General features: G+C 45.8%; 1 protein-coding gene across 1 annotated transcript; it reads right to left on the bottom strand.

The window, feature by feature from the left end:
- Positions 1-20,483: 20,483 nt before the first annotated feature.
- On the bottom strand, positions 20,484-21,868 carry POU3F4 (POU class 3 homeobox 4). Its single transcript, XM_062502948.1, has one exon. The coding sequence runs from the start codon at positions 21,866-21,868 to the stop codon at positions 20,753-20,755; it is 1,116 nt and encodes a 371-aa protein (XP_062358932.1). The 3' UTR covers positions 20,484-20,752.
- Between the last annotated feature and the right edge of the window lie 39,080 nt (positions 21,869-60,948).

Here is a 60,948-nt window from a genome sequence, read left to right as displayed (position 1 = left end):
TTTTCTGCATTGAACCCTCTCATGTGCTAGGTGTGTTTTTAAGAATAACTCCTTTCTTTTCCTAAAAATGGTTAATCAATGAAACCACATCATAATTTGCCATAACCTTATTACTAAATGAGATTTCATCCCATCCCACAATTCCTGAAGAAAAAAGCAATGTCTGTTTGGGGGCTTTGGGTTTTGTGGGGTACAGCACAAATTCTATTATTTCACATAATTTGTGCTGCTAACTCTTCTGTCTCTACATATTTATCTTCCTTCCATTCCTAACAAACTTGTTTTTTCAGCACTTCTTTGTCATAAGGATGATGAGGATTAGCTAAATGCATGTAAACATAACCATAAAAAGGGGGAAAATTACACTGCATGAGCAAACCTGATACTCTTCCCAGTTCATTAGAATTTAATGAAGAAATACTCAGTGCCCAACAGGGGAATCCTAATTCATTATGTCTTTTGAATTCTCATTAAGCATATGCATGGTGACTACTGGAAACCTGCACCCTTTCAACTCTGTTGTCCATTACCCTGACTAATAAATAGTCATTATACTTAAATACTGATGAGGAGACTCGAGGAAGTTTTATTCCTGTAATTAATTTCCCCTGGTTAACTCCTGATGATTTTCCAGTGCCTCTGGTGGTGGCTGAATCAAAATCCTTGCACAGGTGAGTCAGAGAGAAGCTGCTTTAAAAGTGGTTGGAAGATGGAGAAGAGGATGGACCACACCAAAACCTCTTCACACCCCCACAGGGCCCTGCTCTCCCCACCTCGAGGATATTTCTTTTAGGTTTTTTGCTGCTTTTTTTATAGAGAAAAGCTCCTTATCCATTTAAATCCCTGCAAGTGCCCAAGGCTGGGTTGGATGGGGCTTGGAGCACCCTGGGACAGTGGAAGGTGTCCCTGCCCATGGCAGAGGGTGGCGCTGGATGGGTTTTAAGGACCTTCCAAGCCAAACCAACCCAGGATTTTTTAAACTGTGGTGTTAACTGGTTTGGGCCCAGCACCTGAATGATGATGGATGCTGGCTGAAGTTTTCTCAGAGCTGATGCTTTGCACAGTTTTCCACGCTCCTGGGTGAAAGCTTTCAAACAAAGGCTGTGTCAGGGAACACAGAATTACTAAATCCTTCTGACTTCTTATGTAGCTTAAGGCAATGTTTAAAAAATTTAAAATGTTTAATCGCTTGGAGCTGTATTTTACTCCATAACTGGCAAAGGGTTTGTTAATTCCTCTATCCCTTCCCAGTTAATACTTTTTGTCTTTTACCTTTATTACTACAGCTAGCTGATAGCTCTGGAAGGAATCTCTGGGGTGCTGGAGCCAAGAAATGATTGGTTTTATCACAGCTGCTTTCTTCCACTGCTCCCTGCAGTTCAGCTTTGGGGGTGTGTGAGCAAAGTTCAGGGGGTTCTTGTCTGCCAGGAGCTCTGGGGAGTGCCAGTCCCCAAAAAAATCCTCATACAGCTCGTGATGTAAATGCCAGAAATGGTTCAGTGGTGGAGGAGAGGGAGAAGGGGAAGGAGAAGGAGAAGGAGAAGGAGAAGGAGAAGGAGAAGGAGAACACAGAGGAGCACTCGAGTTGCTGTTTACAGAGCTCGGGCTGCCCGTTTGCCATGGGTTGGTGCTTGGCGTTGGATCAAAGCGGCTCCTGAAAGGAACGCAGCAGGAATGACAGCCCCGGCTGCTGCAGGGGTGGGCTCCAAGCAGGCGGGGACGGATCTGGGTCCGGGCAGGAGGGGACAGGAGCGTCCCGGCTTCCTCCAGACTCCCGTGTGTTAGAGCTTCTCTGTGTTCATCCATGGGATTATAGCTGATATCGGACCCTGGAGCCCTCCCAGTGCCTGCCCAGGAGAGCTGGGCAGGAACTCCGGAGAGGAGATGGACAGACAGGACACGGGAATGGCTTCCCACTGCCAGAAGGCAGGGATAAGCTGGGATATTTGGGAAGGAATTTTGGTCTTGTCCTTTGCAAGATAACTTTAAGTCACTCAATGTTTTCACAGAGATGATAGTTTTGTCAAACAAAGGGTTCTCAGTGCATGTAAAAATCATCGGTGTCTCTGACCCCAAATCAATGGATTAATTAGGAAGTTGATCCAAAGCAGCCTGGAGTTAATAGGTGTGTTTTGAACAACCTCAGTGGTTTTCCCAAAGCTTCCCAGAAGCCCTGCAGAGATTCAGGTGAGTTCCCTGGTGGAGATGGGGCTTGTGCCCACAGGTTCCTCTTACTGTCCAGATATTCTTCATGGAAAGGGTTGTCCAGCCCTGGCACAGCTGCCCAGGGGAGTGCTGGAGTCCCCATCCCTGGAGGGATTCAAAAGCCACGTGCATGTGGCACTTGGGGACATGGTGAGTGGTGGCCCTGGCAGTGCTGGGTTAATGATTTGACTGGAGGATCTCAGAAGGCTTTCCCAACCAGAACAATTCCGTGATCCCGTTGTCCTGGGCTGAGTTTCCTTCACAGCTCCAAACGATACCCACTTTCCCAAGGCACGTGAATTCTTCTCAGGCATTTATTGGCTTATATTAGATTTTATTTTGCTTATAAAGGTGCAAGTGAACACTGTAAATCTGTATATAAAAATAAACCACATTTGTTGGTGTCTTCTAACCAATGGACTGCTCTTGTCATGCCCGAAGAGCCCAGGCTCCCTATCTCTCCCAGGCTTTAGGAATCAGTCATTATTTGTGTCACTCTGGTGACAAATCACAACTATGATGAGGTTTTATCCTTTTAAAACAAAATAACTTTTATTAATTCCTTGATTTAATAATTGAAGCCTTGACTTTTAAAGGGGGGCAGGTGTTTGTTGTGATTAATAGGACACATTTCCTGCGTATCACAGAACTTTACTAAATCTTAGTATTGGTGTGGGGGTCAGTGTCACTGTTATTATAGAAATGATAATTATATCTTTGGGAAGCTGTCAGAAAAGTATCTTTTTCTAGGAGTCAGAGCAGTGTAAACAGACTGTACAGGCAGGCACTACCCTTTCCATCAATAGGTAAACAATCTTTGTTAAGCTCATCTTGATAGTCTTATTTTGTTGCCACATTTTAATTACTCATCCTGTCTGTTTATATTCCGCTGCGTTTTGCTGAAGATACAAGCTTTAAAAATCATTGGTATTTAGGAAAATCCAAAGCTGGGGTGATGCATGCTCAGGTGCTAATTTATTTACATCAATTAATTTCAGGCCCCTGATGTAAACCAATTAGTATTCAACACTTAATGGAGTCATTATCTGTCAGATTAGCTTTTAGAAATGCTTGTCACTGCTACAGGACCAGGCAGCAGAACTTTGCTAATAAAACTAGCAGAATTAATGGAGTGAACAGCATAGATAATGACTTAATGTGGAACATACAGTATAGAAAAGAGACTGAACAACTGTCTTCGAGAAATTAAGATATCATTGAGCCGGCTACTTTATTCCAAAACTGAGCTCAGATGGGCTCTTTGGAAACATCAAAGGTGTCTGGCTAAGCCTTTGCAAAGTTTATTTCATAATAAACAACTTCCATCCTTTGTGCCCTCACATGCTCCAGCCCAGCTTGGTGTGGCACACAAAGAGAGGATTCCTGTTGTGCCTCCCTGCTGTTACTCCAGGCTGCTCCTTCCCAAGGACTGGGAATTACTGGGAGCATCCAGGTTACGGAGCTGCGCCTGTGGGTGTCACCTGCAACTGCCCCAGGTGAGACCTCCTCTGGGGAGGCACTGATCACCTGCAGGGCTGTGGGGCACTGCAAAATGACTTCTGTCTGGACAGCAATATTGCCCATTGTTTTGTTCTTCTTTGGTTAAATTTCCCAATGTTTGTGTGTGTTTTGTAATTTTCCGTGTGCACTTTGAGGTCAGTCTGGTCATTCTGGTGCCTCGGAGACAGATGACACCTGTCCTAAAGTCATCCCTGCATGGAGGGAAATCACAGAGCCTAATTCCTATTTAAGCTTTGAAGAAAAAATGCAATTGCATCCTAAAAAATCATAATGGTTTATTTGTACAGCAATTCCTGTAATTTGTGCTTCACTGAGAACCGTGGCAGGGACCTGCAGATGAGTCTGGTAACAGTGATCTCACTGCAGGGACAGTCCTGCACCTTCACTCTCTCTGGTGTCCTGATTCAGGGATTAGGGGCTGGTCTGGGGGCTATGGGGTCATCAATAAGTTCATAAGGGCATGAGGAATTCCTTTACATAATTATGTCTGTGACTGCATTTGAAGAAAAGTCACTAAAAGTGTCTAAGTCACAGCGATGCTGTTCATGCTCAGGTGCTCTTCTCCTTGTCACAGCACCAAAACTTGAACTTTGCCACAAAATAAGAGAGAATGAAGCTATTATAAAGGTGTGTTATTAACTGTTCTTAGAACAAACTCTGGTGTCCTGCCAGCTCTGTGCTGCTCACCTGAGCTCTTGTTCTTGCTGGGTAACCAGAGCAGTTCTTAACAGTTTTAAGTTATGCACCTTTTAGGAAACACTGTGGGAGAGTTGTCTTCAACCTCAGGGATACTTTCAGGCATTTTTAAACTCTTTCTTCTTTAAATAACTGCCTTAACACCCTGTATATCTTCCCTATCCTTATAGAGATGATGTACATTGATGGCCATTTATGCCTAGTTTACAATTACATTGGTTTTCACATTGATTGTGGTTGTTCTCCTTGATAGTTTTTCACCTTTCCAGAGGGACTCAATTTATGGCACAAAATCAACATTTACATTTGATTTTCAGCATGGCAAGTGGCTGCTGAGAGTGACTGAGTGGGAAATGGGTGCCTGTGCACCTCCCTCCAGGAAAAACATCTCGTTTCAGCTTCACTGCCTGAGAAGCTTCTCACCTTCCCCAGCCCCTACGGCTTCTTTCCAGGAGCATTCCAAAGGAGGAGGGACACCAAACGTGACTCTCAGGGTGTAGAGGAGGTGATGTGGTACTGCCCTAACTTCCAGTATCAGAAAAAGCCTTTGATGGGAGCTAGACATGAAGTGTCCTGTCCCTATCATATCCATCCCTCATGGAACCACAAATATCTGCTGTCCCAACACCCCCGTGACAGAGGTTTTAGAAATATCAGTGACAGAGTATTTGCAGATTTGTTTTTCAGTAATTGCACAGAAAATCCTCGGCTGTGGGATTTTCTCCTCCAGCTGTTTGTCTGTGGGATCCCTGGAGTGGGAGAACTTTGGACCATGAGGAAGAAGATGTTTGGAAGCAGCCTCAGGAAGGTACAAGTGGTGACAGAGGGACGTGCTCTGTGTCTGGGTAAGCTGGGCATCACTTTGGAGGGGTGGAGGGCCCACAGCCAGACCATTTCTGTCATCTCTGTGAGCAAGAGAAGCTGATTTCATGAACTTCTGGCTCAGCTGAATTTCATGTTAATATCTGTAAAGAAATTTCAACCTGGATTAACCTCCACTACGCTTGGATTTCATTGTGAACATTTTTTACAGCTGTTCAGAGTTTTCTGCTGTTGCAAAGCAAAATTAATTTGGGGAACAATAATTCCTGGCTTCAAAGCCTATATCCATATGGCTATCAAGGCAGTTTGTAATTCCATAATTGAAATCATAGATGACTGCTGCAGCACCCTCAAAGGGGCTGGGTTTTTTTGAATGTTTTTTTGCTTTCCTACCACTCATCCTTTCTCATCAGCCCAAATATTTGCTGGTCTTACCTCAAAACTGGTGATGTGAGCCCGCTGTGTCCTTTGTAGGGCACAATATGAGGTGTCACGATTCAGATGCTGCTTTGTGGTCCTACCTACTGGAGATGCCCCTTTGAAAGGAGAGGAAATTGCTGTTGGATAACATCACTCCCTCCATCACAGCTGGTGCTGGCTGGTGCAGATACGTGTTTACATTTTGCTTGGAAAATGTAAACACTAATTAAGCATTAATGTTAATGGGGCCTGGGCCCCTGGCTCTGCTGCTGGCACTGCCCTGGCTGCTGTCCATCTCACCCCACTCACTATCTGTGCTTCCTGGCAGAAAATAAGGATAATTATTTATTCCTTTCCAAAGAGGGAGGGAAGGGACACCAGGGAGAGTCATGTAAGGACAAAATATTGTGTTACTGGAAATAAAACCAAATCCTATCAGCCTGAGAGAAAGGCAGGAGTGGTTGTTATCCCAGGTTGCACTGTGGATGTGATCACTCGATATCCTCTATATTTCCTGTTCTCACTTTGCTGCATCCCAACCCAGGCAGTTTACTGGGAAAAGCCTCTCCAGTTGGCCATAACACAGGGCTGGGATGGATCAGCAGTAAGTGCAGGGGATGTGAAGCAGCATCCAGTCCTGCCATGGTCCAGAAAATCTACCTTTCAGTTTTAATTCTCTGTAAAAAAGACTTCCCCGTTCCTGCTCCCTCTTTATGCACCACTGTGGGATGAACTCGTCTCCGAGGAGCCTCCACCAGTGCCTGGTCCTGCCGTGGCTGTGGCCATGGCTGTGGCTGTTCCAGGTCTTTGATGGCAGATTTTCCATTTTCCCTTTGCTCGGCCCCGGCGAGAGCGCTTCTAATTAGGGAGGGTAATTCCTCCCAAACGGGTCCTCTCCCTTTGTGAGCCCGTGGGTTTGCCAAGAGAATAAAAGCGCCCTGATTGTTCCCTCCTTTCAGCCCTTCCCCTGATGAGGAGTGTTGCTACACCTAATAAATTAAAGGACACAAAGTTAATGAATTTTTCATTTGAACTCACAGCTAGGTATGGATTAGCAAGGCTGACGTTGCTGAAGAGCTCAGAATTAGGAAGGGTCCTACAGGGACATTTTCCTCTTTGCTAAAATCTTTTCATTCACCTTTTCAAGCATTATCTTGCTGGGCAGAAAGAGCTCTTTTCACGCCATATAGCCCGTGGGGTCTGCTTTTTTTTCCACATAAATGTGATCATTCATTTTGTTTGTCTAATGGATAAAAATAAAGGGCAGTGTGAGTGACATTCAGACAGCTTTTCTCCTCAAAGAGAAGGGATTCATGTGATCCTGAGCAGCACTCTGGAGCACACTGAGCATTCAGAGTCCCAGTTCCTTTAAATTCCAGTTGTCACCAGCGGAAGGTTGGTTTTCCTCCCACTTGAGAGGGGCTGGGAGCTGCTGACAGCTTGGCCTTGTAAATAAAACTACAATTTACTTAAAAACTAATTGTAAGTTAATGTCAAAGGACGTGAACGATGCAGAAGTATTTTCTGAATATGAATTTCAGAAGCTGCTTTTAGTGTGCAAAATGATTTCTGCTTCCTGGAGCCAAACCTGCACAGGCTCCATTCAGAGAGAAACATTAATTTGTTATCCCTGTACTCCCTGCCCAAATTAAACCTTTCCCTAAGAACTTCAGTTTGCCTTCACTTGCCTTTTGACACTCTGAGAGTCTCATCATTAAGAGTGAACCAGGTTTTTGGTTAAAACCAGAAGCTGTTTGAGTGCACAAGAGCCTGGGGAGGGTGGTGGGTCACATCCCCTCATGGAGTCCTTACTCTGGACCAACCTGAAACCTCAATCCCAGTGAGCTCTGGCTTTCCCACCCCCCAAATATGTGGCTGAATAAACTTAGAGATAATTTCTAACTAGAGCAGAACCAAGTTCTGTTGGGATCTCTTTGACAGGACGGCGAGGAGGGACAGAAATTACTGCAAAAATTAAAAGAAAAAAAGGGGAAAACCCCCCAGTAAATCCCACCAGACTCTTGCAGAAGCCCTGGTGTTGGGCATGTAGATCTGTGGGGAAAGGGGGAAGTCGGAGCTGCTGGGCAGAGGGATGGACAGGATGAGGATGCTCCCTGCAGCCCCTGCCTCTGGGAACTCTTCCCAGCAACCTGTTTCTGCCTCTGGGCTTTCACCACCCTTCACTAGGCAATGGGCGTTTCCCATTGGAAGAGTGTTTGCCCAAATCCTCTTTTTTTGGGATCCCACTGTCTCAGTTTCACTGTTCATACCGGAAATGACATTTTTCTTCAATTTCTGCCCTAAACCTTTAAGTTTTATTGCTGACCGCTTTTGTAATAACTGTATGTTGCACCTATAAATGCACTTCAGCAGCAGATTATTTTATGCAATAAAGGTGCAAAGGCCTTGGGGAAGAACCTATTGCCCATTTCCAGCAGAAACACCCCATACAGGAGAGATTTCCCCACTACATAAATAATTTGGGATCAAAGATCCAGCCACTGGGTTAGGCAAGGCTGAGCGTAAATCTGGCTTTAACTGAGATTCATGTTTCTATTCAAAAGTAATTGCAAAGAACAAATCCTGATTGTCTTAATAATGGATATTTATGTCCCTCAAGCAGCAGAACAGATACATCATTTTATACACAGCTCTGAAAAAAGGATTAGAAATGCCTGTATCCCTTTTTCCCTTGCTGCTCCTACCCCTGTTCCCTTGTCTTGGATCTCCTAGAGCCCATACAAGTTACCTAGAATTCCCTTTCCCAACCTAGAAACTACTGTCACCTTCCAACTCAGGTAAGAAAGAGCTGGAAAATGATCACAAGTAGGGAAAATTTCATTTCTGGTCTTGGTGACAAGTTTCAAAACCCCCAGCACGAGTGGTGATGAACAATTCCCGTGCTTGTGGACCTGCCTGTGTTTGCACCATCTGCCAGTGGGAGTATTTGGAAAACTTTTGGGGGTGGAGGAAGGTTGTTCTGGAGGGAAATATTCCTCTAAGGATTAATTTTGTGCAAATCTTGCTGTCAAACACTCTAGAAGCTGATGCCCTTGCTAGTGGTGTTCTAATCGAAGTCTCTCCTGCTCTAATGGCAAAGGAGAAGGTTCCCCAACAATTGCCAAGGGGGCACCTTAATCAAAATTATTAGTGAAAACTAATTATAAATTATGTCTCAGGGATTCAGGTTTTTTGCTTATACGTTTACCATTTTCTACTGACTTCTTTTTTTTCCTGCTAATATGAAAAGAAAGTTCTTTCAATCTGTTGATGGCATCGGCACAGAGTGGGAGCAATATTCCAATGATGGCTTCTCCAGTTAAAATATTTCCAAATGCTGCTCTTCCCTCTTTTTCAAGGATGACTAGTCTTGCTGAGCATCTCTGTGGATTGTTTTCTGATTTATTTTTTTTTAAAGTGAATGTAACTTCTTGGATCAGAGAGAATTTCAGTGTACACATTTGCTTTGTGGCACTTCCTAATCCGTCCAGGCTGATTTGCAACTCAAACACTAAAAAAGATTTATTTCTAAAAGTCCTTTTAATTGGAATCAAAAGATATTCTGAGAAAATATTCAGAGACAGCCAACACTTCTGCACCATAAGTGTGCTGTGTTTCTTCCTATTTCCTCCATTCATTATTACACTTGCAAACAATTCGTCGTTGATAATTAATATTAATTCCATCTGCCTAATTGACAGAATTACCAGGGGGTGATGAGATCAGCTTCCTAGTATTAACTAATTTTTACCAATTTGTAGTGCTCAGCTTGCTGCTCTGCTGATTTCCCAGTCGCTCCATCTCCTGCACCTCCAGGAAGACACAGGGGGAATCACAGAGGTTTGGAATCCGCAGCTCGATGCCTTCTTTGGGAGAACACCTGATTATCCAGCCATGGGATCCTCCTGCTGCTGCTGGAACACCAGAGATTTCCACAATATATTGCTTGGCTACATCCCATGATGTTCATTGCTGTTAAAAAAAACCCAGTTTTTGTCTAATCAGGAGCATTCCTGCTCATCTCAACAGCACTGCTGTGCACCCTTCATCACCGTCATCCGCAGTGGTGTTTGCTGAGGGGATACATGGCATTAATATTTTCATGTTCAAACACAGCAAAAATTACATGGGCAGCCTGAGTTTTTCTGTGCAATAGCTCAGACACCCTTCCCCAAAAATTTTACAAAAAAAAAAAAATTCTGTTCTAGAACACAGACCAAATATTTAGCACATCGAATGGAGAAAAAAAAAAATCCTGCTTGAGGAATTTTGGGGTTTTTTTTCAATTAATTGAATTTGTAGAGGCTCTTTTTCTGTAGTACAAGAATAGTGACTCCTAAAAGGACCTTTAGTGATGATTTTACTGCACAGCTGGTTCTGGAGCAAAGAGCTGCGTTAGCACCACAGATGTTCAGGAACTGCAGCACTCAGTAACAGCCCCAAAAATTTGCTGTCTGAACCCAGCACTGCCATTACACACCAAATCACCCCCAAGCTTCAGCCCACACCCCAATTAATGCTTTTTCTCTTTTTTAATGTTCTCTCTCATTTTTACCTCCCCTAGGCTTTTCCAAAGTACACCCAGCAGGGCACAGGTGAGGCTGAAACCCTCCCATCTCCTGGTGACCATTTGTGGCTCCCCTGTTCCCATCCCTCTCATTCCCCTTTCCTCCTCTCTTGTTTTGCAGAACAGGAGGAACTTCCCTTGCCCAGGAGGACAAAGGGAACCCATCACTGCAGGGCTGAGATGTCACCCAAGGAGCTGCCCCAGGGACATCTGGCCCCATTTGGGAATTTCAGTGTATTTCAACACAGGAGGTAAATGATGCACAAAGCCCAAGAAACAGCACTGAATTCCTGTGACTAGGTTTAAAAGGCTGTGAAACCTGGTGGAACTTTCTTTTTAAATTTTCTTTTCTTTCCTTCTAGAAGTTTTTGGTTTCCATAAAGCACTTGGGATACAAAGTTTAGGATAACTGATTTAACCATGCACCTTTTCTCACCTGTGAGCCCAGTTCTTCCTGTCCTCTTCTATGTCCAAGTATATCAGTCCTTGCTGGGTACCACATATTAATAAATATTTAATCATGTATTTCTATTTATATTATACTAATCCTGCCTTGGTGCCTACCCTACATTCTTAATTCTTTGCAACTGATAACATTTTACGTACGTATATTTATTTTTTAATACTCTATTACAAAACAAATTTTAAAAGGGTGTTAGTGATATAGCAGAAAATAAATATCAATGACATCGTTATATTTGATGTTTTTGCTTTACTTTTCATACACTTGCAATAACTGCCATTTTAATGACCTGTTATTTTCATTACCAATGATCAGATCAGATGTGATTTAAAAAAAAAAACTGTGTCATTATCCAGAGTAATTTGTTTGGGGTAATAGTAGGAAATAATACACTTAATGAGTTTGCATATTTTACTTTCACAGCTCTTTTTAAACAGGAGTTACCTCAAGCTCAGTCTTTGAGTAGCTCTCAGTAGCCCAGGGCTGCTGCTGGTTTGGGAGGTTTTGTCTCCAGACTGAATTTCTTCATCCTTTAGAGTTGACAGAAAGTTCCTTTGCCTGCTAGGAAAATTCAGTGTAAATCCAGCGATTTGTGGTGACAACAAGAGGTTTTACAGGGGTGGGATGAGACCTTTGTGGCTGTCTGGATGTTCATAAATTGTTCCTGTTCATGGGCACTCATTGATGTACCACGGGCACCTTAGGACACACAGTGAAATTAAGATATTTAGAAATTTAATTAAGATATCAGAACAGATAAGCAAAAATAAGTACAGTATTTGATTGGGTACAGCCCAGTGTGAGATGTGAGAGCCAAGCAAGGAGCTGGCAGTGGCTGAGCAGCCCCTGGAACAGGAGTGGTGTCCCAGCAGCACAGCTCTGTGCTGGCAGCCTCCAAAATGGGCATTTTCTGCATTTCAGCTTAAAACCTCTGAGGACTGATGATGGGCACGTCTAATCTCTGTTTGGGCTTCCCAATTTCTGCAGCTGGTCAGTGCTGGGGATGGAAGGTCTTGGTGCCTCTGGTTGGATGATCTGTTGTGGCGTCATTCAGGGCATGTTTCAGCCTTGTGATGTCACCTCTTTCTTTTTGGCTGTCCCCCAGCAGCGAGTGAATATTGTGCTGGTTTTGTGCCCTCATTGCAACAACGCTGATATGAATTCTTCACAAAGGAAACAATTCAGCAGTGGGAATTCTGCCCGTGTCAAACTTTTGCAAGCTTGGAATCCCTCTGTACAATCCTGCTTTTCACTAGAGTGGCCAGATCTCTGTAAGTGATGCTACACAAACCCAACACAGCACCTTAAAAACACAAATCCTGCCCTGTCCAGCCCAAACTTCTTCCAGCTGCAGCAGAGAGAGGATGCAACACACTCCCTCACTGCCCTCAGAACAGCACCTCAAACCAGCCTCACACTCTGCCATTTTCCCTTCTCATTCCAGTGTTTGTTATGGGAACGAGGTATCATAATTTTAATGCCTGGTATGGCCTGTGAAAGACCATAAACATTTAATAGACCCATAAACACTGACTTTAACCTTTTCACTGTGCTGTAGCTGCCTGGTGTCCCCCAGGTCACCACTGTGGACAGGAGGGATCAAACAGCACCAATCCCAAAAAGGTCAGAGCAGCCCAGTTTATTGTCCTCTCCCTTGGAATATATGAGGCGTTACAATTCCCACAGCGCGTTTTCCTGGCTTAGGTTGGGGCAAGAGGAAGAAATGGCACAGAATAAATCCCTTGGGAAGACAGTTGTGTGATGGGGGTTGAAACAGGCACCACTGAACTCATCATCCCTTTTACCACTCCTGTGCCCACAGGAATTAGCAACAGCTCAGGATGAGAGGTGGATGTGTTTTCTGTAGGAAAGAAGGAAAAAATCCTCAAGTCTTTTCTGCTAAAAGAATTGTTTGGTATTCTTTCATTTTATGTGCTTTATATTGGACAAACCAGAAAAAAAAAAAAAGTATTTTATGGTCAAGGATGAATAGTGTTACAGAGCAGGAAATGTTCACAGTGAATTTGACACTTGGAGATCATCTAAACTGGTGTGCAGGACAGGAAATGGCCATACAGCTGGGCAGAGTTTAGTTTTTAACCTGGATTTAGGATGGAGGTCCTGTAACAAGGCAGAGTTTAGTTTCTAATCTGGATTTAGGATGGAGGTCCTGTAAGGGGTGCTCTCTCTCACTGGACTGAGCTGGAATTGCTCCAGCACTGTTTCTGTCTGAGGAGTGGCATTCAGGGAGATTCCACAGGGCTTGTTCCCAGGAAAGAAAAGTCCTGCACAGAAGGTTGAGAGCCAACATGAATGTGACATGTGCAGATTGCTGTCTGTGCCCTGAACACCCGACCTCATGGAGTCAGAGGCAGGAGAGCACATCACAGGGAGGGGAGCCCAGGGCCTTTCCCAGCATCTGTTCTGTTCATCTGCATCCCATCCTGGGGTGGCTGGGAAGGGGCCACAATTTTCCCAGGTCCAGCTGAGACAGCTCCTAGTGATGCCTTACCACAAAGGTTCTCCACCACAGAGAACTGGGAACTCAAAAACAATCAGAGTTTGTAATTTTCTTGTGTACCATCCTGAAAAATCTTTGAACTCGAGCTTTGTACTTGAAATCTAATCCTGTTATAAATATCACACTATGCAACTGCGTATTTTTTCTGAGCAAACCACTGCCAGCCACATCACCATGTATTCATTTCTGCAGAGATCTTGTTACAAAGGCAGATTTTCTGAGGCTCTACTACAGCTTTACTACACTAAGAAGTACATATGAGAGTAAACCCCACACCATTACATTTTCCATTAAAAACTCCTCATGGCTGAATAACTGGGAGTGTGTTGCATCCTATCTCTGCTGCAGCTGGGAGATGTTTGGGCTGAGCAGGGCAGGATTTTGTATCTTTGGGGTGCTGTGTTGGGTTTGTGTGCCATCACTTACAGAGATCTGGCCACTCTAGTGAAAAGCAGGATTGTACAGAGGGATTCCAAGCTTGCAAAAGTTTGACATGGGCAGAATTCCCACTGCTGAATTGTTTCCTTTGTGAAGAATTTATATCAAAGATAATAAAGTTTTAAGTCAATAGTCTGAACGTATGTAGAGCTATAGTCTTTGTAGATTTGGTAATCCCCCGTGACATTTACAGGACAGTTTCTGCAAACTCAGAATTCCAGAGCTGAATTAGCATTTCTGAGGTGTAGGAGATCCCCTGTGTCTGTGTGATGTGTGTGGAGCAGCAAAGAATCATAAACTCATGTCTGACAGTGTTTGTATTTAAGCATTAACAACTCCATTTAAAGACTCAGGGTGGGAAAAAAAGAGGCTGTGGCTGATTTTCCCTGTCTGGGAGTGTTTTCTGGCAGAATTTTAATTTTTTTCCCTGTCTCCCCCAGCCATGTGGAGCCTTGGGAAGCCCGGCACAAGGCCAGCCCTGCTTTGCCCCCGGAACTCACAGAATTTGTGCCACGGAGTCGGACCCCCAGCACCTGCTGGGCGCCTTTCAAGCTGCTTTAACTGGATCACAAGTTCCCAACTGTAGATAGATGTAACAGAGACTAATCCCATAATCTGGACAGAAGTACAAGCCCTGGATGGGGAGCAGCTCTTGTTACCTCCAGTTGCCCTTCAGTGGTGGCAGGGGAACTCAGACACTCTCATCTCCCCCAGCCATTTTTTGGTAAGATCTCTGTGCTGATTTGATTTGATTTGATTTGATTTTTCCTTTCTGAAGTCTGAAAATGAATATGCAAAACAAAACTTCATGCTTTGGCCAAAAAGGAAAACAACTTGGGTTCAGAAATGGCACTTCTATGCTGGGTAAATATTATTTGTACTCAAGGCGCAGAAGTCAAGGACTGGCATCATTAAAAAAAAAAATAAAATCCGGTGATGGAATAATGGAGCAGCCTTTTGGGTGTCTAAATAACACCAGGGGTGAGGAGAGCTGCTGCCCAGTTTTTCACAGTCCCTGTTTGAAATATCCCCATTTTCAAAGCCACTTGAGCAGCCCGCAGCTCCTCAGTGTGGTGCTCTGTGCCAGCAGAGCATCGATCAGGAGCCGCCGAGCCCGGAGCCGCCGGTCGATGGCTCTGCAAACCCAGAGCTCCCAGAAATGAGATTTACCATTGGGCTTTTTAACTTCTTGTTGACAGGCTCTCGCCAGTGACAGCTCTTCCTCGCTCTCCTCTTTCTCTCCCATCCCAAAATTTAATACTGTTTTACCACTCTAATTAAGGACGTGATTCTACAAATATTTGCAAGCCGCCGAGGCGCTCGCTGGGAATCGGGATCCACCTACAGATCCGATGTCAGGCATGTGCAAACCATCCTTACTCCCATCTCCACCAGGAAAATGGGAGTTTTAAATCCTTTGGCTTGTTCTGCTTTCCCAAGTCTTTCAAACTCAACCCCAAACCCACTTGGGGTGAGATTTCCTATACTGCTCTTCAGCGTAGAAGTCTGGCTTTCTTTCCGTGACATTAAAACCAAAAGTTCTTTGGCCCTTTCCATCTCTTACAGTGTTAACAAAAATAGATGCTTACTGCTTTAATAAAGGTTTTGATTTGGAAATTATTTACCATTTAGACTTTGTACGCTCTAATTGCTTTTGATTCTTTGGAGTATCTCTAATGCAAAGCAGCTGAAAGACTGAGGTTTAAAAATGGGCTCTTGCACATTTGAAGTAAATTTTACCCTGCAATCAGTCGTAAAGATCTTAACTGCAGCTATCACATATCCTAAATATGTAATTGCTGTGGAGCCTTTCCAGTCTATTGGTTACAGGATGCTGGAAAAAGGGGAAAGTGAGTATGAATGTAGGCCCTGATGTCTGTGGGCATTTTGGGGGGATATTGAGCAGGATTGGTCACCTGCCTGAAACACTGTATATTAATTTTTTTCTAGGACAGAAGCTCGGAATTCAGTTGTGCAAAGACTAATTAATAACTCCATTTGCATGGTGAGCTCACTGATTTCAGGGAGGCTGCTCTGGTGAGTAAACAGTGAATTTTGTCTGGGTTCTGGGATCAGGGCATCCACTCCCAGCCCCACGTGCTCCTGAGGGAAGGACTGAGGTTTTAAACGTGCCTCCATCCACGTGTGGATCTGTCCTAAAATCAGTAGCGGTTTTGGTACATGGAGGCAGCCCAAGAGGACCAGGTTTCTCTTATCTGTTCTGCCTGAACCTAGGGAATTGATACCTATAAATACTAGAAAGAAAAACTTGAAATATTTGATTTTGAGAGATTTAAAAAACATCTTGGTCAAATGTAGTCTAGGTATGGAAGGTATGGATTGACTAGTCCATATTTTGAACGATCTATAAGGACTAAAGTGAAATGGCACCTCTGCTTACTTCTAGTAATTTTTTGCTTTCAAGATAACCCTCTTCCATGTCCTGGCCATCTTTAAAGAGCACAGCTTACAAATATTTAAAACTTAACAACTTAACCCAAAGGAAGCCTCTGGTTGGTTTTTTTTTTTTTGTGTGTTTTTTTTTTGTTGCTTTTTTTTGGGGGAGGGGTTTTTTTGTATAGTACGAAAAGCATTGAAGATTTAGCCTCAAAAATTGCTAAAGATGTTTAACACCATTAAAACCACAAAAAGTGCAATTTATTGTTATTGGAGAAACACTTGCTTTCAGGCCTTTCTTTAAAGGATTGTGTGAGATATTTACATACTAAATGAATATGAATGGCTGCTAAGTACACACCAAAATTCTTCCAGCTGGGAGACACAGGTGTGCAAAGGCCAGGCCACTTGGGTTCTTGAGGAAAGTGGAGGGAGAAGCTGCCCCAAGCCCAGAGGCTGCTGAGATGGAGCTTGGGGGTGGGCAGCTTATATAAACCCTGTATGTGCTCGTTCTGCAGCTACTTTTTTGTAACAAAGCCCAAATTTGGAGTCTCTCATTCTTATGATTCTACCCCGTGCTTCTCTCCACCCCCTCCCGAGTTCTTTTTTTTTAAAATCCCTAAATTCAGAAGGTAACTGTGAAGCTGAAGTTCCTCTCTCCCTGCCCTTGGTTTGGTGGGACTTTGGGATGCTGGGCTCCACCCTGGTGGGCTCAGCACCCCGAGGGCTCCCCAGGCTCACCATGGATGACGGGCAGCGAAGACAACAGTGATCTGTACTTAACATTAGGTGGCACAAAAGAGTTTCCTTTTGCTCGCAGGAACGCTGAAATCGATGGGCAATAACCACCAGAGATTTTCTTTTCTTTCAACAAAATTCTCTTTTCTCCAGCTTTCCAGCAGCCTTTTGAAGTGCTTCTGTTTATAAACTTACTTGATTTCGTCTTTCATTGCATCTCTTTTGTCTCAAGCTAATTTGTTTTAAAATAAGACATAACCCAGCCCTCGCTGTGGTTGTATTTACAGAGCAGCCAAAGGGCTCTAAAACGGGCTAATTTCAGTGAAACGCCTTCTGTCCCTCCTCCAAACCAAGGCTGTCTTTAAGAGCTTTGCCTTTCTGTGCCCTGCATGTTCAGAGCCACCGTGAGCACTCAGGGTTGGTTTTAACCTGCAGCTGCCTTTAACCTGCAGCTTTTCCTCCGTGTCCTCAGCTGGGGCTGTTTACAAACCACGGCTGTTTACTCCTGCTTTGGTCCCCACACCACATTCATCCTGTTCCTGGAGCTGACTGAAAATACGGGCTTTGGGGGTTTTTATTTCTATCTGCTGCCTGCTGTAATCCTTCTGGAGAGAGCTGGAGGTCGTGGTCCCTCAGCGGAGCCGCCCGGGCCGCGCTGCCCAGCGCAGGGCCCGCTGCCCTCAGGGCCGCGGTGCTGCGGCTCACAGAGATTTACCAGTGAAATAAATCAGTTTTATGGGTCATGAAACAATGCATCGCCCACAGTTCACATCCCAAATGCCTCTCGTTCCCAGGTACGGGAGGGTTGGTGTGCTGGCAGCGCACTGGGAAGGCGCCTGTCCGCTCAAGCGCTGCTTATTGAAGGCGAGAGCTCGCTCCCTGCCCGGGCCGCTCCTCAGGATTATTCCTAAAGGTGATTTCCCCACACACACACACTGCTGGCAGAAGGGCTGGGCATTGTTTTATCCGAGGTTCGGCTTCAGCAAAGGGGAGAAGAAAAACAACCCAAAATAATAATAATAGTAATAATAATAATATTATAGAAGGCCATTTCGCTGGCGATCCCTATAAGTATTTTTTTGCCGCTTCCCTGCCTCCCCCAGCACCCAGGCGGCCGCCGGGGCCGGAGCTCGCCCGATTCACGGCCTTGGATGTGATTAAGCTTTATTGTTCCTCCCCGCCGGGCGGGGGGAGCGGCCCGGGGCGGGGACGGGGCTCGGAGCTCTCGGAGCTCTCTCGGAGCTCTCTCTCTCGGAGCTGCGGCCCGGGCAGGGTGGGCGGGGGCACGGACGGAACAAAAGGAACTTGCCCGGTGCCCCCCGCTCGCTGCCGCTCCCCCGGGTACGGGACCGCCGAGCCGCATCCCCGGGACGCGCACAAATACTGATGGCCACGGAACGCACCGACACGCGGCTCTAGCCACGGACACACGCTGCTCCGGCCCCGCAAAAGCCGCACAGACCTTCTGCCATCCCCGAAAAGCGCTTTTTCCACCCCAAAGCCGCAGCAGGTGTCAGCGGCTCTGCCGGGACCGGCCCCTCGAGCCCCCCCGGCCGTGACCGGGGCTGGGGGGGCCGGAGGAGCCCCCGCCCCCCGGCTCGGCCACCGCACAAACCACGCACCCGCACTTTTCCGGCTATTTTCTTTTTCTTTCGTAAAAATGTTTATTTAAACCTTTTTTTTTTTTTAGTTTTTTTTTTCCTTTTACAACAATAAAATATTGCGTCAATATAAACCCCTTGACTAAAACTGGTCGACAACCAAACGTTACAGCCACTCGTGTGTTTCGTTATTATTTTTATCCGACACCCATTTAGGCTTCTTTTTTTTTGTTGTTTCTCTCTGAAACGTTTTCTTTCTTTCTTTTTTTTTATACATAATGCGGAATTTATTGAAAATAAATAATTGTTGGCAACTGCAATAGGCAATTTTGGATAAAATAGTTGAAAAAAGCAACCTTTAATGAAAATAGCGTTTATTATACATCAGTTACTAAATGAATAAACTAAATGATCTTTCTTTAAATTAATAACTTCCAAAAAACGTTTAATATACAAAACTGTACAGTTATAAAGTTGGCAGAAATAGGCAAGTCCTCAGTGTCGAGTTTTTTTTTTTTCTTTTTTTTTCTCTCAACTTCAATTTTTTTCCTTCTTTTTTGTTTTCCCCCTTTTTTTTTTTTTTTTTTTTTTAAGCGCTTACTGAAAAATACTTGAAAAATATAAATGTCGAAAGGAAAAAATCTGGAAGAAAGAGGGGAAGAGGAGAAGAGGGGGATGCTGTGCGGGAGCTGCGGAGCGGGGACCGGCCCGGCCCTCGGGGGGCCGCGGGTGCAGCCCCGGGAGCGGGGGGGGAGCCCGGCCCTGCCCGGCGGCCCCGGGGGTGCGGGAGCAGCGCGGGGCTCGGGGGGGGGAATGCGCGCACACACACACGGACAGACAGACAGACAGACAGACACACACAGACACCCCCCCCCCCCCCCCCCCCCCCGCCCTTGGGGACAGCACAGCCACGGGCTGGGAGAGACAGAGGGGATAAAGGGGGCGGGTGCAGCTCGGCACTTCCCTACGTCCGAAAAAAGCCGGCGTTTTTAGCGTTTTTAGTCATTTTGTTTTGGTGGTTGAGGGTTTGGCGTTGTTATATTTTTCGGGTTTTTTTTTTTCCTCCCTGTTTTGTTTTGTCGGTGATTATTATGATTCTTCTTTTCTTTTTTTTTTTTGTCTTCCTCGCCCCCCCCCCCCACCCCCCTCCCTTCTCTTTCCATAGAAAAGCTTTTCCACAAATCCAGCATCTCCCTGCGACGCGGAAAGAAGCTCAGCGTGAACCAAATGCGGGCGTTTTCGGTCCCCTTCCCTCCCTCCCCGCCGACACCTCATTCCTCTTCACTATCGAAACAAAATACAGAGAAACCGATTTCCGAAGCGAAAGCGCAGAACGATAAAGGTGTTTTACTACAGACCTCTCAGTCTGGCGCTCATCAAAAAGCCCAACTCATCTTCGGAAAGAAAAATACTGGCAAATGCCACGGGTTTGGTTGTGATGCTTAATTTCGGGTAAATCTCTTAGAAATAATTTTTTATATATATATATATATATATATATAATTTTTTTTTTCCTTGGGAGAAGAAGTGTTGGGGGGGAGGAGGTCAGGCTTGCGACCCGACCGTTTTACGGTGTTGGGAAGTTCTTGAAAAGGAAGGAAAAAAAGCTGCAACACATAAGCTTGTTCTTCACATCGGTGCGGGGCTCCGAGCCCCATCTCCTCGGGGCTGGGGGTGAGGAAGGGCCACAGCCACAGCCGCCCTGCCCCGGCCCCGCTGGGTGACACTGCCGGCGCTCGGGGAAGGGAGGAACGTTTGGACTGCTCAATTCGATACAAATTAGGTCACAAATATTGTGTACAGTTTGTAGTAAAACACCTCAGGACATTTAAAAACGCTATATAAGTCTTTAAAAATGCAAAACTAGTCTATTGTAAAACAGATTCACCTGAAATACAGCTGATATAACCAAGGCGCTGGAAGGTTATTCATAGGCACACATCTGTCTTTCCTTTTCTGTCGGGTTTTTCGTTCTTTTTTTTTTTATTTTTTTCCGTGGGTTTTGCTTTTTTTTCCTGTTTTTTATTCTTCCTTTTTTTTTCGCGTTTTCATGGTGGGGTCGGTGGGGGGGGTGTTTTTTTGAGTCTTTTTTTTTTTTTTCTCCTTCGTCCTAGCGGAGACCGAAAACAAACCTTGTCTGCGAGTAAACACCGTGTGTGATCAGCGGAAAGGTCGGAGAGAGGGGAAAAAAAAAAAAAAAAATATTGCCGAGGCGGCGGCGGGCGGGGACCCCTTACCGCGTCTCCAAAACCATAAGTTAAAGGCCGGCGGGCAGTCCCGCGGCCGGGCAGTCCCGCGGCCGGGCAGTCCCGCGGCCGGGCAGTCCCGCGGCCGGGCAGTCCCGCGGCCGGGCAGTCCCGCGGTCAGAGGTCGTGGCAGGCCGTGTCCGTTTTCACGCCGTGCGAGTACACGTCGTGCTGCGGCTGCTCTCCCGGCGGGGTCATGCGCTTCTCCTTCTGCCGCCGGTTGCAGAACCAGACCCGCACCACCTCCTTCTCCAGCTGCAGGCTGTCCGCCAGCGAGGAGATCTCCTGGGCGGCCGGCTTGGGGCACTTGAGGAAGTGCGTCTCCAGCACGCCCTTGACACTCACCTCGATGGAGGTCCGCTTCTTCCTCTTCCTCCCCTGAGCCGCGATCTTGTCGATGCTCGTGGGGCTGCCGGTGGAAGAGTCGGCCTCCTCCAGCCATTTGTTCAGCAGCGGCTTCAGCTTGCACATGTTCTTGAAGCTGAGCTGCAGGGCCTCGAAGCGGCAGATGGTGGTCTGCGAGAAGACGTTGCCGTACAGGGTGCCCAGCGCCAGCCCCACGTCGGCCTGGGTGAAGCCCAGCTTGATGCGGCGCTGCTTGAACTGCTTGGCGAACTGCTCCAGCTCGTCCGAGGTCGGCGTCTCCTCGTCCGAGTGGTCCTGGCAGTGGTGGCCGCCCAGCTCGCCGTGCTCGCCGCCGGCCTCGCCGCGCAGCCCCGGGTGCAAGCCCTGGCCGGCGGCGGCGGCGGGCGGCGGGGTGAGCCCGCCGTGCTCCAGCATGCCGCCCACCGCGAACCCGCCCTGCGAGTACACGCTCAGGGGCTGCCCGGCGGCGGCGGCGGCGGCTGCGGGGGGGGCGGCCAGCGAGGCGCTGTGCGCCGGGCTGGCGCCCCAGGCGCTGGGGTGGTTGGCGTGGGGCGAGTGATGGGAGACGTGGGGCGAGCGGTGGTGGATGATGGCGCCCAGCTGCAGGTCCTCGCGGCCCGGCTTCACGTCGGGCTGCTCCAGCGGGCCGCCCGCCAGCGCCGCGGGCCAGGGCGCGCCGTCGCTCAGGCTGGTCACCCAGTGATGCCCCAGCGGGTGCCCATTGCCGGGGACGCCCTGCAGGTACTCGCTCTGCAGCAGCTTCTGCGGGCTGCGGAACGGGCTGCCCTGCTGCATGCCCGCGCCCTCGGCGTGGGCGAGCGCGCCGGCGCCCAGCAGGCCGTAGGGGTTGGAGGCGGCTGTGGCCATGGCCGCGGCAGCCCCACGAGTTATACTGTGCCGCCGCCGCCGCGCCAGCCTTTGACATCCACCGGCACGGCGGCCCGGCGGCGGCCGCGCCGCGACTGGCACCCGCGCCGGCCAATGGGGGCGCGCCGCCGGCCGAGCCCTCCAATGGGCGCGGTGCGTGGGCGGGGCGAGCCCCTGCGGGGCGGGGCGGAGGGGCCGCGCGGGCGCGAGGCAGGAAGTGAATCACTCCGCCGTACCGGGGGCCGGGCGCGAGGCGGCCCCGCCGTTTAACTCCTTCCTCGCCGGGCGGGGAGCGGCGTGGCCCGAGGAGGAGGAGGGGGGGGGGGGTGCACGGCTTAAATGGGGAGCGCCTGGGAACGGGGGGGCGCGGGGGGCACGGCTTAAATGGGGAGCGATTAGCGGCGGGCAGAGGTTAAACGGCGGCGCCCCGGCGGCAGCCCCGCGGGACCACCCCGGCGCTGCCCCCGCCCGCCGGACCGGGCGCGCTTCGGGTGCGCGGCGTCCGCTCCGCTCGTCCCCCGGTGCGGCTGTCCCGAACCGCGCGTCTCCGCCTGCTCCGGGCCGTGCGGCGCCGCCGCGCTCGATCGGCCGGAAACAAAAAATCGAGAAAAGCCCCAAATAATAAAAAACAGCCCCTAAAAAAAGAAGCTTCCCGGCCTCGCCGCCGGTAAATCCCGGTGGATTCTTCCTAAAGTTCGCAGCGCGGTGCGCCGCCGGTGCGCGCCTGGCGGGCGGGCTGCAGGGCAAACCCGGGGGGAAAAAAGGAGTAAAAAGGGGGGGTGAGGGTGGGAAATCGGTGGGAAGAGGGAAAAGAATGGGGGAAAAGGAGCGTGCGGTCCCCGGGACCCCCCCGCGGGAGGAGCGGGGGGAGCGCGGAGCCCCCCGGCTCGCCCGGGCCCGGCGGGCAGAGCTCCGCACCCGCGGAGCCCCGGCGGGGCGGGCAGAGGCGCAGCCCCGGGACCCCCCGACCCGCTCCCGAGTTCCAAAATGACCTTTCCCTGCATCGTTTTGGAGGTAACCGAGCTGCGTAATTATATTTGCACTTCCAGAAGACTGCATCAGAGTCCCCTTATTGGTTTGAAATTCCATTAAATATATTGCAAGAGCTCCTAGGTTAAGCTTGATTTAAATTTGCATACATTTTCATATATTTAGCAGAAATAAAAGAAGGCTTGCAGCTACCAGAAAGTCATTAAGGCATTAGTTTCTCTGAGAAGACAGATCTGAAGAAAATTCAAGAAAATGAGAAAATAGATCTAAATAAGGTGAGCGCTCCTCTGGTTCCTTCCGAGCCCGGTCCCGTCGCTTTCCCCATTGTAATAATAATAATCACAATAATTTCTCGCCGGGGCAGCGTGTGAGAGGGGTAAAGGCAGGGCTGGGTGGTGAGGAGCAGAGCGGGCTGGGGCAAATCGCGATATATCGGGGACTTTGCGGGTCCCCTCCGATCCAGCGCTGCGCTGCGCACCCGCGGGGGTGCGGGGAGGGCGGGGGGGGGGGGGGGGAAGGGAGGACGACGACTCGGAAAATAAAAATAAGGAAAAGTAAATACAAAAATGAAGTTTGCGGGTAAAGGGTCGGCGGTGGGGGCTGTGCGGCGGGGGGGTCAGCGGGAGGGTCGGGACATGGGGATGTCCCCGCTGGAGCCGCGGTCACGGCGCGGGGCCGTGCGGGCGGTGCGGGGCGCGCAGCTCCGCGGCCGAGCGCGGGGAGGGCAGGGAAGGAGTTATAGCAGCAGCCTTTTCCTCGTTGGTTTTTTTTAGCCTTTCCTATTTTATTTTTTTTCCCCTTTCCTTTTTTTTTTTTCTTTTTCCCTCCCCCCCCCCCTTCTTTCCTTTTTTTTTTTTTTCCCACTCTCCGCCTTCACAAGCTCCTCGAAATAAACATCACCGCAGCCCGCGGGGGGGAAAAAAAAAAGAAAAAAACCCCACCAACCTCCCCCCCCAAAAAACATCAAATCCTCACTGTATGAAAACGTAACTAAATTATTTAAAATTAATTTGCACTTTAACTTCCGAAACAATTTTTCAAATCCCATTGCCCGTGAAAATAGATGTTCAGACCCGCCGTTTAATTAAGGCAGAGTCTCTGGCAGGGAAATAAAACCCCGAACGTCCCATTTTAATCTTTGCTGCAAATGTAGCTAAGGCAGAGCCGGCTCTGCTCCTGCCGAGGCGGCTCTCACCTCGCCTATAGCAGAGTATGGTGGATTTTATAGTGTTTTATCTGCATATAGTTAAATCTTCTTGCTGTTCTAACTAATCTGCTGGAGAGGGTTTCTTTAGCTCTTTCCTGTCAGTCTAACTTCCCAAGTGTAACAGATGCCGCTCTCAAGCGGTCCTTTCTGCTGCTTTTCTTTATTCAGCCTCGCATTTTTCTCCCCATGATCTGGGTTTCCATAGAGAGAGGAATAAAAGGGGGACCATGGCCACAAATCCCCTGCCCCATGCAGAATAAAAGAGCCTTATTCAATAGCCGACCCCGTCTGGACATGGGAGAAAAATAAGTACATGCAAAGCTACTGTTGCAAGAATTTGTAACTTATTTTTCATAGACCGAAACCCAATAAAGTTTTTTTTTAAATTAAAAAAAAATTTAAAAAAGTTTTTGGGTTCGGACTGTGCCTTGGAGCCTTTTGGCTCTGGGTGCCCCCGCCCCGGAGGGACCCGCGTTTCCTCCCCGCAAATAACTCGCTTTAATATCTATTTTTTCTGCTAAATCTTTGGCGTGAAAAAGCTCGCACAATAGCTGGAGGCAGCCACCGTCCTGGGGCAGCGAGAAGTCGCTATGGAGAACGCCCCGCTTTGAAGTACAGGAGCTGGGATTGTGTCGGGTTCCCCTGGCACAGGCGGCTCCGGGGCTTTCTGGGGTCACCCGGCTGCGTGGCTCGGCAGTCGCCGTCCCCTCGGTGGCACCGGCGGTGTCACCCACGCGTGGGGCAGGGCTGGCACTCCCCTCTCCATCCCCACACATTCCCCTTTAAGGGCTCCTCTCGGGATGCGCTCGCCTTCCCCAACGGCTCCACGGGCTGGAGGTTGGGACCTGAACCCAACAACGCGTTTATTATCGTGACAGAGCTGATTTTATTATATTTAAAAGATTTTTTTTTTCTTTCCCCCCTCCCCTCCCCCTCATTGTTCACTCGCGGGAGGGGAAGGAGTGAGAAAGAAAAGAAAAGCAAAAAAAAAGGTCTAAAAGGGGTTCGTTTTGATTGTGTTTAATACAGCATGAAGCTCGGAGCGGTAAGCTGTGCCTCGGTGTCGTGACCTCTATATTGAAAACTTCACCTTCAACACAAGTTCACTTTAGAGACAGGACGAGTTAGATTGCGCTTGGTGGGAACAAGTGCAAATTTAAAAACAGAGTCAATCATAACGGGGGTGGGGGCTGGGAAAGGGCAATTTAACCGTTTCTGGAGCCAGGAGTTAAGGTTTGCATTGTGTACATCCAGGCGCTGGGGCTCCTGCTGAAGCCCAGCCGCCCATCAGTGCTGAGAAAGCGGCTCCTGGAGCTCCGGAGAGGCTTTGGGAACACCTAAGCAGCGTGAGGGAGGCTTAGGAAGCAAAAAGGAATTTACAGAGTATTAGCAGAAATTAGCCAATACCGACACAAGCTCAATTAGTTCTTTTTTTTTTTTTTTTTTTTTTTTTTTTGGTCTCTGTTGGCTGCTCTTGAACGTGAGTAAATGCTGTGCAGGGAGAGAGGAGGGAGAGAGCCACACTGCCATCTCCGAGCCACAGCCAGGAGATGGACTGACAGATTGCAAATTAAACTAGTCCTAATGTAAGAATGAATGCAGCCCCCCCCCCCCACCCCCACCCCCCCAAATCTCTCCCAGCACCAGCCCGGCAGCAAAGAGCCCGGCACGGAGGGAGCGTGGCTGCGGCTGGGCTGGTCCAGGGAGGGACAATAAAGCCAACCCCGGGCAGGAAAAATCACAAGGTAAATAGTATTTGTATTCTAACTGCTGAGATTTCCGAAGTGGTTTGGGCGACTCCTTGCTCCTCTGCTCGAATCGCTTGTTATTGTTATTATTACTATTATTATTATTATTATTATTATTACTATCCTTTTTTCCACGTTGTTGATGTTTGAAAAATGTACTTGCTGCGGGAAAAAAAATGTCGTTCATTTATGTACTGCCCCGTCATGTTCAGGTCACTGTTATTTTTAAGCTGGGTCGGTTTTAGGAGGTCTTGTCTCGAACATTTGGTTGAAGGAGCAAAAAAAAAAAAAAAAAAAAAAAAAAAACAAAAAACAAAACCAAAAAAACCCTGTAAATATTCCGGGAAGTCTCTTCAAAGTGCACATTTTTTGCTGCGGGACCGGTCTCGCCGTCTGTGAAATGCACGAATTGGGGTTTGTTGTGTTTGGTGGGGGAGTGTGGATGGGGAGAGGCAGCGGGGAAGGGGCTGCGGCCCCGCTCCCTTCTCCTGCTCGGGCGGTGCGTGGCAGCTCCTGAGGTCACGGCAGGAGTTAATAGACCCCACAACAATGCCGATCCCTTCCCTTTTACGTAGGCACTTTCCTCACCGTGCCATTCAAACAGGCGTGATGACAAGAACGCGCTGGTTTCGTCCTCGACCGAAATCCCGTGGTGTTTTGGTTGTTGGTTGTGTTTTGTTTTTTTGGTTTTTTTTTTTTTTGTTTTGTTTTGGTTTTTATTTTTTTTTTTCCTGTGAAGCTTCTCCCAGCAAACGGGGGATGCGGTCAGAGAAGGGCATCCCCAGTTCCTGCCACCCCAGAGGCCATCCCGCCTGTGCTTTAGAAATAATTCAAATACAATTCCCGAACGGACAGATTTCTGCTCAGACATATTTAAAGGAGAATGGGTTGGATTTGAGCACGCACTAACTGGCTCGCTAGTTAACCTCTGCTGACTAATGAGACATTGACGACAAATCGCTCTGTTCCTTGGATGACAAATACCTGCGTTGCCGTTTGGTAGCTTACCGAGCAATTTCCATGTGGGGTTTGGGTTCATGTGTTGTGTTTTCCCTTTTATTTATTTATTTATTATTTATTTAACTATACGCTTTTCCAGCTGTAGCAGTCAGCATGCAAAGCATCCAGGGATGCTCCTGATCTCGCAGAGGGATTGAAACGCCTCCTGCATTTTGAAGCGCCTCGTCATCCCTAGATTTACGTTTATAAATACGTAGATGCTGCTGCTAATTCTTGGTTTCCTCACAGACTTTCGTGTATTTACGGCTCGGTGGAAAGTTTCCTCCCCGCGTCCTTCAGATCGCGCCAACAAAAGCTGTTATAAAAATGAACTTTCAGGCCAGGCTGCGATGCTAAAAGATATTCCCTTCGTGAATCGAGCTCGGGCAGTGCAGGATGGTGATGGTGAGGCAGGCTGGGTGTCGTTCGGTCACGAGTGGCCGAGACTGCGAGCCCTCCGCGGGCCGCCCAACAAAAACCCCAACAGCCCCTGCCAAAGCTCCATCCGCTCCATCCCTAGCGCGTGCTGTTCCCTGGCACCTCCTGGCAGCTTTTTTCTCTCCCCCCCACCCAGCAGACTCCCGGTGGAAGGCTCTGGAGGCTGCAGCATCCCTTCCCCTCCGTGCCCTGCCCGGGGCGGGGGGTCCCGGGGGCCGCGGGGGAGAAGTTCAGGGGGAGGCGGGCGAGCGATAAATCACCGCGGGGCACGGGGGAGCGCACACGGGGGAGTCGCCATCAAAGCGGGGGAGACAGCCCTCGGCTGCGAGAAATAAATGGGAATAAATCAAAGTAGGGGCTGCCCGGGGCCCGCCCCGCTCCGCCCGGGAGCGCCGGAGCGGAGACGGGGAAAGGCGCTCTGCAAACTTTTAATGAAATCACCGGCGGTATCGATTTTTTTTTTTTTTTTTTTTTTTACCGTGCTTCAGACACTGGAAAGTGTCCCTCTGGGGACGGGGGAGGGGGCAGAAAGCAGCGGTGCAACGCGAGCTGTATTGGATATTGAGTTATTTCATATTTTAGAAAATCAACGGCGTCTCTGAGGGTCCTCCAGAGAGGAAAGGACTCGGGGGGGGAAGGGGCTTGAGCCAAGCCCCAGAAGCGGGGTTTAGCCGTGCGGGTATCGGTTTGCAGTCCCTTCGTGGAGCTCCAGGGGCCCGTGTTATCCCCGCGCTCCCTGACGGAGAACCCCGGGAGAGCCGGCTCCCCCCTCGGACCGCACGGTCTTGGAAGCGCCACGTCCAAGTATTTCCTATTTGCCTCTTCTCCAAACTGTTTAGAAATTACTAGTAGCGGATAAGTAAATTGCAAGTAAACCTAGTGAATTAGGATGATTCTCTATCAGTTTAATTTATGTTTTATAGTTAGTTTAGCCTTCTGATTTGATTGCCTTAGTAATGTGAATTGCCTACAGCTGCTGATGATACAGCTTTAATTCTGTTTTAAAGGTCATGTAAACATGTGCCTGTAGCATAAGGAATGCAAATTCAATTCCCTTTTAATGCTTCCTCACATTCACTTCACAGCCTTCACCTAGAAAATTAGCAGGATTTAATAGGGAACCGTGTGGCTGTTGTGATTCCATTAAAAGCCCCTCTCTCCCCCAGGCGTGGCTCTCCCGGGCCACCCCAAGCCCATGACGCGGACACCGAGCTGCTTCCCACGCCCGTTTTGGTGCAAATCGAGGCATTTTCCGCCCCGGGACGGACTCATCCCCTTCACCTGGGACCTTTAGCCGCAGGTAACTATCCCAGGGCTGGAGAACCCGGCGGCACCGAGAATTACCCCTCAAAGGAGCCAGAGCATCACCCAGGTGTACACCTATGCGTGAGGCTGTAGTACAGCCGCGTGTTCCTTACGTCACGGTGAAAGACGGTGCTGGGAAAGAGAAAAATGGGTAAAAATTCTTGTTTTGGGCCGAGCTGGGCTCTCCACATCAGCAAGAGAAGCTGCGCCGCGATGCCAAGGTGATAGGTGTAAATGCGAGACGCCTGCGCCTTGAAGACTGGCTTTTTCGAATTAATTTTTAAACACAGCCAGCCCTGAGTTCATCAGAGATTGCTTTACCCTACTGAAGGGGAAAAAAAAAAAAAAGAAAAGAAAAAAAAGGCAGAGCCAGAAAAAAAATATTCTACGACTGTCTTCCCCCTGGTTCAAAGGGTTTTAGTCAAGTTGCTGGGAAGTTTCGCCTTTGAACGGGCGGGCTCTAACAAGCGGGGAAGAGCGTCAAGAAAAGCGACTCTGGAGTCGCTTTGAAAAGGGAACGATCTGTCTCTGCAAAGCGAGAGGGGATTCCGCGGCCCCTCCGGCCGCAGGGACCCGGGGGCTCCGGGGGAGCGGGGCCGGCAGCGCCCGGGGAGCCCGCACCGGGACCGGGGCACCGGGGAGAGCGGCCCCGCACAGCCTGCGGGCTCCTTCGCTGGGACAGCGGTGTCACAGGGGGTACCCCCACGTCCCCTTTGGTGCCGGGGTGTTTTCCTGCGCCCAGGGGGTGCTTCTGCATTACCCCAAACACTTGCCGTCCGCCCGTGGGATGCGGGCAGCATCTTCACCGCTATCGCCCCTGCCTCGCCCCCAGCTTTATCCCCATCACCTGCGCCTCCCCACCAGCATTCCCAGCGCTATCTTCATCCCCATCACCCCCGTGTCCCTCTGTCTTCATCCCCATCACCCCCGTGTCCCTCTGTCTTCATCCCCATCACCCCCGTGTCCCTCTGTCTTCATCCCCATCACCTGTGCCTCCCTAGCCTTCGTCCCCTTCAGCGCTGCCTCCCCAGCCTTCCTCCCCACCCCTGCCTGTGCCAGGCCCTGCTGGGCCACCCCACTCCCCACTTGTTGTGGAAATGGTTCAGCTGCCCTCAGGTGTTCCCCAGAGGCCGGAGGAGCCGCGGTGCTGAGGACACCTGCCCCCTTTCCTTGCAGTGGCAGCGAGGAGCCCGCCCTGTGCCCGTCTCTCTCCTTGGCAAAAATGAGGATTTTTTTTTTAGCAAAATCTGAGTATTTGCAGTAACAGCTCATTGGTGATTCTGCTAATGTTGCACACCTCGTTAAATAGCCCCAAACAGAAGGAGGTTTAAATGACTTTATTAAATTAAAAATAGCATAGGAAATCACCTATGGTACTTTCATCAAATAATTACTGTAAACTCTATACATACAGCGAGAGATCCCTTTTAACAAATCTATTCCTAAAACACGGGGGGGTTCTGCTTAATGGCTGAAATAACTTAGAGCAGCACAACTCGCTTGAAACATCGAGCCACACTCGGGCACTTCCATAATATGTTCCTGTGTGTTTCCCTGAGTGTTTTTCTTCCTTATCTTTTTTATATCTGAAGTTCTATTCCCCTCCTCTACTCCGTGTATTTGATCATTTTTTCAAGTCCCTTGGCTGAACCAATCTCTTTTCATGCAGAGGATAAAAAGAGAAAAACTTCAAAGTAGGTTCAGGTAATTAACAGCTGAGGGGAATATAATCTAAACCATAGGCCCTGCTTTGCACCCAGGTCTGCTTTCAGAGCCAGCCGGCAAGGGAGTGCCTATTCCCTATAGCATCCAAATCTGCTTCCTCTGAACAGCTTTGCCAGGCCTCCAGTTATCACATCTGCATTTCAAACACCATGTCTCTGGCATTAATTATTAATTAGCCTACAGTCACCCCAGAGGATTTAAGTTCCAGCCTGCACATACTTATTCATTGACCTCTATCTTAGTTTTTGTTGGAAAAAAACCCACTAGAATGCTTAATAATTTCCTTTCTCTCAGACCCTCTGTTCCAGTTTCATGGCAGGGAAAAAGTATATTTTGAGATGGAAAATCACAGGGCTGTCTAGAAATTTGTTTAGAGCAAAATGCTATGTCAAGAGTTTGAACAAACCATTTCAAAAGATTTAGAAGGAGTTTTGCTGGAGCATTTTTACCTTTGACAAATGAATTTATGGATTTCCCAGAACTGAGAGATGGTGGAGACAAATGCAAGGCAGTTTGGTTCTGCGTGAAGCAGTGCTCCATGTGCACTTTAAAAATACAAACTGGATTTAATTACTGGGTAGCACATTTGGAGGATCAAACCAAGGCAAATGTTTATGCGAAAGCTCTGGCGTTACTCTGCTACTGACATTGGGAAGAAGGAGAGTAAAAATGCTGTTGCAAGGCACAGGAGTGTTTGGGCATTAAATCTGAGCTCTGTCCTCAGGAATATGGAACTGAAGGAGCCTATTTTTGTATCAGTCCCAAGGTAGTTTGGAAGAGGCTCCTCAGCCACTAGAATAAGTAATATCTCACTGCTGCTTTCTTTGCCGTTTTGTGTCTTGGGATTAAGGTTCCAGAAGTAAAAACATCAGAGTAATCAGGTAGAAACTGAGTTATATGATTCTCTTTTTTCTTAAAACTCCATGAAAACCAAAGTGCCTGTTGGAGTTTGGATGAGCTGTTCATTGAATAGTCCCTTTTGTTAATGGATTTTAATGCTACAATATCCCATCCCTCTGATGAGGCCTCTTTTAACTTCTCATGCAATTATCCCTAGATAAACTTTTAAAAATGCCGCCACAGTTTCTTGTTTTTATTTGTGGTGCTGCTATCTGAAATAATCATTGAAACTTGAAATATTGCTCCACTTTGCTTCCTAAGGAAGTGTTTAGTCTGTAATCACGAGGTCAGACTGGTTGACTTCTATGCTAGCCTAGAATTGATTTTTGGAAGCATTTAATCTGCACCCAAGACTCTTTGAATTCCTATTTAGTGGAGGATATGGAAAAGAGCTCTGAGACACAAACATTTGTACTTAAACTGCTGGGCTATCTCGGGAAACAAAAATATGTTTTTCCAAAATTGCAGCTAAACCAACCCTTTCAGAAAATCATAAGCCTGTGCTGAAATGAGCACCTGAAAATAGATGTAGGGACCAAGACTTTTGACTTCCATGAGGGATCTCTCTCCTCAGCCTCCCTGAGAGTTTTGAGGAGTTGGTTTGTTGCTGCTCTTTTATTATTTTCACATTTTATGAGTAGGTCTGGGGAGCATTCAGCATTCAGTAATAACTATTCTTTCCTCTGCTTCAAATATTTGGAATATTTCTTACATCCAATTTAAACAGCAAAAAGTGCCTGTATTTCACAAGGAAAAGATGAACAGGCAATACTTCAAATTTAATTTCCAGGAAGATGGTTCCCATTTATAAAACAACAGATTGTATCTTGGTGCTGAAGAGGGAGGTAGATCCAGACTATTTTAATGAGACATCCAGGACCTTTTAATCACTTCTGCAGTGATACTAATACCAGTAATAACAGTGATAATGGAAAAAAAAACCCTGGTGTGAAACCAGGGCTGGAATCTGTTCTCGGTAAATGTCAGAATGTTTCTGAAATTAAAACTTCGTGTTAATGTAGCTCTGTTCCATATGAATATTAAAGAGGAATAAGGACTAAATTTCTTGCACAGCAGAGTGAGATGTTGTTTTAGAAAACAACCTCATGGCAGCTCGATCTGCAGGGCTAGATCTGGGGTGATTTTAGGGGGTGGCTGAGGGTAAGGACAGCTGGGCTGGGTTTGAGCCCTCTGCTGTTGTCTCCTCCTTTTGCCTTTTGTTTACATTTATTGCCATTTATTAACCAGGTCCTTGGGATAAAGGTTCCATGCCTCAAGATTGAAAAACTCTTACCAACGCTGTTAAATTGCATTTCTGTGTGGTTGTAGAGCCAGCACTGAGGAAAGCATGAATGTACAGATACAGTGGGTTTGACATGTTGTGAAATATTTGTACTGTTCATGTTAGGAGAGATGAATTTCTATAAGAAGCCTACTTTATGCTTCATTTTATATATATTTGCATTTATAGCTTTCTGTTAAAGCTTAAATATTTAACTCTGTTGGTGAGATTTAACCCTTGGCAAGTCTGGAAATGCTTTGACCTCTATTCTTATTACACCCTTCACTTTTTTTTTCATTTAAAATAACACCTGCAATAGTTTTCCAGCCGTGCCTGACATCCACCAAGGACTGAGCTGGAACTGCATTTTGTATTTTGAATGTTTCACACAAACATGTTTGGAATTCAGATTTGGAGGTTACAGATCACTTTTTATGTGGAGAAACCACATGGGTAATTCTGATTTTCAATTACTTGAAGAGTGATTATGGTAAAAGACTGTTGATTCCTTGTATGTTTGGGGGTCCATGGGCATCTCTCCATGAAACCCTGGATGCAGTTTGAGGGAGTCTTTGCCACCTGTGGACTTGTGGGTGGAAACAGAGCTCTTGTAGAAGGGATGGGTGAAGGTGGAGATCTCTGTGTCAGCAGAACTGGGGTTTGATTAACTTAGGGGAGAATGTGGGGCTCGACCTTGAGCTGACATCGCTGGGCAGGGTGGTGCTGAAATTTGGGGAGCAGGGCTGGGTTACAGGAGCAGAGGATGTGTGTAGTGCCACCAAAGGCTGCACAGCCAAATGGTTTTGGGTAATGTCTGAAATGATCAAAGCCTCTGGAAAATCTTACTCTCCCCTGAGGTTTTGCCTGGCAATGAACGTGCCCTGGATGTGCAAAATTGACGTGATGAGGGTGTGAACAGGGAGGATCCATGAGGAGCCAGCAGATTGCTGTGCCCAGGAGGTGCCACAGATCCTCAGCTGTGGGACAGCAGTGAGCAAGTGGAGACTTTGTCATGGGGACCATCACCCAGGTATTTCTGTACTCAGCCTGAGCCCATCCTGAACCTGCAGCTTCCCTGACTACAACCACACCACACCTGTCCTCCTAAACTTCCATTTCAGCCACATCAGCCCTAAACCTCCCCCAGACTGTAACATCCTCAGAGCCTTGCTGACCCCGCCTGGTGCCTCTGGAACCGCTGGCTTGTTTCAGCTCTTCCAAGGCAGGGAAGGGCTCAGGCTGAGCCTGGAAGGTGGCCAGCCCAGAGCCCCTGCTCATGGCCACAGCCCCAGCTCGTGGCCACCTGCAGAGGGCTTTGGGATGGCTCCTGCCAGGCAGCCCCTGGCACATCCTGCTCCTGACCCACCACCTCCACCTGGAGCACCCACGCTGGGCTGGGCACTGAGCTCCTTGGTAGTGCCGCTGTGGAAAGTTTCAAAGATGATTTAGAGTTCCCCATTCTCCTGCTTTTGTTTTTCCTTTCTTTTTCCTAATTTTGGTTTCTCTGTCCCCCTCCTTGCAAAGATCTCCAGGGCTCCATGTACTGCCTTCGCTGGGAGTTTGCAGTGGAACAAGTTAATGGGGCCAGGTTCAAGGTGAATTATCACAGTCTGGGTGTCTTCAATCAGCTGGCAGTCCAGCCTATTTGCTTGCAAATAATAATAATGTGCTTTCTAAAATAAAACCTTTAATCACCAAAATCACAGAATATTGGAATGGTTTGGTTTGGAAAAGACCTTAAAGATCGTCTCATTCCAACCCTGCTGCCATGGCCAGGGGAAGAAAATATGATCAGCGTTTTAAAAACCATATATACACACAATCTAAAGAATAAGAATGATATTTGGGAATTTCTGGGTTTTATTATCGTTGCTGTAAGTTTCAAAATCACAAACCAGAGTGTATATGTGTGCCATGTAACTGCTACCACCAAATCACATGTAGCACTCCCTGGTAATTGTGTTCATAATTATGGAGTTAATTGAATTTCTGCAATATTTAAAAACGGGCACATAAAAGTCTCTCAAGATTAAATGTTTTAGTTAGGGAAGAACACACTCTTTTGGAATATTGAATAAAACGAAAGCAGTTCTCACATGCAAGTGAGCTTAAGAGCGATAAAATAACGCCTCTGATAAGATAACCTCCCAAAATGAACCTCGTCCATAAATGCTGTTCCAAACTAGGGGATCACACAGAAGCCAGAATTTTTTACAATGCCCTAAGAAGGAAAAGTCAGCGTGTGCCGAGGTGTTTGTGAGCTGGAGAGCCACGGTGGAGGAGCTGCAGCCTCTGCATCTGCCAGGCTTGGGAAGTATGAGAGTGCTCTAAAAATGCTCTGCTGCCAAATTAGCCCTGCTATTAACAGGGTAATACTGGAACAATGTGTTAGGAAGTTAGATTTTGTTTTAGCGTTTGGAAAGGAGAGGTAGCTCTTTATTTTAATTTTAATTTTTTTTTTGGTGATCTAATCAGTGTTTTTGTGACACTTTGGGTTAATTTAACTCTTTGATTCCACAGAGGAGTCACAAGAGGAAAAATCACAGGTAATGTGAACTTTTGGGCCTTTTGTCTTTGTCCTGTATGTTATCAACTGATTTATCTTTAAAGAAAAAAAGAGTAAGGTCAAGAATTCCCAATATGTTTGATATTAAAGCTGGATATCTCACCATGGGCAGAATCATCCTCCTGAAAATGACAAAGGATTGAGAAAAATATATTGGACTCTTCTCTTCTCTTCTCTTCTCTTCTCTTCTCTTCTCTTCTCTTCTCTTCTCTTCTCTTCTCTTCTCTTCTCTCACTCCTCTCCTTTTTTTTTTTTTTTTTTTTAGGAAAATGCTTTTTTAAGCTTACTTATTACATGAACAGACACAAACATTTTCAACAATGAAGTAATGCAAATTTGTGGAAAACAGCCCCAAATGTCAGCTAGCAATGACCCAGCCCTGTAGGAAATCCAGATTTAATACCTCTTTTCCAAAGTATCGTGTGTGGAGTTTCATTATTTTCTAGTAAGATTCACAGGAGACTGTTTCTTTTAATATCCTGTTTTTCCTACTGATGAGATTGGCTTGAGTGGGTGAAATATAAAATATTGATAATTAGACCTCAGGTCCGTCATCTTTGGCAGCTGAGAGTTTTCACTCACTGCTCTTTTTGTTAAAAGTTGCCCTTTCCTTTCGGTGACCGGGCTTTATTTTAAATATTACTGATGTGAGCTGATGGAGTAAAAGAAGATGAAGTCCCCCCCAAGTCCCCCAAAGTGCAGGGGCTTTATCTGTGTGATTTGTGCCTCGGCAGCCCCGCTCCCCTCCCCCAGCAGCGCACTACAAAGCGTGTTGTACAGGGACTCCATTAATCCTACATTTCCTAGATGGTATCTGAGGCACAGTGGGTTTCCACAGAAATTAATTTGTCCTGACAACAGGCCTAAAGATTGGAGTCCAGGGATCACTTGGCAAATTCCCTTTAAACTGAGCACAATAATAAACAGAAAGCTGATAACGACAGTTCTGAAAGACCACACAGAGGCCGGAGCCCGAGCCGAGGCGCTCGGTGCGGATCCGCGGATTCCTCCGATAACGGAGCTTGAGCTTTAACGCCTGATAGGAAAATGAGCCCCCTGATTTATGCACACTTTAATATCCCAGAGCTGGGCAGGGCTTGCTCCAGCTCCAATGGAGCTGGCTTTTTAACTCTTTTCTGGAATGAAAGCCAAAGTTCGAGGCTGATCCATTTTGGCCCATTCTTACTTAATTTTCATTTTAACAGCTCCAGGGCTGTTTTCTGAGTCTTATTTTAATACAGCCCCAACTTCCTCAGTGCATCTTCCACATGTAAACATAAGCAAAAGTTGGGCAGTGGGCAAGATTATATTTCAAGGAATGAACCAAAAAATCTCAATCTAAATCTATTTTCTTTGAGATGTGGTAATTTAGGGCTCAATCATCTCCTCTGTGGTAATTCCTTCTTATATATAGTAAAAAGTATTTTAGACAGAGTTATTGTCTGTTTGCTTGGTTTTATTTATCTTTGCCTTTGCTTATTTAAATGCTGTTGTTTTCCCAACGTTAAGATCTGGAAATATATACTGATATAAGAAGTGGATAAACAAACATTCAGTGGATATTTTAGAACTTGTCAGGATAAGACATTTCAACCCCTGATATTCATTAACATAGAATTTAGAGTTTTGATTATAATTAGGATTTGTGGCGTGTCAGGAAAGCTCTGCCAGTTGCATCTCTGAAAAAAAGTAATCATAATGTTAAGAGTTAGAACTGATAGGGTGATGTCGAGTAAGAGAGATGTTGTGTAACTTTTCACTGTTCAAGCACATGGTATATAACGATATAAGCAATGACTTAAAAAAAGGAGGACAAGCTAAAAAATGTGCAGAAAATTTGATTTTATTATTGAAAGATACCTTGAAATTAAAGGAAAATTTTGTTCTTGATGCCCAAACTATGATATAACAGCCTGTGATGCATGGGGGACTGTGTAATTATAAAAGGATGATCCTAAAGGCTTTTCCCCAACCTCAGCCCCCCTGTGATTCTCCAAGGCAGCTTGTTCCCTTGACAGGTATGCCTGTGCACCTGAACAGCAGGAGTCCTGTTTGATCACTTTTAATGGGGCAGATATTTCTCTGGAGATGAAAACCCAGCACTTGAGATATCCAAAGTCAATGATCCTTAAACACCATGCCTCCTCCACAAGCTTTCCCACCTATGGAAACATTGCTGGAGGTGAGCAGGGATGAGTTGCTGTGGATGGGTCGTGCCTAGGAGGGCAGGAGCAGGTGGGTGCTCCATGCCCATCCCTCCATCCCTGCTCCCACAGGATGCAAGTTGGAAATGCACCAAGTTTCTTGGAAATGTAACAAATTTAATCACTTTTAGTACTAGAAATTATCTATTTCTACATCAGGTAGAAGAGGGGGGGAGATGGAGTGGGCATGGCTCTGTGGTTATGGGCTTGGAATATCCCTGCCCTCATCACTTGCCAGGCAGAGGGTTTACAGATAAAAAAGTTCTGTCTCATGTGCTTCTCCAGCACAGCCAATGTCCAAACTACCCCTGATTTGATAAGGGCACAGGGTTCGTTAGGTAAGAGCCTAATGAGCTGAGAGGTGGGACTGTCATCCTGGCAGAGCGGGGTGTTTGCACCCCACCTCCCCGCTGAGAAATAAATCCTTTCACTTTCAGTATTGGCTTCAAATTAGTTTGTACACTAACAAATTAATCAATTACCACCACCGTATTTTGGAGATGAAATTCAGGCCGAGCAGAGCAATTTGTATTTGTCACACTTAAGGGACTCTATTGTACAGAAAGGCAGAGGCTTTGAGAACAACTGGGTTTAAAGCTGTCGAGCTCCTCTTTCCAGAGCCTGCTGCAGGAGCAAATTGACTGTGCCTCTCAGTTCTGCAAAAGAACAAACCCAAAAACTCCCCTCCGCTTTTTATATCAAAACAGCTCTGTGCGTTTCAGTGTACGAGCTATTAGTTTTTTTGAATTTGGATCAAATCAGGCATTTTTCCCCCAGCAAATAGTCCTCCAGTGTGCTTTATACATTTGATTCAAAGGCCTGTGTATTATTTGATGTTCTTAGGAGATAAACAATAAACTTTTGAATATGTTTTTTCCATTTGAATACAAGCCTAGGGATGCTTCACCCTGCATCCTAAAGCCTGATTTCCCCTGGGACTCATTATCATGCAGCTCACATGTTCAGTCACCTACACTGTTGAACTTACTATCAAATAACCTTCGAAATGTTACTAGTTATTACGTGTCAGAGGGCAGATTTATGATAAACTAACTTTGAAACAAAATAATGAATTCTCAGCGTTCTGTTTCCAGCAGCATTTCTGGTAATTTGGCCGGATTTAAATTTTAAAACAGTAAGTTGCCTTTTTCTCTTATTCTGTCATATAAAACAGCTCCCTCCCCTCATGAAATTTCTCCCTCCTTAAATATGGTTTATGAGGATTTGAACAGTGCCTATAAAGAATAAAAATGAGAACATTTGTCTGGGAGCTACCAAACTGCCCACTGGAGTTCATTTGTGATTAAACTTTCAGAGCTTTCTAACTTGGTGGAAGTTAATTTAACTTAACCCTTAGCACAGCCCACCTGTATCCAAAACACAGCTGGGCAGTAGATGTTTGCAGACAGAAATATTTTCTCCTCGTGCATTTTACTGCCAATATTTTAAGGTTTTGAGTGGCGCTCTTGTATTAGGGTGGCAAAAATCAATAGTGCTGTCTTCTCAGAGAGTGGGTTTATGGCAAACCAGAAAGGTTTTCCAAGAGGATATTCTGAATTTCAGCCCCCAAAGTCCATGTTTAGGGAACTAAATAATTGGCCAATTTTCATGAAGGCTGAGCATGACTTCAGGGGATCTGTGGGCACTTGGCCTCTTTCAAATGGCAGCCGGAGTGACCGTGACTTTTAATGAGATTATATCAGAGGGAGGAAATGCAGGTAGATAAATGCCATGCACCCATTTTGGAGGTGATTAGAGGAGCAAACATCTGCAGATGGAATTTAAAAGCACACACTATGTAAAAAAAAAAAAAATTCTGGCTAATTTGGGGAAAAATCGGCGCGGCTCTTCTTGGCATCAGTGGGGTTTTTGTGGTTGCATTTTGGATGAGCACAGGGCAGATTAATGTCTGCAGGATTTTTATCTCCTACCAGACAAAGTCGAGGCTTTGAGATAGTGCTGATCTGTGAGACTGCACAGAAAGTGCCTGACCCGGGGTGGCTCTGTGAAGCTGGGGATAGAACCTCCATCTCCAGGGCTCTCTCTCATCTCCTTTGCTCTCCTCACCGTGATTATGGTTCTCCAAGGGCACCACGGGCAAAAGTTCCATAGCAGGCTGTCTATTAATATTTATGCAGCAATTCAAGAGGTAATGCATTGTTAAAATACAAGTTGGAAATGCACCAAATTTAATCACTTTTAGTACTAGAAATTATCTATTTCTACGTCAGACAGGAGGTGGGGAGGGAGGAATCGTTATGATATTTTATTTTTTAACCAAGTTATTTGCCAGTTCTGGTGCAGCTTAAATTAAAGGGCAGTAAATGATCTTGTGTCGATAAAGTTTTTCTGAGGAATGCAAGATATCTCTGTGAAATTTAATGTGAGGAGTTAAAAAGTATTTAAAGTAAGCACTCAATGAGTCAGGACATGCAGGGATGAGCCATGCCACGTCAGCCAGGCCCTGTCTTCATGTGTTGGATCTGGTGTGCACAGAGGCCACTGGGATTTGCCCTTTGCTTCCATGCAATTCCTCCTGCCTGCATGGAGAAAGAATATTTTTATCACTGATATCACTTCATTTTTGCAGCTGTCTGCTGGCATCAGGTTAGTAATATAAACTCTGTCAGAGAGCAATCTCTGCTTTCCACAGGCTGCAAAATCCACAGTTATTATTTAGAGTTAACCTCCTCAGAAAGTGGTCTTTACTGAAACTGTTCAACCCCCAAAAGAAGTGTTACTTATTGTTACCTGAGGACCTCCTACAACCTTCCTTTGGTCAAATAAGGCTTTTTTGTTTTCAATAGGACTTTTTTTCTGAGACAAATCTCCAAGCTTTCATGCAAGTAAGATAAATTCAGTGAAAGTAAAACATTAATTAAAATGTATTTAAAAAAAATTTTTAAAAAATGTTTGAGAAGAGCGTGGTGCTGAAATTGAGCACTTTTTTTCAGGTCACTTGGCTTTCTGATGTCATTTCTGGCAGCTTCGTTAGCCTGGCTCCATCACGTTCTGCTCTCAACGATAACGTGATGGGAGATGATCAAAGTGAGAATGCAAAAGGCTCAGGACATTTAAAAAAAATGTTCTATTCTGGAAATTGTTCTAAAACTATAAACAGATTACATTAAAAATCTGTCTTACCCAACATGGTTGCTCATCATCCATTTTTAGAAGGAGCTATTGAGAAGTTTGGGTAAACAGCCTTGAAGTCTTTATGATGGCAGGCTGGAAATTTCTCTGGAATTTTCGGCAACTGGAGACTCTCTGAAATGGAATGTAACCCATTTCTGCTGCTAGGTGCCTTGTTTTAATCTTTATACTTAAAAGTGGCAAAGCATATGGGTCAGATCACCCACTCCTGCTAATGGACACGGTTCGCTTGGGCTTGGGTGTCCAATTATGCCAGCTAAAGAACTGTCTGTTGCTGGGCTTTATTTCCTTATTTTTCTTGTCTTCCTGATCTCTGACCCTTTATCAAAGGAATGCAGTCTATAATATGATAATAATATGAAATTCAGAGCTCTCTTTCTAACAGTATACCCCAAAGAATTGTCAGGATGCTCACCTTTATGGGAAGAGCTGCTGATGAGCAGTTTCAGCCTCACAGTTGTCTTTTCCTGGCACAGGGAGAAAGTTTGGTACCTGTTCCTGGCCTTGTGGTGGAATATTAACTGTTTCTGCATTTCCAAGGAGCAATTGCTCTGTGGGCTAAGTGGGTAAATAAACTCATTGACAAGTCAGCAAAAAGACAAGGAGGCCATTTTCCCTGATTTTAGCTGCATTATAGGGCTTTGGATAGTGAGAAATTTGTGAGGATTTTAAGGGCTCCATCCCCTGGTGGTCTCAATCAGTGTGAGGATGTGGCTGAAGCAGGAGGCAGAAAACCACAGGAACCGTGATACCTTGGATATGGAATGGAACTACACAGGAGGATTTCAATCTCCAGGCAGGATTTGACTTTCTGGTTTGATTTATGGACTGAATATCAATGTGTATTTTAAGGAGTCATTAGAGTTTGGGGTTTGAAATATGCAGTTTTGTGTAGGAAGGGGTGCCCGGGCTCCTTGTACAGCCCCAGTCACTTCTTTATAGTAGAAAAACATCAGAGAGTTGTGTGTAGGACAAAAACCCTTCACCTCAAGTTCTTTGCACCAAATAAATGATGGGATGGTCAGGAAAGGCATGATCCATGAGAAAGTAGGGAAGGAAAAGAAGTAGGGAAAACCTGTGCTGTGCTTCATTGTGAAACATCTATTCCAGGTGTATTTTTATCTAAATCAGTTCCGGTGGTGGTGATAGGGAAGTGCTTGAGAAGTGCTGGAGCTTGTAGGTGCAAATAAAGGCACAGCAGGAAGGAGCTCGGCCAGCTGGGCATCCTAAATGTTGGGAGAGACGCATCAGGACAATCCCTTGATATGCACAGCGAGAGGTTTTGGCACCTGCCAGGCTCCCCTGTCCCCACCCTGCTGCAGACTGCAGCTCCTCTCCTTGGGTGGCAGCAGCACTTGCAGCTGGTGACCCTCATTTGGTGGCCTTTGGCTCTGCCTTCTCTCCAGCTCTCATCATTTGGGTAAATGCTTCTCTTGTTTACAGTAATGGCAATCTGGAGCAACCCCTCTGCCGTTTCTCCAGAGCAAATATTGCACTCGGGGTAATTCCCATCTCCTGCTTGGTGCAGATGGAGCCTGGGAGCTGAGGGTGGTTCCTGCCCAACATCCCCACACTCTCCTCCTGGTCTGCAAGCCCCAGGTGACTGTGCCGGCCACACAATTAATCTGTGAGGATGGGGGAGCTGCCCTTGGTCTTTCTTCCCCTCTCATCTGACAGCATTTCCCTTCCCAGCTCCAAGCCCAGCTGTGGCTCAGGACCCATGGATGCAGCCCCCAGTAGCTTCCCCACACCTCACGGCTGTGGATTCAGCCCTGGAAAAGGCTGCCTGGCCACGACAAACTCTGCATTGGCTCCGTGATTTGTGTAAGCTCGAATTTTCCACTAATTCACTTATATATCCGAGATGGAAAACACAGCCCCGGGGCTGCTATAAACCATGCTGCTGGAGCCACAAAGGGCTGGGAATCGCTGGAGCATGTGGAGCGTGGGGGGCCGGGGCAGGATCAAATCCAGTGGATGCACTTGGCTGAGGGGCATGGTGTGGGAGCAGGTCCAGCCCTTCCCTGGGGGGCTCAGCCCTGGCTCAGCCCGGTCAGTGCAGGGACAGAGCTGTGTCCTGGCCACCCCGCCAGCTCTGGCCAGTGCCCGCTGCCTAAAACCAGCCCCTGGTTTGGGCTGTTTGGTGGCAAACATCCTGGCTTGCTGTGCTTTGCTCTCCTGCAGCCTCCGTGCACCCCAGGGCTTTGTTTTGTGCCATGGTGCAATTCCCCAGCATTAATTTTCTGTATAAGCCACCCATAGATAATTTGAGAGCATTTTCTTTTAAGCGCAGCAAGAGTGGCACATCGGCTGATTCCCCAAATGATTGCTTGTCTTGTGACAGAGAGCTGTTGACCTGCTCCTTTAATGTTACAAGTCTGCATCTAACTGCTCTCTTAATCCAACCTACTTCCTTCTTTTTAATGAAATTGTCCCTTTAGCCTTTTTCCTGGGCTGGCTTTTCAACACTAACATTAGAAACAGGCTGCTCAGTTCTTTCCTCTGCTAACATCTTGCCCAGAGCTAACTTGCAGCTTCACTCTGTCAGCTGTAAGATATAGATATACTGTTGTCTTAATTACTCATATTTCTCCTGCTGCTCATAATTCTGCTTGTTCCACCAAAGAGCTCTTCAGAGAGCTTTACCGCTTCCCTCTCCCTTTCTTTGGGGGTTTAAAGGTTGTCAGATATATAAACGATCCTTGTTGCAGAGCTTTGGTGGTGACAGTGTCCTTTGTGGAGAAGATTTAGGGGGATGGGAGGACTAAATACGGATGCTTTTAGGCTCCATCTCTGAGGAAGGAGAGAACACACATCGTACTACCTTGCATAACAGAGCACCAGGGAGGGTGTTTGGCAAATCCCCTCTCTAATGAACAGCCAGGCAGCTGTTTCTTCTGCAGCTTAAAGTGCAGATGCTGATTGTCAGGAGAAGGGTTTTCTTTATCCACCACTGATTATCTGTGGCTGTATCTGGCTGACTGCTATTCCTCTAAAAATGCTGTTGAAAAGGGACTGGACACTTAAAAAAAAAATCACTGCTGTGCCATAGGGAAGTTGTAGTCCTTTGTGGTTTCAGCTCTCTCTTTTATGATTATATACTACTGTTTCTGTTATCTCTATTAATTAATCTGTCTGCCACAGCAAGTATTGCATGTTGAGTGATGTAGGGCAGACTGACAACGTGACGTCCATGTTTTTTTGGCACAGGCTGGAACAAGTTTTGTCATCTCTGTGAGCTCTCCAGCAAGCTAAACCTTTGGCCAAAATCCTTCTCTCGTGGCTACTTTGGGTCCACTCTCCATTTTAGCAGCCCTCAGCTCCAAAGTATTTCAGTGGCAGAATAGATTTTATTATTCAGCTGGTTGTCTCAGTTCAGCTGGCTGACAGGTTCAGGACGCAGTACTGTGAGTTTATTGTTAATTGAATAAATTAGGAACCTGTCAAACTGCTGTGGTTGAGCCTGTTTCCCTCATAGAGCTTGTGCTGTGGAGTGGCTGGAAGTGGGACCGTGCTTTCCATGAGTGGGGCTTAATCCCCACACTCCAAGGATTGGAGTGGTTCCAGGTTTTGTTGTGGTTCTTTTAGATATAATTTTATATATTTATATAATTGTTTCAAATAATTATCTAGTGAAAATGCTGTGCAAGAAATATTTGAACATCAGAGCAGTGAGAGGTGGTGACACCAAAGAAAACACACAGGTTTCATCTGATCTAAAAGCAGTAACAGGCAAATAAACACCAGGCTGCAGTAAGTCATGACCAAACTCTTCCAGTAGCACAGACGTGACTGAAGAGTCTGTTACAGGAAGCAAATGGAAACAGATGAGAGAAACTGGTGAAAGAAATGAGAAATAAAGAGCAATTCGGTTCTGCGTAGAGGAATAGCACAGGGAAAAGAGATATTCAAGTCAGTGCTCTGCTGCTGAAGAGCTGAAAGAGATCAGAGGAGCTGTCTTGGGCAAGTCAAGGTCCAGGCAGGGTCACGAGGGAAATCCTGGCAAGTTGTCTCAGTTCAGACCATCGCCTGTAGGAAACTCTGAGAGGATAACACACGGTGAAACCCCAGCCCCAGACTGGACGAGGTGAGGACGGCCCTGGTAAAAGTCCGGGTTCCCTGAGGTTTGCCACAGGAGTGTTCTTGGTGCAGAGAAAACAGAGCCACAGGCTGCGATGCTCAGCGTGGGCATCTCCCTCTCTGTGTGCAGGGAGAGCTCAGCCTGGGGCCAGGCTGCCCCAGCATCCCCTGCCTGGGCAGAGCAGGGCACCAGGGCTCCTGCAGAAGGGCTCTGGGGCCACCACTGAGCCTGGCACAGCTCTGAGGGCTGCAGAGTGCGCGGGGTGAGCCGGTGTTTGCCTCTGTTCACTCAAGGTTTCCTCTTGGAATCCCAGAGCTGCCTCCTGGAGGGGCTCTGAGGGCACAGGGTGGTAAGCTGCTTTGGCACCCCGGCCACTCTGGGGCTGGGCAGTCCCTCCCTTGCAGAGGTGTTGGGCGAAGGCACTGACCTGGTGCCTCAGCTCTCCAAATATAGGGATGTTTCCCCATGAACTCCTCTCTGCAAACCCAAGGGCTGTTAAAAGGAGAAGGTCTCGTGACTGTGTGGTACTTGGATGCCATGGCAATGTAATTAGCTGCAGAGCAATCTTACTAAAAATGTCCTTGGTGGAGGAGAGGATGGGGTGGGAAAGGATGGATGTTAAAGGGGGGGAAGTTTCCAGACCTGTGGCTTCACCACAGCTTGGCTGCTTAAGCCAAGTCCCTCAGCTCAAATGTGAATCCAGAGGTTCAGAGCATAATGTTTACTACAGTATCCATGTGGGAGAGAGAGCAGCACAAACTCTTGGAGGTGTTCAGGGATTTATATAACAGCTTCCCACCCCCAAGCCTTTCCAAGACTTTGGAAAGTTTTGTAAAGTATCTTAGGCTAAAAACCTTTTTGAGCTGCTGGATAACTTGAAGCAAACTTCAGAAAAGTATTCCCATTACTTTTCCCTCATTCTCCTTTTTTCTCTTCAATGTTATCTATGGATCCAGGAACTCCCAGGCTGCCTAATCCAAAGGAGGCAGACTGGGGGCTCTGCATGGAACTCGGAAAGCCTTGGTGCAGGAAAGCTGGGCTGCTGATTACTTTATCTCTGTTACTCTGCCAAACCCTCAGAATTTGGCAACCTGGGTCTTTTTATATCCGTTAGGCCTTTTTTCCTCCCTGCCTCCCTCCCTCCCTCATGACCTCTGTGGCTGCATTTGCCAAAAGTTCCCTGTATTAGATGTGAGGCTGTGTATCAGCATCCACAGGGCAGATGCTCCCGAGATGCTGAAGTATTGAAGAATTCCAGAATGCTGGAATTATGTGAAGCATTTGGAGTTCAACTTTAACTCTGGTGAGCTGGAAGTTACAGTAAAGTGTCATTTCACCAACTTCTGTTCTCAGCTGTGTCCTCTAGAGAGGAAGAAGTCAGTTTCTATTGTTTATGGTTAATCCTACTGCACACTTATATAAGCAATTGTAGAGTTTATTTTGGGTCAAATATGAAGACTAACCATGGTAATAAAAGTAAGGTTTCATAGGGGTATTTTTTAAAACTTAAGTGAGCTAGTGTCCAGTGGAGGGTGAGCCAGGATTTGGTGGCATTTTGGTGGATTTCTGTGTTCAGACATTGATCTCCTTTATTTGAATTTTCCTGCATGTTAGGACAACGCACAGGCAGCCGTGTTTTCCATCCTGATCAACAGCACAGAGATCAAGGAGTTGAGCTGAGATTGGCTTCCCCTGCAAGAAAAATTTCTCTCTGCCACCCAAATAATAATTTTAAAGCATGAAAACTCTTCATCAGGACAGCAGCATTTTAACTCCTTACATTTTGCAACCTGATCTTTGCAGAGCTAAAAAAAAAAAAATCCCCATTCACTGAAGCTGCTCAGAGTTTGCTCTGGGTTGTAAAAGTCTGTAAGGTCACCTTGATTGCTGCACATCAGTGTTGTCCCAACAGGGTGTTCTCAAGGAGACAACCTTTGCTGTGATTTAATCCAAATCTGTTTAATCACATATAATCCACAAAACTCAAATATGCTTACCCAGGATCCAGTTTCAGAACTGTACTGAAGGGAGGGAAATCTTGTGTTGCCACAAGTCCTGCTGACATCGGTGGGGTTTCTTATTGATGCAGGACTTAGTGCTGGCAAATGCAACTACAGCAAAATTTGGGGTTTAGCATATTTGTAATTTACTGTATTTTTAGGAAGCTGTTGCTTGGAGGTGAGCGAGTAAATGAACTCTGGGCCACATCCAGCAAAATCTTGGACTGAAGAGTTGTGCCAAGTGCCAGAAAAAAATCATACAATAATCTGAAATAATCTGTGGTGTGATTAAAAAAAAATAAAAACCAAAACTGTTAAGGTTTGGTTTATATTTTTGTGTAAGAAATTTCACTTGCTAAAAATGAAAAAGGATCCTGTGCTTCCCTTAAGGCATTCTGTGTTGGGTCAGAAATGTTTCAGCTACAGAAATCATAGATTTTATTTGCATAAATAACACCCAGATGTTATTGCAGTGTTGCTGGTTAAGATTTTCACCTCCAGCATCCCAAAATCTACTCAGCCCCCATTATAGGGGTGTGCACACAGCTCTGTAGCCTTGAAACCCTGCACCCCACACCCTCCATCTCAAATCTGCATCCCCAAACCTGAATCCCAAACCCTGCATCCCAAACCCAGCATCCCCAAACCAGCATCCCCAAACCCTGCATCCCAAACCCAGCATCCCAAACCCTGCATCCCAAACCCTACATCCCAAACCCAGCATCCCAAACCTTCATCCCAAACCCACCATCCCCAAATCTGCCTCCCCAAACCCAGCATCCCAAACCCTGCATCCCAAACCCTGCATCCCAAACCCTGCATCCCAAACCCTGCATCCCAAACCCTGCATCCCAAACCCAGCATCCCCAAACCAGCCTCCCGAAACCCAGCACCCCAAACCCAGCATCCCAAACCCTGCATACCAAACCCAGCATCCCAAACCCAGCATCCCCAAACCAGCCTCCCCAAACCCTGCATCCCAAACCCTGCATCCCAAACCCAGCATCCCAAACCCTGCATCCCAAACCCTGCATCCCAAACCCAGCATCCCCAAACCCAACATCCCAAACCCTGCATCCCAAACCCAGCATCCCAAACCCAGCATCCCAAACCCTGCATCCCAAACCCAGCATCCCCAAACCCAGCATCCCAAACCCTGCATCCCCAAACCCAGCATCCCAAACCCAGCATCCCAAACCCTGCATCCCAAACCCTGCATCCCAAACCCAGCATCCCAAACCCTGCATCCCAAACCCTGCATCCCAAACCCAGCATCCCCAAACCCAACATCCCAAACCCTGCATCCCAAACCCAGCATCCCAAACCCAGCATCCCAAACCCTGCATCCCAAACCCAGCATCCCCAAACCCAGCATCCCAAACCCTGCATCCCAAACCCAGCATCCCAAACCCAGCATCCCAAACCCTGCATCCCAAACCCTGCATCCCAAACCCAGCATCCCCAAACCCAGCATCCCCAAACCCATCATCCCAAACCCTGCATCCCAAACCCAGCATCCCAAACCCAGCATCCCCAAACCCAGCATCCCAAACCCAGCATCCCAAACCCAGCATCCCAAACCCTGCATCCCAAACCCAGCATCCCCAAACCCAGCATCCCAAACCCAGCATCCCAAACCCTGCATCCCAAACCCAGCATCCCCAAACCCAGCATCCCAAACCCAGCATCCCAAACCCAGCATCCCAAACCCAGCATCCCCAAACCCTGCATCCCAAACCCAGCATCCCCAAACCCAACATCCCAAACCCTGCATACCAAACCCAGCAGCCCCAAACCCAGCATCCCCAAACCCTGCCTCCCAAACCCTGCACCCCAAACCCTGCACCCCAAACCCTGCATCCCAAACCCAGCATCCCCAAACCCAGCATCCCCAAATCCTGCATCCCAAACCCTGCATCCCAAAACCTTTTCAGAGCCATGGGAGATGTAAACAGCTGAGCAATCCTAGTGAACAGAGCCCACACAACTGTGCAAAATAATCCCTAAAAAATGATGGAAAGAACAAAAAAAACCCACCACACTTTCCAAACCACTGAGACCCCAGCCAGGCTTCAAGGTAAATATTGGAGTAAATAAATAGTGCCTGATCTGAGAGGCTGAATCTGTACCCATAACCACAGTTTGTTGTTTATCCAGTGAAATAATAAACACAAGGTGAACTTTTTTTCAGCTTGCAAACTGTGTCACCTCTAGTGCATTTCTGACGTGACTATTTTTTTTTTTTTGGTGGCCATTTTGCAATTTTCTCTGGGTTTGTTTTGATTGTAAATAGGCACACACATTAGCTAAAGCCAGATAATTTTCTTCTGGCCAGCTTTGCCAGTAAATCACTGAGCTATGTAATTGGGTTTGTATAAAATTATGCACTGCAAACTTGGGAATAAGTAAAACAGAAACAAAAAGTTGATTTTTGTAAATAGTACCTTTTTTTTTTTACATTCAAAACTTCTGTTTGACTCCATTTTCCTATTTCTTCTCATGATCATTCTTTAAGTGTTGAATGAAAATTCAGCTACGGGATAAATCCAAGCAGAACTGGTAATAATTTCTGGTTTGGTTTGTAGGTGGAGTTGAACACAGTGGTTAACTACAAGCAATATGTTCTGAAGATGATGGTGTTCAGACAAATACCCAATTTGATTCTGATAAATTGGATGCAAGACTTTGACCAGCATGAGAAGAACAGGTGAGAACCCTTGAGACTGATGCAGAAATAATCAGTATTTTGATGGTCAGGAAAAATATTGCTCCAGCAGCACAATAGATCTTCCATTAGAAACTCAAAATACTAATTACAATCTGCCTAAAGACTTATTATAAATGAAGTGGAGATAGAAACATGTTTATATTATGGGGAGGCTTATTTGCAGATAAGCAGGAAACCAGTCACACATCTTCACAAACATAATTTTAGCTGTTTTAATTAGCAGGTTTGCTTTGATTTAATTTAATTCAGCGATTCCTTCTATCTTTACTGACACATGTGCAAATAAAATGGGCTGACCTGACTCCTGACACGCCGTTTCCTTTCTCATTTCTGGATTTGTTGTTGTTGATTCCGGCAGTGTTTACGGTGGAATGATGGGGTCAGCCCTTCCTCCCAGCACGGCCACAGATGGAGGGTGGGGATGACAACTCTGCATCTGAGGGGGCTTTTTTTCCCCCCAGCACTGCAGATTCCCGAGGTGCTGGATGTCAAAGGCCACCAGGAGTCCCAATAACCTCCAGTTTCCAAGTCTATTTAGGGTCGGAATGACAGAAAATATTCTTTTTTTTTTTTTTTTTTTTGTGTGTGTATGTGTAGAAATAGTGAAGCGACCTTTTCTTTGCTGTAGAACCAGACCCTGAAAGCAGCCCCACGTGTGCATCAGCTTTGGGTGGAAAAACAAGCTTTAAAGCTGTCAGAATTCATATATTTAATGTTTGGAGATTTGGTGGGTTTATTTAACAGCGAAAGTTGTTATTGACGGAATAAGAACACATAGTCCAGGATAAAATCACAACATTAATGCACTGACAAAACCCCAAACTGTGTTGACTTTGTTGAGCTTTTTGTTGGTCTGAGGGCTTGGAAAGTATTTTTTCTTCTTTATGTCAGAAAAAGCAATTTTTAATACGCAGGTGTTGTTCTCCCTTCCCTCTGCACCCCTCCCTCTGCAGAGTCACAGCTCTATGATAGGTAATTAAAACAATCACTGAAATGTTTCAAAGCTACTGCAGCCTTTACTTGACTTTTAAAATTCCTATTTGAAGAAGAATGTTAAAATTAATTTGTATCTGGCTCAGCAAAGTGCTCTTTACTTGAGCAATGGACTTTACAACATTGCCAACAAAAAGAATGGAATGAATATTATATTTGCCTTTATCTAGGGTTATTCTGTTAACTGTTTTATACTGGAAATTAATTTCAATATCATACAGATGCCTACAAGTCTTGAATGCAGCAGTTTTAGCATGCAACCACAGCTCTCCTAGTTCATAATTGTGATAAAAAAAAGAATTCAAAAGGAATAAACTTGCCAGGACAATTAAATGATTCTGCCCCCAGATAATGGAAGGACGAAGTTTGTATTCTTAGACTGTAAAATCCATAAGAGGGAAAAGTGTTATGAAAGAAGTATTGTGTGGTTATTTTGAAAAGAATGGTAATTTTACAAGTTTGTCTTTCTACTGAGGAAAAATACTTTGGAGACATTGGGATAGGAGCATTTTTCATGTGGAAAAGCTCCTCTGTTTTTCTTCCCCATCTCTATTTTTCGTATTTCAGTTCCCTGCTTCTGTAGGGCTTTGGAAACCTTGTAATTCATCCTTCATGGAATTCTTGGTCTGTGGGGCAGGATTTTATTAGTAAAATAAGATTTCTTGTAATGTATTCATTTTGATCCTTAAAAAAACCCTTAATCTTTACAAATGAGTGTTTTATGGCCCTATAAAGCAGCTGCTTCTCCCCTTCTTTCCTGACTTGTTCCTCTTTGGGATTGGCACTTCCCTGGCATGGACAGGAGTGGTGCAACCACTGCAAGCAGAAAAGACAAGCTGAGTAATTTTTGGGGTGAAAGGAATTGGTTCAGGCTTTAAAATTACTGATCTAAAAAAAGGAAAAAGTGAGGTAGGATGGAAGGTTTTGCATCTCCCTCGCTGGTGTGTGGTGGATCCTTGCCTGGTGTGGAAGTCAGTATGTGAATAAAGCAAATGTTTTTACATGTTTACTTATGGAAATCTGAGAGATACCAGGGAACAGGGTGCGTACCAAAAATATCAATACTGACAAATTCAAATAAGGACTTTTCCCCATTAAATTTCAAATACATGACTATTTGTGCAAACATTTCCCATTTATGAAAGAGAGCATAACCTCATCCTCTGTTTTTGCTCCTTTGTGGACATTTTTAACTCCTTCATGAATGTTTCAAAATCCTTTTCTTCTAACCACACACAGGTACGGCAAACAAATTTACAAATGTGGATAAAAATGCAACTTAAACCCTCATCTGCGTCGCTGCGTCAACACAACTCAATCTGACAGTGTGTTCTTGCCAGGTGGAACAAAGAGCCATAAATTAGTTCTGAACATTTATGATCTTGCATTATAAAGACTCCAACAGACTGTGTTCAAAATCAATTGTCAGAGTGATGGGGATTAATAACTCTGGTTCCGTAACCTTTTCCCTATCTGCAGCCTGGCTAAGGGCACGTTTCAAGATCTGCTGCCATATTTCATTATTGCAACCTCCGTTTGAAAGACCTTTTTGATGCTTAAAAAAAGGAAACAGATTAGTTTTTAGTAGGGCTGGATGAATAACTCAGAATTAATAATTCACTCAGTGAATTTTGCTTCTCGTTCTGTAGGAAGAATGAAGAAAAAATAGTTGTCAAAATTTTTCTAGTGACTCATTGGGTTCTTTTATTAATCGAAAGTAGAAATCAGAATTCAGGCTATGTTATGTATTTGTGATTGATCAGTCAGGTGATATTGGTTTAATTCCCCAATTAGTTGAGGACAAACACTAGAATAAATTTCATGATTAAATATTTGAGGAGACAGTATTTAAAAATCCCTGTCCACCTGCACACAAACTTAAAATCAGATTTGGAAAGAACTCTTGAAAGTAAAAATCCGAGTGCGTGAAAAATGTTAGAAAGGAAACACAAATAAGGCAGGAATGTGGCCAAGCCAAGTTTATTACGAGGCACAAAAAAGTTTGAGGCTCCCACAAAGTTTCCCTTCTTAGCTCCAGCGCCTGCTTTGGGAGAAGAGTAATAAATATCGGTATAAATATGGGAGCAAGGTAGGTAAATGAGAGATTTATTGAATTTCCCTGCCTCCCCAGCCACTGTGCTGTGTTTTATGAGAGTGAAATGCTTGATGGAAGTGAAACCACGAGAAGAACTGGCATCCTGTGGCTCTCTCTGCCTCCCAGCTGGAATGTGTGCATCCCACCTGTGCCAGAGGCATCCGTGTCTTCTCCTGCATTTTCCTGCACTTTACTTTGCTTTCTTCCTAAATAGAGATTAAACAGTTAAATATTTCCCAAGAAAATCCCCACATGTGATCTCCAGGGCCGTGCATACCATCAAACTGTCATTTCCTTCGATTAACCTCCACCTGACCTCCCTCCCCCAGGCGCTTCCCGAGCCCCTTGTTCCTCCACTTGAGCCTGCTGCTCTCTCAGGTGAGTGCCTCTGTCACTCAGGAGCTGGACACGTTCCTGGAGAACCCACTGGAGATGTTGGGATGGAAAACTGGGCTGAATTTGCACAACCCAGAGCTGGATGTGTCCAGAAGTGCAAAGGAAACGCAGCTCGGATAAGATCAGGTGAAGAAATTTGAATTTTAAGAGTGTCTATGAAGTGTTTTAGGAATATTGTGAAATATTTAAGATCATAAAAGGTTCATGACTGAGATCATCTACAGGACTTTCCTGTTGTAACTCCTTCATGTTCTCAGGAAGGGCCGGTTTGAGGAGAATAAAATCATGACCAGGAGAGGATCAGAGTTAATGAGACTCCTCCTTACAACAGAGTTTGGAGATGCCAGGCTCATCTATTTTATCATTTTGAAACCCAACAGGCGCCTGTGTTTAATCTCAACTTTTATCTACAGGTAGCAAGAAAATGAAAAATAGGAAGGCCAGAAGAAATTATTCATCCCTACAAAAATTTCAGTTACTCCAAACTGAGTTTTTTCTGCCTGGTGGTTTGCAAGAAATGCTGATGTTTGTGTCAGCTTGGGACAATTTTTTTTTTTTTTTTGGTCCTGAAATTCCTCTAGAGAGAACAATATGGAATGGAGATATTATGAATCCAGTCAGATCACCCTTTGGGCTGACAGCAGAGAACAGCAAAGCCTGCCTTGAATCCATAATGTCTGCTTATGGAATAAAATACATTTTGGGATGATAACAAAGACCATGTGTGGTGAAGAGTCTCTTCATCCCAAGGTAAGCTGGTACAGTAGCACAAGCTGAAGTGAAGCACTTTGGTTCTAAGCTTAATTTGACTGTTAAATCTCATGTTTTTTTGCTGAGAGATTAAAAATGTGCCATCAGAAGCCTGAGCATCACATCAATTCCTATGGATGAGGATGGTTTATCCCTTAAATCAGTCTGTGATGTAATAAATAGAAATAGAATCAGAAAATTCCTCAACATTTCATCACCAGGAATAATTTACAGATCTTGCAGGATTTTTTGTCGCTAGAGAATCCTGGAAATGTTTCGTTGGAAAAGACATTTAAGATCATCAAGTCTTTTTGTTCCTGAGTCCCACTTTGTCCTTTTTTTAGTATCCCATTAACACTTAAAGAAGAGTCTAAGTATGCAGCATTCCATGATTTCCACTCAACCCCTGAGATCATAAAACCTGTTGGAAAAGAGTTTTAAAGCAAGAAAAAATTGCAGTGTAAAATTCCTGTGCAAACACTGAATCCATTCCTTCTGCCAAGAGTTTATAATCTAGTTTTAAAAGATTTTATTCATGCTGGCTTTTGTTTTTTCCCCATTCCAGTGGGAATGTTTATTTTAATTTATAAATCAGGTGGAAGCAGATATTGCAGATGTACAGTGGGGATGTTGGTGAGAACTTCCAGCATGATGTGGTTGGTGAACCAGTAGCACCAAGTTCCTGCACCGGTGGGAACTGGTGTGACTGGTTCAACTCTGTTTTAATTAATACCTAAGAAAAATCATTCTATAATTCCCCAGGGACTGTAACAAAACCCCACTTTTAGAGTAAATGTGACCTGTTATTGTCCCTGTTAAAGTTTTTACAAATGACTCTCCAGAAAAAAACCCAATATTTTCTGTACAATCCTCCCCCAAACCAATCTGCAGTGACGGGGCTGTACTCACCTGCTGGAGTGGGGAATTTAAATGGAAGAACAAAAAGAAACTGAAATTGCCTCAGGGATTGAGGTCAGGTGAAGGTTAATCAAAGGAAATGACAGTAAAATGGCATTCAGGGCTCTTGGTACATTTTTAATCATTCCTCTCTCTGTCGCTCACAAAAGACACAAAAATGTCCAACTTTTTTGCCATTGTATTTAGATAAGGATGACTTTTATTTTTGTCTTGATTGTTTTAAAATAGCCTTTCTTTTTTATTTCTCTCGTAGATTTAGCTCCTGCAAACTTGCATTTCAGTGCCTTAAAGATGTGTGTGGGAAATTGGGAATGTGTGTGTGGGGGGAAGAAGAATGTTAAGAAAAGGGAGTAATTTTCCCCAGAATATCTCTCATTTTAGCTTCTCTTTCTCAACTGATAGATTTTGAAGGATTTCTAGAAGTCATGAGTTTAAGGAATAAATACACAGAAAAGCTAAATATTCACATTATTACACAAGTGTCAGGCTAAGTGAAGTTCATGATTGCAACTACTGGAAACAAGAATAGTTTCTTTCGCACTCTGCTATCTACAAGTTATTGTTCTGGTTTTAAATCCAGGTATTTTAAATATTTTTTTTGTAAAAAGAAAAATCAGAATAATCTCCACAATTGCTATGAAATTGTACAGTCATGTCAGAATTTCCAGGCTGTTGGTTATATTCTGATTTGGTGTAAGTGAAAAGGCCCCGTTTGGGAACTTTTCTTTCCCAAGTTTGGAGTTGTCGTTTTATGCCCGTCACCTCAGATAACTTTGGCATAGCTACAACAGGAACAGGAGCAACTTTATGTAACTTATAACTGCCCAAGGCGACTTTTAAAAAATGTGAGCAATGCTTTTTTTTTTTTTTTCCAACTCTATTTGCATAGACTCCCTTCCCCCTGTAACACAAAGGGTCCTAAATGGGATGGATTAAACCCAAACAGCTTTTAACTGAGCTAGCTTGGTGCAGCAAATGTGTTTTCCCTGCTCTTTTCATCAATGTTGTGCACTGAGCCCCTTGAAGGATGCAGCTGGAGCTGAGCTTAGGCAGGACCTTGAGCCAAGTTTAGGCAAGACCTTAAGCCTTTGGAGAGGTTTAAAAACACATCCCTGCAGCCCCATGCAAGGAGTGTCCCCACTGTGAATTGCAGGAAAATGAGATTTTATGCATATGCTCCACACTTTGGGGGGAAAAAAAAAATAGTCTGGAAGTGATTTCCCTGTGTTTCCCTGTGCTGGTGTGGCCGGGATTGCCACTGGGAATGTGGCACTTTTCCTCCAGATCCCACTTAGCAAGAGCTGCCACATGGGTGCCAGATGGGCTCTTTGCCAGGGAGGAGGAGGAGGAGGAGGAGGGAAAGCCCTGCCCACCTTGCAAATGCTGCTGAGAAAAAGCCTGTCAGGGAATTAGCGTAAAAATTGGGGGAAAATGGGAAATCTGTATCAGAAGTGGTTGAGGAAAAGTTGAGTTGAGCTGAGCTCCTTCCAGGGAAGGTGACAGGAGCACGGGGGCAAGGCTGGGCTCTGGTGCTGGGAGCACAGAACCTCCCAGCAGAAAGAGAGATGAAGAACCTGGAGATTTCCGTGTTCACAGGGTCTGACTGGGAATTTTTGATGCTGTAACAATGTCAGTGTCAGGTTTGTGGAGGACATTTATCAATGCAGCCTCGGCCCAGGCAGCCAGTTCTGCCCCTGTAACTCGCAGTCTGGTAAAACCTCTGTCCTACTAACAGAAATCCAAATGATCCTTGGCAAAACAGAAAGAGTTGTTTAAGAAAAAGAACAAAATGTGAGAGAGATAATTCAAAATGAAAATTGAGTACCTGAGTTGAAGGTAGCGTTAACTGTGGACAACTGGAAAACTCTTGGACTGAAGGAATGTGATTTTTCCACCTGGTCTAGTGGAAGATGGCCCTATCCATGGCAGGGGAGTTGAAACTTGATGAGCTTTAATGTCCCTTCCAAACCAAATCTTTCTATGATTTTTTTATTTAACAAACAACATGACCTCAGAATTTTGCTGAAATAAATACTAACCAATCATGGCCAGATCATATCTCTATTTTTAAAACATACAATAAAAATATTTAGTCTATTATATCCCTGCATGCCCAGATTATTCAAGTATGGCAAAGACCAAGTTGGTTTGAGTGTTTTTATTGGGATTACTGGGATCATCACTCCCTCTCCTGCCCATGCAGTTCATCCTGGACCACGGGTGCATGTGAGGACAAGAAAGCATGGTCTGAATGTCGCTGGATTAATGAGTTTTTGCTTTGTTGCAAAGTGACTGTGGGATAAAATAGGAGTATTTAGAGTTTCCCCATGTGTGGAAAGTGGGGTTTTTGGGCAGAAAGGAGGGGCTTGTGTTCAGTCTCTGAGGTGAGGGCAGTGAAGCAGTCGAGCTGAGGGGAAGCTCTGCTCGGTGTCTCACAGTTTTTCAGGCTGGTTTTAACATCTTGTACCGAATTACCAGCCTGAGAGGGGGTTCAGGATGAGGAACCTCACTGGAGCATCAAAGGAATATGATAAAATATGATGGAGGAGCAGCAACAACTGATGGCTTTGCATTTCCTTCTGTTCCCTGTTTTTGGAGAGAAACCTTCCATGCGAGTATTCTCAGGTGACGCCTTGGTTTCTGTTGGAATAAATTGCTTGTCTCAGTTTGATCCCTGAGCCTTTTGATAAAAACAAGGTGGTTTTGTGCCTTATTAGAAGCATGGTTGAGTCCAAGCCCTGACAGGGCTGTGCTGGTGCGAGGGACCAGGGAAGGTCAGGGATGTGCTGAGTACAGAGGCTCTAGTGGCTGCTGGCAAACAGAGGGTTTGTCTCTGCTGCTCTCAGCTTTCCACCTTCATTTGCCACCCTTCCACCATCAAGGTGCAGGGACGTTCAGGAGAAAATTCCCTCTGTCTAGTTTGAGATGTCCAATTTAGGTTGCTCCTGGCTGTAACGAAGCACAAGCTCTGCTTGCTGCAGGTCTCTCCAGCTGCAGAGGCAGATTTGCATTTGAGCCCAGCTCTGGGTGAGCAGAAAGCACAGTGGGAGCAGCTCCACATCTCAGACAGGGCTGTTGCCCTGCCAGAGCTGTCACCAGGCCACTGGGTTCTCACTGAGCACCCAAATCAGATCCCTTGTGGGGGCAGAACCAGTCACTGTACAGCAATTTTATTGTTGAGGCAGCTCATTTTATCGTGAAGGTTTCTGTGATAAATCCTCAATGTGAGCAAGGCTTGAAAAAGAAAGGAGTCAAAGTCTTTGAAAACATTTCTAAGTGGGAAAGTTTCACAAGGAGCTTGGGGTGAAGCCCAGTTTTCACCAGATGCCCAGTCAGGTGGGAATAATCTCCATGATATTCATGGTCATCACTTCTCCTGGTGCTTTGTCCCATTGGCTCTTGCAGCTCTGGAATCAGTGAGAAGCAGAAGGCAGCCAGCTCTATTTTCAGATTAAGGGAGATAGACCCTCTTCCTGAGGTTATTTGTTGCAGCATCTGAAGTTAATTGAATGCTTAAAACAGAGACAAACCAGTTCTGAGGGATTTAAACCTGAAGATGCCCTGGGAGCAGTCACTCCCTGCACTCTGTGCTGCAGCAGGATGGGATTCCACATCCACCTGGACACAACCCTGTGCTCCAGGGAGACCTTGCCTGAGCAGGGAGTGGTGTCTCCAACCTTTCCCATTATTCTGTGATGGTCTGGAGGAGGGCATTAACAACCAGGACATTTCTCTGTGGTGTTGGTTTGGAAACAGGAGCTGTCTGGAAGGAGATCTATGTAATCAGGGAGGTTGTCCCTACTGAAATAATCAGAAATTTGGGAGGGTCATGGCTGCCTGGGCAGCCCTGAGAGGCTTTGGACCATTTGCTGAGGCCACCTGTGGTTATGGGTTTAGAGAAGGTGTCACTATTTTACTCTGGCATCCGTTCAAAGTCCTAATTCTGTGCATCAGTGTCTTTCAGATGAAGAAAGTGAAATCCTTTCTTGCCCCTGGTGTCAGAGTAAATTGATATCAAATTCTTTAATGAAAAGACAACTGTTGTCAGCAGAGGCAAGCAACAAGAAAATCTGGGACAGGAGGTAACTTCATGATGGATTCTACATCCTCAGGGGCTTTCTAAGCTCTGAGGATTAATTTTCTATTATATCCACGTGTGGGGCTTCCCTTAAATACACTTCCACTAACAACTTAATACTTTTTTCAATTACAGTATCATAAAATGCTACAACTTTTTTTTGACATTCTGCCACTTGGAGGCCAAGGCTTTCATCATTGTGAGTGTTGTTGCCCCCTTTTGCTTTTCTTAAATGAAGCATCTTTTTGCTGCCCCACTGAAGCCGTGGATTTGTGGAGAAAAATGAAAAAACAGGGAAAAACCCCTTGGGAACTGAACTTCTGCAGGATTTGCACTCCATGAGCTTGATCTGCAAGTCCTGATGGACTTGCAAAGCCTTCACAAGAGCCTCTTCTCAATATTTTAGCTCAGTTGCCTCAGTTTACTTTATTATCTTTAGTTTTGAAAATTTCTTTATATATTATTTATTTTACCATCTCTAATTCCTCTACAGTAACTCTAGGAATTCTTTCAGACAAAAAAGGGGCATTTTTACTTGTCCATATTCTTGACTGTGTGAGATGAAACCAGAGAACCAGATATCCAGAATGTCCTGCAGTACATCAGAATTTCATAGTGCATCTAAAAATGAATTGCTCAGGGCATGAGCCAATGGTTTATCAGGAAGAAGGATTTGGATAAATACGGGTTGCTACCTATTTTAGGAGAGTGGTCAGTAGCTCAAATAGTTTGGAGTTCTCCACCTGGAAGTGTGGGGAGTTGGAAAAGGAAAAACAGTGTGAGTTGTCAGAAAATGACCTGGGTGCTAAGGAGAGGCTCCAGAGTTGGTGGGGCTGTGTTCCCCTTTGGAACACTGATGGATCAGTGCTGTGAGGTCACTTCTGGTAGAACAAGGCTTGAGAGGACTTCTTCACCAGGGAACTCACAGAACCCTTTTGGTTTTGTTGGCACCGAGGATGCCAACAAAGGATGCCCTGATTTCACAGGACAGCTCAGAACTCTGTAATTTTAGGAATACTAACCCAGTTGCCCCCGTGTAAATCAGTATTTTTTAATGTTTTTATGATTTTCTAGCCAAAATTAGATATCTTTGATATAGATATGTGATTTTACAGCAAAATGGTACTAAACCTGGACAAGATGAATTGAGGAGTTGGAGGTGATTGTAGAAGGAGCTTGGGCAGATATGGAGATTCCCATGGGAGAGCAGAGGCTCCTTGTGCAGGCACAGGGCAGGCAGGGACCAGGAGCTCTGTCTGTCCCCAAGCCAGGATGGAATCATGGAATGCTTTGGGTTTGAAGGACCTCAAAATTCATCCAGTGCCACCCCCTGCCATGGGCAAGGACACCTTCCACTATCCCAGGTTACTCCAAGCCCTGCCAGCCTGGCCTTGGGCATTTCCAGGGATGGGGAGTCCACATCCCCAAGGCTGGGTCAATAGAGGTGTTGGAAAACAAGGCTGCCCAGCTGCTTCCCACATTTTCTATCTCCTTCAGCGAGGAAAAGAGGGAAAAGCCTTCCTGACACAGTGTTCACAAGGGACACGTCACTGAGTGTCAGTGCAGGGAACATGAACTGATCCCAGTTAATCTTCCCTGCTTCCTTCCACACCTCCATTTTATAAACTGAAATTGGCAGGGAATTATGGCCACAAAACCTGATTTCTGCCTCAGTTCTGCTCCTCGGCACAGAACTACCTGACAATTAATATTTGTGTATACCTTTTGAAATCTGTGACCTTTGGGGAGTTGACAGAGCTATAATATTGGTCTTTGTGTGCTCGCCTGGCTTTTAAAGTCCCTGCCTGGTGGATGTAAGTTCAGTGGATACAGATCTGAAACTTGATTTCCTCAGTATAGCTGCATTAGCATTCAGCTGTGGGTATGTAAGATAATAGTATTAAAAGCAACCTTCCATCCTGTTGTCATGGATGCAGCACAGCCCAATCCTGGGAGCACTACAGCACCAGTCTTTGTACAATCTCATTTTTATCTACAAATTTTGATTTAATTATACCAGAAATTCTGCAGCCGTCTATAATGTATGATTTTATTTTCTATTTCAAGCATAAAAATATAAGAATTGAGCAGCTCGAGTTCTTTGTCCAGCGCTCTTTTTTTTTTTTTTTTGCATTCCAAGTATCTGTCAGTATTAGTTATGAGACTGTGTGAAATAAGTAGCCATGAAAGATGCCTGCTTTTATGACAGAATGAGTGGTTTCATGAATTTTAAAGGAGCACATTTGTATTTTCTGTTCTTGAACTACATGGGCTACTCGCAAATATGACAGAAGATAATTGTTTGAGGAATTATGATGCCTTTCAAGATTTTGCGGGATATTACTATTTTCATAATCTTTCATTTATCAGCTGCTGGGGCTTGATTTATTTATGGGTGTAATTTGGAAATTAAAGTACTCCCACTCTGGCAGCAAAGGTACATGTTTGCTTCGTGTGGCTCGTGCTCCCTCCCCTTGGCAAAAATAATGAATGTGCTAATTTTTGTGTCAGGCTCTGCAGGAAG

Source organism: Cinclus cinclus, chromosome 15 (assembly GCF_963662255.1).
Source record: "Cinclus cinclus chromosome 15, bCinCin1.1, whole genome shotgun sequence".
Taxonomy (NCBI): domain Eukaryota; kingdom Metazoa; phylum Chordata; class Aves; order Passeriformes; family Cinclidae; genus Cinclus; species Cinclus cinclus.
Note: the sequence above shows the minus strand (reverse complement) of the source record. Positions and strands in the feature narration are given on the sequence as shown.

What these genes read in the sequence shown, in the direction of transcription:
- POU3F4 (XM_062502948.1), bottom strand. Translation starts at nt 21,868, where the DNA reads ATGGCCACAGCCGCCTCCAACCCCTACGGCCTGCTGGGCGCCGGCGCG.